Source organism: Natrix helvetica, assembly GCF_964273705.1.
Source record: "Natrix helvetica genome assembly, chromosome: Z".
In the NCBI taxonomy this organism is placed as follows: Eukaryota; Metazoa; Chordata; class Lepidosauria; order Squamata; family Natricidae; genus Natrix; species Natrix helvetica.
In genome coordinates, this window is record NC_138554.1 from 120,881,626 (window position 1) to 120,953,714 (window position 72,089).

The 72,089-nt window shown below is 43.0% G+C and overlaps 1 protein-coding gene across 3 annotated transcripts; it reads left to right on the plus strand.

Annotated features, from left to right (window-relative positions):
• The first annotated feature begins 3,447 nt into the window (after positions 1 to 3,447).
• Positions 3,448 to 50,442, plus strand: JCAD (junctional cadherin 5 associated). Of its 3 annotated transcripts, none has more exons than XM_081932207.1 (4): positions 3,448 to 3,600; positions 38,255 to 38,575; positions 43,578 to 47,107; positions 48,602 to 50,442. In XM_081932207.1, exons 2-4 carry the CDS (start codon positions 38,295 to 38,297, stop codon positions 48,634 to 48,636), a joined length of 3,846 nt encoding a protein of 1,281 aa, XP_081788333.1. In that variant the 5' UTR covers positions 3,448 to 3,600; positions 38,255 to 38,294; the 3' UTR covers positions 48,637 to 50,442. The 3 variants fall into 3 exon arrangements, with proteins under 3 accessions (XP_081788333.1, XP_081788334.1, XP_081788332.1); XM_081932208.1 differs by lacking the exon at positions 3,448 to 3,600 and adding an exon at positions 19,236 to 19,277; XM_081932206.1 differs by lacking the exon at positions 3,448 to 3,600 and adding an exon at positions 24,845 to 24,889.
• Positions 50,443 to 72,089: the final 21,647 nt, after the last annotated feature.

Here is a 72,089-nt window from a genome sequence, read left to right on the forward strand (position 1 = left end):
GTCCTGTGCCATGGAGCGCTTTAAAGATGGTAATCAGGACCTTGAAACGCACCCGAAAAACTACAGGTAGCCAGTGCAGCTCGCGCAGGAGAGGTGTTACATGGGAGTATCTAGAGTATCTAGAGCTCCCCATGACAACCCGCTTCTCTGCATACTCGCTCTCCTAACATGAAGCTTAATTACTTAACACTGGTGCCCCTCCAATATTTCCAGACAGTAACTGAAATGCAAGATCATTTCTTGAAATGCAAGATCATTTCTTGAAAAGAATTGCAAGTTAATTATGAGTTTAGCTACAACCTTCAGTATTAGATAATAAGCTATTAATATCATATTATTGGACATTATACATTGGAAAGTGAATCCACGCAAAGGTTGACAGCTTCTAAACAGTGGTAAGTTGCTAACCGGTTTACTACCAGTTCACTCATGCACGTGCAACACTTCTGCGCATGCGCAGAAGCATCTGGGTGGGTGGGCGGAGCCTCCTGCTGCTGCCACTACCGGTTTGGCTGAACCAGGCTGAACCGGCAGCAACCCACCTCTGCTTCTAAAGTCATTCCCCAAGTTGCGTAGTCTCCAGATGGAATGGCACAACTCACCACAGCCGACTCGCCACAGGACAACTTGCCACGGCCAATTGGCCATGGGACAGGACAATTTAACAATTCAATTTAATTATTTAAAATAAATAACATATTCACATTTCATTCTGTCCTTCTTTTTTCATCCTTTCTTTAATGATTCCATTCTACTGTTTTTTGGATATTAGTTCTTGTTACTGCAGTGGGTTGCACCATGGCTAGTTGGCCATGACAAGTTGGCTGTGGCAAGTTGGCCACAGCGAATTAATGCAATACAATACAATACAATAGTAGAGTTGGAAGGGACCTTGGAGGTCTTCTAGTCCAACCCCCTGCCTAGGCAGGAAACCCTATACCGTTTCAGACAGATGGCTATCCAACATCTTCTTAAAGACTTCCAGTGTTGGGGCATTCACAACTTCTGGATGCAAGCTGTTCCACTGATTAATTCTTCTAACTGTCAGGAAATTTCTCCTCAGTTCTAAGTTGCTTCTCTCCTTGATTAGTTTCCACCCATTGCTTCTTGTTCTGCCCTCAGGTGCCTTGGAGAATAGTTTGACTCCCTCTTCTTTGTGGCAACCCCTGAGACTGAAAATTGTCATACACCCTTCTCCAGAGGTGTAGATTCAGGCTGGAGAAGGTTGAGATTTGAGGTTCCCATCTCTGGAGAGAAGGATTTCTCCAGGCAGAGAAGGATTTCTAAGTGGCAGCCCTCAGAAAAAAGGAAATAAGAGAATTTTAAAGCCCAATGTGCTTCAAGAGGAAGGAAATAATTGAAGGTGGAGAAACATTTGCAAATTTAGATGCCCGTAGAGAACAGTTACAAGCCTTGACTCTCTTGAAGACAAATAGCATGGCTCATACGAGAAAGAAATAACAGACCCAATGTTTCATTTGGCAGAAAGAGGTCTCTCATAAAAGATCATGTTTAACAAGAGCTATTTCACTCAACCCGGAGACTGGAAACCCTGCAGTAGCTCTTTCATATGCCAAGCAATGTTTCATAGCACACTGATGCTAGTTCCAAAGCATTCATTTACAAGGTAGCTTTGTAGAGTTTCAACAACCACTCATCAATACAATGTAAACAAAAGCCACTTCTCTAACTGGCTTGCTTTGAATGCTGGCTATTTCTTTCCCTTCCATTTCGTCTTATCTTAATTGACTCCTTTAACTCTGGATGTTTTCATGTGACATGCTCCTCATTTTTAAACAGCTCATTCAACCCAGTTTTCTGGATTTGCAGGACATAACAAACCATAGGCCAAGCCTGGGTTTGCAGAATTTGGTTAAAATGTGTCTGGTGTCATAACGTAGTGTCATAATGTGTTGCCTGGACACAGCCTCTTAGTAATAATTGGGGGGGCACAAAATGAAAGTTTATCAGGTCTGCTGGGCAACTTTTATTTTTTGTTAAAGGCAGATGAGAAGAGCTTATATGTATGGTAGCAAATCCTACATCCAAGGGCTTGATGGCAAAGAGGGAGACATGCCTCTATAGCATAAACAAATGACATTGTCACTGACACTAAATTGATGTGAGAAGACAACATCTCTTGCAGATTCTCTTTGCATCATGGCTTGGAAAACAGAACAGTCTTTTACTCTGTTTTATCATCCCCAATCAGTTATTTTAGGTTTTAATGTTATAAATTCTTAATCATTATTCTTGCCTGATATGCTGTCTCTACACGACTTGAGTTACACAGTTTTGATTTGCTCCAGGATGCTTAAGGACTTTGTATCTTCTCTGAAACATCTTCCAGACATTTGGAAGACTAAGCAGCCTACAGACTTTTGATGGTGGTAATTGGTGGTAATTGAGAGGCTTGATCTGTCTTCTTTTCCTTCTTGATGATAGATAAATGACACTTCTTTAAGTAGGCCTGTCTTGATTGCTGTGATTCTCCACCGCCCCCTTTCATCTGTCTGTTTCCAGATATCAGTGTTGAAATTAAACAGTCCACAGGTTTATATAAGTTGCTTAGAGCCATGGCATGGAGAATTGTTATCTGCCCCTTAATACAATTTAAACTTTCTGCCAAGTATTTCTTCACTGGATCTTAACCAGAGCTGAGTCCCAAGGTAAAGGTTCCACTTGCACATATGTGCTAGTCGTTCCCAACTCTAGGGGGCAGTGTTCATCTCCATTTCAAAGCTGAAGAGCCAGCGCTGTCCAAAGATGTCTCCATGGTCATGTGGCCGGCATGACTAAACGCTGAAGGTGCACGGAACACTGTTACCTTCCCACCCAAAGTGGTTCCTATTTTTCTACTCGCATTTTACATGCTTTCGAACTGCTAGATTGGCAGAAGCTGGGACAAGTAATAAGAGCTCACACCATTAAGTGGTGCTAGGGATTTGAACAGCTGAACTGCTGACTTTCTGATTGACAAGCTCAGCATCTTAGCCACCACAAGGGCTGGTCTAATACAAATTTAGATTTGAGATGGAGATTAGGGACTGCTTTCATAAGAAATGAAGCCATCATATCCCCCAAAAGTTGTCTCCCACCAAAGCAGGCTCTTTGCGCAGGTGGTCTAACATTAGGTAGCTTCCCTTACACCTTAGGACAAAGTCTTAAAAGAAATACTTTGAGGAGGAAGTAGTTTGGGACATTGCACTGGAGGGTTTCACAAGACGCTTGCCCAACGTTAACCTGAGGTATCCTATTTTTGGCTCCTGTCCCAAAGTTTATTTAGGCCGCACCAGCCTCCTGCTCTTGTCCTTCCATAAGAAGCAGGCGAAGAAGCCCCACAAGGTGCTCAGGGAGGGACGAAGGGAGGGGAGGGACGCGTAGCCTTTGAAACCTTGCCCGGCGCGCGAGTCGCTTTCTCACTTCAAAGTCCGCGCAGCGCTGGAGAGAAGAGCGACGCGCAGGCATCTCGGACTCTCGCCCTCCACCGGGCGTGCTAGGCGGCGATGCTTCCTCGCCAGATTCCCGAGTTCGGGATGACGATGGCGGGCGGCCGCCAACGCCAACGCCGCCGCCGCAGCAGCAGCACCAGTCCAGCACGTAAGTGGCGAGGCGCGCGGGGGGAACTCTTGACGCTTCTTGCGATCTGCTGTGCTGTAAACTCCCGGGGGTTGTGGAGACTCCCCGGGGACACTTCTCTTTCTCCCACCACCGCCCGGTTTGCAAACTAGCCTCGCTGTTGCGCAACTGGCAACGATTCGGTCCTGGCCTCTTTTGCTAAGTTTTTGGCCGCGCTTCTGGAGCGAAATGGGTTGCCTGCTCCTTTTCTGTTCCTTCTCTCTTTCCGAGATCCCGGAGAGGGTGCGGTTACTAATCGCACGTGCGTCCAGATTTGGGCTTGTTGTTACTGGGGGTGGTAGTGGTGGTGTCTTCTTCTCTCCCCCCCCCACCCGCCTTCCCGTTCCTAAATTTGCAAATTTGGGCGCCAGATTGCCCGGCTCAAACGCCTAGATGAGACGGTTGACCTTCTGAAGGGAAGTTGTTTTCGTGAAAGGGTGGTGGTGGCGGCGGCGGTGGTAGATGTAACTTTTGAGCCAGTCCTCCTTTTCTGGAGTCGTCTTGCTTGTAGGTGGAAATCGCAGTTGCTGGATTTACGGCACTGGGTTTCCTAGTCCTCGCAGGTTTGGGAAGAGGAGCCTGATTTGGAGAGGGTGTTTCCTCCTCTCGTAGCAGCGCCTTTTCCATCTGTCTGGCGTTGGATGAGCCAAGGGGTATGTCTGTTGGATGGGACTGAAACTTTCCGAAGTATTCGTAACAAGCTATATTACAGGCTTGGCCTGGCCAGTAACTAATCAACCACAGTTTGGGTGAACGGGATGCTGGCGCTGAAATTAATCCCTGGATTTAGGTAGATAGTTTAGGCAGGATCATACCAGGAAAGGTCACTTGATGAGCCAAGTTAAGCATGAGTACCTGTGTAACGTGAACACAGCTGTGGAGTGCCCGGTTATGTGTGTCTGAGCAGAAGACATGAGTGTAAATCTTGGTTTTTTTTTTCTTTATCTGCTCCATGGTTGAACTGGGTGCTGCAGCATAATTGTTCTGCTTGGTTTTATCCTCAAAACAGTCCTGCTAGGTAGGTAGAGTTAATGCAGGAAAATTTCCTAGAATCTTTTTAAAAAGGGGGAGGTATAATTTTCTTCTCTTAAAGAGAAGTTAATATTGACTGCTTTATTATGTTTCTTGGGTTGTATTTGTAATTCCATTATTTGGTAAATCTGTGTTTTCTGTGATATTATTTTTAAAAGAAACTTGGAACTTTGAGAGATGCTGAACCATGCTTTTAATCCTGGAAACTTTCACCAGATGTCCATGTAACAAACAACAGTAATAAATAATAACGGTAGCTGGTAAAAATTTGAACCTGATGCTACCCATTGTTAGTCTATAACAATGGATAGTATCAGCTTCAAATATCTAGCAAGTTCCTGTGGATTGCCAGGGAATTCCTAGGAATTTCTAGGCCAGGTTTAAGGACAGGGACAATTTTGGGTGCCAATTTGGAGTAGTACTTGTTATTGGTACTTATATATATAATGCAAAGGTAATGTGGCATTTTAAGGATGCAATGGCTCAGTGACTAAGATGCTGAGTTTGTCAATCAGAAAGGTCAGCAGTTCAGCGGTCCGAATCCCTAGCACTGTGTAACGGAGATGAGCTCCCATTACTTGTCCCTGCTTCTGCCAACCTAACACTTCAAAAGCCTGTAAAAATGCAAGTAGAAAAATAGAGACCACCTTTAGTGGGAAGGTAACAGCATTCCATGTGTCTTTGGCATCTAGTCATGCTGGCCGCATGACCATAGAGATGTCTCTTTGGCTTTGAAATGGAGATGAGCACCACTAGAGCCTGGAACATCTAGTACATATGTGTGAGGGGAACCTTTACCTGTTCTTTAATGTGGCTTTATAGATTCTGAGTCTTTCCCCCATAAGTGGCTTTGTACACAATAGAAGAAATCACACACTCATCAGAAGCCTACCGTTTAGGATAAGTATTCATAATGCAGAAAGTTCCAGGTTCAAGGCTAGGCTGAAAAGTTGGGGGGCGGGATCCGTGCAAAAGGTGGTATCGTAACATATCATCTGTGTACTGTTGCCAGGAAGACAATGCTGATGTGCTATACAATCATTTAAACCTGAATATAAAAATATTGAGGGTGCTTGTTCACCTGGGACTACTTGTTCTAAGGTTGTCATTGTTATTAGAAAGTTGATGTTCAGTATTAGCTTGTGTCCATCTTAAGAAGGACAGTTAGAATCACTACCCACCAAAAGATAGATTTTTTCTTTCTAATTCTGCCAAAACCTTTGCTGACAGATGGGCTAATATAAGACATTTAATCTCATGGCTTTTTTTCTATTGTAAATACATTTTTTGAAAGTAGGTATTTGACCTAAATACATTGTATTTGTGTATATCCCACCTTTCCACTATGGTGGTACTGAAGGTAGCCAGCAGAAATAACATTTTATAAAAATCTAAAATGTTTTTTTTAAGTCTTAAAATAACATAGTAGCAAGCATTTAATTCATTAATTGAAAGTATGACAAATGAACTGCCTCTTCTTAGATTTTTCCAAAGGCTGAGTTTGGGAAATTATTGCAACTTCTAAGGAATGTGTTTCCTATGTAACACAGGAGAAGGAACTTCCCATTTGCCACAAAAAAAATGAGCCTCCAAAGGTAGGAGCATCTTCAAAAGAGTCTCCTCTGGAGAGCTTCATGGCTGGATAAGTTCCTAACAGGAGAGTTAAAGATCAAGACCAACTCCTTAAAATGTGCCTGGTAAAAAACGAAATCTTATGGACGCTTTGGATAGTAGTGGTGGTGAAAGCACATCAAATGCTGCCATCCCTGAACTGCAGTGTTGTCAGTTCTGTGGCTCCAGGATGCTTAACGTAAAAGGTAAAGGTTCCTCTCGCATATATATGCTAGTCATTCCCGACCTTAGGGGGCAGTGCTCATCTCCGCTTCAAAGCCGAAGAGCCAGCGCTGTCCAAAGACGTCTTCATGGTTATGTGAACGGCATGACTAAATGCCGAAGGCGCACGGAACACTGTTCCCTTCCCACCAAAGGCGGTTCCTATTTTCTACTTGCATTTTTTACATGCTTTCGCACTGCTAGGTTGGCAGACAAGTAACCAATGTTGCCTCTAAGGTGCACGGCTGCGCAGCCGCGCATGTGGCAAGAAAACACCGCGCAGCAGTTTTCAACTGCTGCGCAGTGATTTCTACTGCCACAGGCTCCGGAAGCTGGGGAGGTCCTTTGCAGGCAGCTAGAATGGGCTGCCCGCAAAGGACTTCCCCGGACTTGCTTTGAGGAGCACGGGGCGACTGAGGGTAGTTGTGAAGCCCCAAAGCCCCCGCCGCCACCGGAAGAACTGCTGCCACCTCCTCCTCCTCTAACAGCACTGCTGGATTTGGCGCCCGGCGCTGCGGCTCACTTAAAGCCAGCAAAGCTCCAGCCGGCATCCCCGCGCGTGGCAGCGGCGCCTCCCCTCCACTCGGAGCACCTGAGCTGAGCGCCGCGTTACCCTTGCCCCCTCCTCCTCCGCCGCCATGCTTTTGAGGAGCCATGAGGCTGCAGGAGCCAGTAGGAAGGCAGGGGGGGATCAGGGGAAAAAAAAGCCTCATGGCTCCTCAAAAGCACGGAGGAGGAGGAGGGGGCAGGGGTAACATGGCGCTCAGCTCAAGTGCAAATCTGGTGGTGCTGTTGGAGGAGGAAGAGGTAGCAGCTCGTCGGCATCTTCAGCAGCAGCCTCCCCCCCCCCTAGTGAAAAAAGCCGAAGATGGAGCAGATCCACACAGATGACGTCGCTGCAACATGACTGGTGGAGGAATTCTGGGAGTTGAAGTCCACAAGTCTTAAAGCTGTCAGGTTTGAAGACCTCTGCATTTTTTTCTAAAGGGTTAGGGGTGGAAGGGTCTTGTAACTTGACAGCTTTAAGACTTCCATGCTTCAAATGCCAGAGTTCCTGAGCCAACAGGACTGGAGGAGGAATTCTGTGAATTGAAGTCCACAAGTCTTAAAAGCTGTCAAGTTTGAACACCCCTGGGGTTTTTTTTCTAAAGGGTTAGGGGTGCAAAGGTCTTGTAACTTGACAGCTTTAAGACTTGTGTGCTTCAAATGCCAGAGTTTCTGAGCCAACATTTTGGTTGCTAAGCAGGAACGTTGTTAAGTGATACTGATATTATATAACACTTTGAATTAAGCAGGTACCTTGAAGAAACGTAACTTTGAGTTTCAAATAATACTGATTTCGTTGTTGTCTTAGGTGACATCTGTGAAAAAAATTCAGGTGCTCAGGCATGAAAATGTGCCGCTCAAACACTATACTTTTCTGATCACATTGGAAAAAAATTAGAGGGAACATTGCAAGTAACGGGAACTCAGTCCATTACAACGATTCAAACCGCCGAACCGCTGACCTTTCTGATCGACAAGCTCAGCTTCTTAGCCACTGGGACACCGTATCCCTGACGCTTAACATACTTGGGTCCAAATGGGAAAAGTAAATATGGATTCCTGCTTTTGCTCCTCTGAAGGGAAACAAATGCTTAATAGAGCAGCATACAACTTTAAATAGTGAAGTTTTGGAATATGTGGAGGCAGATGTAACTCATCTTTCTCTGGCTAATTGGAGAATCTGTGAGCCTGGCAATAAACACAACTTTAGTCCTTCAGAAAGAGGAACCTCAGTACACACTCCTGCACATTCCAAAGTGAAGATATGGATAGTTCTGGTGGTTATTTTTCTTTCTGGTTCTCTTCTCCTTATAGAAATAGAAATGTTTGGTTTCCAAATAAGTATACTTAGGTAATTATATTCTACAAGGGGCAGTGAGATTATATAAAGTTTGGAGTTAAAATAAACCGTGCAGTCTCACAGTTCTAAAACCCCCACTGAATGCTAATACCTAGGCTACAGCAGGACAGTGGTGGTTCCTACCGTTTTGGACCGGTTCAGCTGAACAGGTAGTGGTTTGGCGGCCTGGGTTGCTGGGACCGGCAGTGACCCAGGCCTGCCATGCTCCTGAACCGGTTGTCCAGGCAGCATCATAGGTGTCGCCATCTTGTTTTTTGTTTCTGCGCAGAACAATTTTTATTGCACTGCGCATGCGCACACAGCATGCATCAGGTCACACCCACAGGCGAACTGGCAGTAGTGTCTGCCAGAACCCACCACGCGGGCCAGATTTTGCCCGCGATGTGGTCAGATCCTGCCCACGGGGCTGTCTTGGTCTAACCAATGCGAAGAGGAAAGATCAGGCCAACATAGCTTCGGCCTGGTCTACCCAATGCAAAGAGGAAACATGCCAGCAGTTTGTGCAGTGGTGCCAAGCTGGCCACACCCACCCAGTTGGCCACACCCACCCAGTTGGCCACACCCACCCAGTTGGCCACACCCACCCAGTTGGCCATGCCACACCCATCCAGTTGGCCACACCCACCCAGTTGGCCATGACACACCTTATCTATGATTGAAAAAGTTTTGATTTCATCGTGTTTTCAAAATGTTGTTAATTACAGCTAGGCAATACTCAATGGTATTTTGTAAAGGGAAATTAGAGCTCAAACTTAAAGAGATAATCAGTGTATTCAATGCCCCAAACTATAGATTTGCTGTCTTAAGTTAAAGCTTTGTCCTAAGATAGGAGTTGTAACTGTGTTGAATTACATGGTTGTATTTTTGGTCTCTCATTCTCTGGATTTCTGAGCATAAAATGGTCTGCTATTTTAGATAACCCTTATAATGGATATGAAGGAAATGTGAAGGCACTCCATTTAAAAAAATCAGATAGAACTACAGATTCAAACAAATGTTGGCCAAGTTTTAAAAGTTCATAATTCTAAGATCAAAGAGTTTAATGACAGATTTGATTCCTTTGATCAGCATATGCGGTCAGTAGATCTGGGTGGATAGTCAAAAGCAGAAACAAATCTTGTTTTTCACTACTCTTTAACAACCCATCTTAAGGTTGCATTCAGGCCAAGGCCAGCCCAAGATAATTTGGCTCAGAAAAGTCAAAATAAGACACACTTCCCACTAATTACCATGCAGAAGAATCGATTGCAGCTTCATAAAAAAAGGCAGAAAACTCCTGTTTTCTTGTGAACAGGGGGAAAAAGATACAATCTTTTTAGCATAATAGGATCTTGGTATAGCTACTAAATGATAAGATGATGTAGTACAATTTTGATTATTATGTTTTGAAGTAACGATCGTTTTAAATGTTGAGTGTCAGGGAAGGACCTGATTTATGTTCCTTAGGCTTCATTTCCCTATTTTTCCTTAAACTGTGCTAAGATTATTACTCAAGGAAAGCAATACTGATGTGCAATTTCCTCTTCTCTGAATTCTGGATGGCATCGTTCCCGCAGGACTCTACCACATTCTTTTATTTAATAAAATACATAGATAAACTTGCAGAGTCTCGTTCCGGGACTGCCATTAAAATGCCTTTTTTAGAATTAAATACAGCTGTCTCTAGAATCCCGTGAATTTGTTTTAGAACATTACTAAATATTATTTGTATATTTCTGGGAAGGTAACAGCTGGTTGGTCACTATTATCTTTCATTTATCAATCTTAAGACTGACCTAGCTGATCTTGAAAAGGGCTGTGGCATAAACCAGGGCAGACATGGCTAACCTTTTTGTCATAGCGTTCCGAAATTGTGTGTGTGCACATCACAGCACATGTGTGTCCATACCCACACTGCAATGTGCCCCACCCCCTGTGCATGCGTGTGACTCCCCTGCGCCTCGTTTTGGGTCCAGCAGGGTGCGGAGGGGCACGGGGGGGGGGGGGCGCTGCCCGCTCTGCATCCCGCTCCACACACTCTGTATGTGTGCGTCTCTCCCCCACGTGCAGCAGAGACCCAAAAATCAGTTGGCTGGCAGGAGGCACTGGTAAATGCATGGTGGAGCTCAACTGAGCAACAGCTCACATGACTGCAGAGAAGGCTTTCTGTGCCACCCGTGGCACATGTGCCATAGGTTTGCTATCAAGGGACTAGGGAGACATAAAAATACCCCTGAAGAATGCAAGTTATTTCTGTACTACTCTACAAATAATCCTCAACTTTTACAGCCATTCATTTAGTGATCATTCAAAGTTACAGTCCCCTTCGGGGAGAGGGGGCGGTCTATAAATTCAATAAAATTTCAAAAATTCAAATTCATTGGAAAAAGTGACTTATGACCATTATTCACATTTACGACCATTGCAGCTTTCCCATATTGGTCATGTGATCAAAATTCAAGTGCTTGGCAACTTTCATGTATTTATGATAGTTGCCATTCTCCCAGGGTCATGTGTCCACCTTTTACAACCTTCTGATAAACAAGGCTATTCACATCGCAATTGTGTCGGAAGCGTCAAGGTGCTTCAGGGTTGAAAGGATTAGCCTGTGACATCACAGATGCCCGGGATATGCCCAGTTGGAGACTCCTTTCATGTTCCTGGCATGGGGAAACCAGATTGATTCAACAACCATCTTACTAGTAAATAGCATAGCACAGCAGAGAAGAAAAGAGAATAACAGAGTTGGAAGGGACCTTGGAGGTCTTCTAGTCCAACTCCCTGCTTAGGCAGGAAACCCTACACCACTTCAGACAAATGGTTATGCAACATCTTCTTAAAGACTTACACTGTTCTGGAGGCAAGTTGTTCCACTGATTAATTGTTCTCACTGTCAGGAAATTTCTCCTGAGCTCCAAGTTGCTTCTCTCCTTGATTGGTTTCCATCCATTGCTTCTTGTCCTGGCCTCAGGTGCTTTGGCAAATAGTTTGACTCCCTCTTCTTTGTGGCCGCCTCTGAAATATTGGAACACAGCTATCATGGTCCCTGGTCCTTTTCTTCATTAAACTAGACATACCCAGTTCCTGCAACCGTTCTTCCTATGTTTTAGCCTCCAGTCCCCTGAGTCATTTAACAATTGTAGCAAGGAAGGCCATAAAATGGACCAAAACTCACTTAACAATTGTTTACTTATCAATGGAAACATTGGACTCAACTGTGGTCATAAGTTGAGGACTACCTGTATAGCCAGAGAAAGTATACCAGTACATTGTGATCAATAGTCAAACTCAACTCAAGAGATTCTTTCTTTTGTTCAATCTTGTTATGGAAGGTCTGAAATCTCATTGGATTCACATTCAACGATATTGAATATATAAACAATATTCTTGAAATGACAATGTGAATCACTATTTTTATTATATTTCTATTAATTTGCAATAGGCTTTTAACAGTGGATGTTACAATGCCACTTGTGCAATAAACTGTTAGTCTGACTAATTAAGGGAATCTAATCATGGAGGCTTGCCAAGATGAGCCTTGTTGAAGTGGCAGAAATCTCGTTCCCCTTTCTTCAGCCATTCTTGTTCAATCTGATAGGAACCAAATAGTGTCTGAATTTTTTTTAAAGGAAATAATTCTGATGAAATTATCATGCAGTGGCTGAAAACCTTAAGTAAATAACACTATCTTGATTCTGATATGGCTGTGATGGCGAACCTACGGCATGTGTGCAGGCACAGCAGCCCTCAGCTCTGGTGCATGCGGGGGGAGGCCGTTTTCGCCCTCCCCAGGCTTCAGGAAAACCTCTGGAGCCTAGAAAGGGCGAAAAACAGGCCCAACAAGCCAACCGGAAGTTCATTTCCAAACTTCCAGTTGGGCTGTTTTTCACCCTCCCCGGGCTTCAGGAAAGCCTCTGGAGCCCGGGGAGGGTGAAAATCCTGCCTCACATGGGGGGGGGGTTTACTTGCGCATGGGTGGAGGCTGTCACACATGCATAGATGCGGGGGTCATGTGCAAGTGGGTGGGCGTGTATGAATGCATGATAATGTGTGCGCACACAATTTTGGTACACCTTTAGAAAACGATTAGCCATTGTGTATTTTCCTGTGCACCGCTTGGAGAGTCCAACCAATGGGTTGTTTCAGTCTGGTTGCCCTGGGACTGAGAAACTTTTTTTCTTCCTGACCATGCCTCCTGGCGTGGATACTCCTCCAGAATATTTTCTCAGTCTGCCCGTTCGGATTAAATTTCTGTGAGCTCCAGCTGAATTTAGTCCTTTGGCTTGGAATCTCCTATTTTTTTTCCTTCATTTTTTCTTCTATTTACTCCTTCTCCTTTTTTCTGCTTTATCTCTTTGCCTTGCTGTATATTCTCAGCTGCGGCATTTCTCCTTTAAGAGGCCAGGAGGTGGGGGGGTGCTCCACAGCCGCGCCGTTTAGGCCGGCTTTGGAGGCCTGCCGCTTGCCTTTAAAGGCGCGGCAAAAGAGCGGCGAGCCTTCCAAGTCCCTAGGGCCACCTCGTTTAATAATAATAATAATAATAATAATAATAATAATAATAATAATAATAATAATAATAATAATAATAATAATAATAATAATAATAATAATAATAATAATAATAATAATAATAATAAATATTTATTTCTTAGCCGCACCCTCTCCCGAAGGACTCGGGGCGGCGTACAACAAAACATAGGAAATAAATATATCGACATACATATAACAAAACATATACCAAGACATATATACGACATATACAAGGAGGAGGTGAACTGATAGATAAAAACAAGTAAAAACACAATGTTTAAAAACCCCTAAATAAATTGAATGCAATTAAAATACCCCAAATAAAAAACCCGTCAGGAGCGATATAGTTGGATCAAAGTTGAGCCAGGCCAGCAACTTGAAAAAGGTGGGTCTTGAGCTTTACACGAAAGGAGCGGAGGTCAGAGGTATTCCTAATATCCGGGGGGAGGTCATTCCACAGCCGCGTTTATTGTTTTGCCGTATTTTTTTCTCTTTCCTGGCCTGTGTCCATCTTCAGCCACTGTGGAGGAGTGTGCGACTGCTGGTAGCACTCCCAATCACCGTTCTCGCCTCCTTTCGCCCCCACGCTGTTGCGGCGGCCATTTTGGGCATGAATTTTCATGCCTTTTTAACAACGGCCATTTTTTGCTCAGCCACGCTACATCAAGAGGCCCCTGGGGAGGGTCAGGGGGGCCTGATCCGGGGCCACCCAGCTGCCCCCACCACCACCTGCTTCGTTTTCTAGGCGGCGCTGGTTCCTGGGCCACTTGTGCCCATTGCACTGGCACAGGGAGGCCTTTACTCATTTTTGCAGGCTACCAACTAATTTCCCTTAGGCCTGATCCTCCCTGATCTCCTGATGGGCCTTGAAGCCTGGACTGCAGGCCCTCTTCCACCTCCAGGGGGCCTATGACTGGAATTGCCTTTTTTCTACCTTAGCCTTATGCCAGCTAGTAAATTGCATTTAACATTGCACTAATTTTACTCTGTTTTTTCCTACTTCCAGCATAGCCAGTCAAGCCTTGGCCTCCCGACCTGCTGTCCGGTTTGCACCATCTTGTGTGGTCATTGACTATGGAGCTGCCCAATCCCACAGGTTCCCTAGATGCTAGGCCAGGTCTGTCCCAGGCCCCTAGTAAAGGAGCCTCCTGATCAGGGGTTGGTGGAGCTGGAAAGGGCGGGACGGGCGCCACGGGCAAACATCGACCCAAGGCCCCATCCGCAGCAGAGGCGCCAACGGGCACTTGATAAGCAATTCGAGAAGGCCCAGCGCCAAGCTGGCAGGGAGCCACCACAGTGCGATCCCTCTGGTCCCTCCTCTGTCCTTCCCCTCTCCCGGGTGATCCCCTGGCCGTGGTGTCTGAGAAGGTGGAGTCGCAGGACCTATCCCCTGACAGATCATTAGCGGAGCCATCCCAGAAGACCCTGGCCGGGTCGATATGCCAGAGGAGGTGCCCTCCCTCCCAGAGAATCCCTTGACCCTGGACCCCGAGTCTGACCAAGAGCCCGAACTGTCGGCCCGTATGCAGGCCGTGGTTGCCCGTGCCATTGCCAAGGGCATCGCTGACGGCATGCAAAAGCATGGTCAACCCCCAGTGTGCCCCAGGGCCCGACCAGGCCACGCCCCCACCGGCCAAGCAGGTTCGCCATCCTTCTCTAGAATCTTCCGTGGTCAGCGAGGCCTTGGTCCTTGAGGACCCTGACCAGGAAGGACAGGAGCTATCAGAAGACGAGGACCTTCCGCCTGATGCCCCTGCCTTCGCAGGGCTCTTTAAGCCTAGCCTCTTTAAGTCGATCCTTCACAAGGCCAAGACTGCTACTAGGGTAGGAATCAAACCCAAACCAGCCCAGGCCCCAACTGAATCGGCTCCTGTCAACCCTAATGCGGCCATGTTCGATGTACCCACTCCGCAGCAGGAGCTGGTGCCTGTCCCTGGGTTATTCTTGGACCTCATCCAATGCCAATGGATTCAACCGGCCACTCTGTCTTCTCCCAGCGGAGAGGACAAGAAACTGTACACCATGGAACCCGCTCTGGAGGACCTCCTGGTGCTACCGACCGTGGATCCGCCCATAGCCGCTCTCACTTCCAATTCTTCCCTTCCCGCAAATCTGTTGGAGGGCCTTAAAGCGGAGGATAAAAAGATGGAATAGGCATGTCACAAGACCCATCTCGCGGCTGCCTGGGCCATTAAGGCTTCTTCTTCCGCATCCTTTTTCAACAGGGCCACCGTCATTTGGCTGCTTGAGCTGCTAGCTAAGCTCCCGGCAGGAGACGTGCGCCTCCACCAGGATATCTCTAAGATCATTGCGGCCTCCCAGTACGCTGCTGATGCATCCCTTAATGCCACCAAATTCGCATCAAGGGCCCTGGTGTCCAACGTCACCTCTCGCCGTTTGATTTGGCTCCGCCATTGGCAGGCGGACCAGAAAAATAAATGGAAGTTGGCTTCTGCCCCCTTCAAGGAGTCCAAATTATTTGGGGAGGTTCTGGATCCCTTCCTCATTGAGTCTAAAGATAAGAGGAAGGTCCTACCCTCGCTTACCAAGAAACAGGACCACAAGGCTGCTCCTTATTCCAGAAGGCAGTCCTTTCATTCCTTAGAGCCCTCCACTTCCTTATCCTTCACCCACTCCATTAGACCATCCAGCCAGTCGGGGGACAGAACTCAGGACAGGCCCGCATTTAGAGACAGAGGTAGACCCCACTTTGGTTTTCGCAAGTACAACTGTGGCGGGGCCTCCAGCAGGCCGTTCCGCAAGTCCAAGTGACTGCCCGGACACGTCGCCCATAGGGGGTCGGCTTCAGTTATTTGCCTCCCTTTGGGCCCAGACCACGGAGGACGCCTGGATCCTCCAGATTGTCAGGGAGGGCCTCTCCCTGGAATTCCTGTCCCCTCCTCGGAATTTCATTCGGTGTCTCACTCCATCCTGTCCCATAAAGAGGGAGTGGATGAACCAGGAGATCCTCCATCTCCTGGAGATAAATGCGATGGAGCAGGTGCCCCCCGACCAGGAAGGGAGGGGATTCTATTCCATCCTTTTCATGGTACCCAAGAAATCGGGGGGGGGGGGGGTGGAGGGCCATCTTGGACCTCAAGAACCTCAATAGGCACATCGCCTATCGGAGGTTCAAGATGCAGTCCCTCCAGTCCATCCTGGCGGGGATCCGCCAGGGGGACCTCCTCACCTCCATCGACCTAAAGGAGGCATACCTCCACATCCCCATCCGACCTCAGCACAGGAGGTTCCTGCGCTTCTTCTATGCCGGCCAACACTTCCAATACAGGGCCCTTCCATTCGGCCTGTCGTCGGCACCCAGGACCTTCACCAAGGTCCTGGTGGTTGTAGTGGCCCAGCTCAGGCACAGGCCCATAAGGCTGCAATGCTACCTGGACGATATCTTGTTCTCATCCAGTCTCATCCAGTCTTCGTCCAGTCAGCAGGCCTTGCGGGACCTCCATGTGACAATGAGGACCCTCAGGAGCCACAGATTTTCCCTGAATTTGGAAAAAAGTCACCTCACTCCCACCACCAGATTCAATCACTTGGGGGTGGTGATAGATACCTCACTGTGCAGGGTGTTCCTCTCCCAGGACAGGTTAGATGGGCTGGTGTACATGACCCACAAGGTGTTGCATGCGAGGCGAGTTCCTGTGGTCCTCCTGTCGCAGCTGTTGGGGAAGATGATCTCCTGCATCTCGATTGTCCCCTGGGCCCATCTACATTCCAGGGCGCTTTAATGGCTGCTTCTTCCCCAACAGAAATCCTGCAGGAGCAACTCGCCCATGTTAGTGAGCGTGCCCCCGGCATTGAAGCGGTCCCTCCGATGATGGACGTCATCGGCGCTCCGCAAGGGCCTTCTCTTTAAGGAGCCCAACCGGCTGATCATCACATCAGACGCAAGTCTCGCCGGCTGGGGAGCACACATGGGTCACCTCGTGGTTCAGGGCAAGTGATCCCCAACAGAGGCAGCCTACAGCATCAACCTCCTGGAACTGCGGGCCGCAAGGTTCACCCTACGTCACTTCCAACAGTCCATCCACCAATGTCACGTTCTGCTGATGATTGACAATGTGGCCACCAAGGCGCACATCAATCGCCAGGCACCAGGTCCAAGAAGCTGATGAGGGTAGAACATCATCTGGTGTCCCTCTGTTCCGACCACATCTTCAGAGTGGACAACACCCAGGCAGACTGGCTAAGCAGGACTACCATAGACCCCGCGGAGTGGAAGCTGCATCCCGTGCTATTCCACCAACTGTCCCACAGGTTCGGCACTCCAACAGTCAACCTATTCGCCTCCAGGGACAACGCCCAGCTCAGACGTTTCTTCTCCCGCTTCCATTCGCCAGGCAGAATGGACGGACGTCCTTCATTGCAGATGGCCCGGGGGTCTGCTATATGCCTTTCCCCCTCTCCCTCTCCTCCCGCAGGTCCTCAACAAGATCATCGCGGAGGGGGCGGAAGTGATCCTCGTGGTCCTTCATTGGCCCCGGAGATCGTGGTTCGCAGACCTCGTCAGTCTATCAGTTTTCCCCTCCGTGGAGGATTCCCCTGGATCAGATCTCCCTCAGCCAGAGGGCCATTGTCAATCCAGAGCCCCAGTGGTTCCAACAGGCCGCCTGGCACTTGAGGGGGACCTGTTAAGGGGTGAGGGATTGTCGGAGCAGGTGGTGCACACCATTCAAGCCACCAGACACCCCTCGATGACTTAAGATTTATGATTCTTCCTGGGCTACGTTCACCAAGTGGTGTGAAGTCTCGTGCCTGGACCCAGTCATGGCCCCGGTGTCCTGTGTTTTGGATTTTCTACAGGACGGCCTCAACAAGGGCCTTACCCCGAACATGCTCTGCCATCAGGTGGCGGCCCTCTCCACCGTCTGGTCCGGCGATCCAGACCTACCTCTCAGCAGAATTCCCAGGGTGCGCTGGTTTCTCAAGGGCGCTTCCAATCTGTGGCCTCCCACAGTTTACCGCTACACCACCTGGCAGCTGTCAGTGGTCCTACAGGTGCTCACCTCTACTCCTTTTGAGCCTTTGTGCACGGTGTCTCTCCGCCATCTTACCCTGAAGACGACCTTCCTCATCACCATAACATCTGCCTGTCGTATTTCTGAACTGGTGGTCCTGTCAGTCCGCCAGGACCTGTGTTTCATCCACCCCAACAGGGTGGTTCTGCGGCTAGATCCGACCTTTGTTCCCAAGATCAATACGTGGTTTCACAGGGCGCAGGAGGTCATTCTGCCAGACTTTTGCCCGCAATCATCGCATCCCAGCGAGCACACATGGCACAAGCTGGATGTTAGGAGGACTCTGAAGGCGTACATCGCCCGCACCTCTGAGTTCCGTATGGTCAGAGGCCCTCTTCATTTCATTCCAGCCAGGTTCCTTGGGCAAGAAGGTCTCGTCCTCCACTATAGGCAGGTGGATTCGGGCCTGCATCGCTTCTGCCTATGAGTGCCAGTCCAGGGCGGTGCCTAGCCGCATTACAGCCCACTCCATGAGGAGCGCGGCCACCTCTGCGGCCTGGGCCATCCAGGCCTCGATTGTGGATATCTGCAGAGCGGCCACGTGGCCCTCGCTGTCACCTTTCGTCAGGAATTACAAACTGGATGTGTTTGCATCGGCGGAGGCGTCTTTCGGCAGAAGGGTGCTCCAGGCGGTTGTGTCTTCGACCGAATCCCCGGACGCTGCTTCTGCCCGCCCAGATGGGCAGTAACTTGGGTATGTCCCATTGCTTGGACTCTCCAAGCGGTGCACAGGAAAAAGACCATTGGCTTACCTGAAGGGTCCTTTTCTGTGCACCGCGGGAGAGTCCAACCCGCCCTGGAGTTCCGTCCAGGGATTTGTAACTGGCGTGTCAACAGGAACTGTATTCTTGGACACTTCTGCTCCATCCTCACGGTTCCAGACCGTCTCCAAATATTCTGGAGGAGTAGTCACGCCAGGAGGCGTGGTCAGGAAGAAAAAAAGTTTCTCAGTCCCAGAGCAACTAGACTGAAACAACCCATTGCTTGGACTCTCCCGCGGTGCACAGAAAAGGACCCTTCAGGTAAGCCAATGGTTTTTTCACATTACATTGTGAAATAATTAAAATAGTTAGTCTTAGTCATGAAATACATTAGGTTGTGGGGTAAATGTCTATGTTACTATAGCTTTTATTGTACAGTTGTTACTGTCTGCAGCCTTTCTAACTCGCCTCTGCCCTTTCAGTTAAATCCCAAGGAAAGATAAGATCATGGACCTTTTCCAGATCAGGAAGCATAATCTGCCATGGAGAAGGATGCAAAACAATCAAGAGATCTGTACAGGTAGTCCTCAACCTTGGATCACAATTGAGCCGAACATTTCCGTTGCTAACCAAGGCAGTTGCTAAGTGAGTCATGTTTCATTTTACAACCCTTTTTGCCATGGTTCTTAAGCGAATCACTGCAGTTGTTAAGTGAATCATGTGATCCTGCAGCTGTCTCCCTTGAGTTTTCTTATGAGAAGCTGGTTGGAAGGGTTGCAAATGGTGATCGTATAATCCCTGGCACGGGGCCATTGTCATAAATACTAAACACCTGCATTTTGATCACATGACCACTGCAATAGTAATAGGTCACTTTTTTCAATGCCGTTGTAACTTCAATCGGTCACTAAACAGATGGTTTATAATATCACTTTATAATGCCTTGGTAAGGCCACACTTGGAATACTGCATTCAGTTTTGGTTGCCACGATGTAAAAAAGATGTGGAGACTCTAGAAAGAGTGCAGAGAAGAGCAGCAAAGATGATTATAGATAGAATCAAGATCATGTGAAGTGTTAATACCACTTTATAATGCCTTGGTAAGGCCACACTTGGAATACTGCATTCAGTTCTGGTTGCCACGATGTAAAAAAGATGTGGAGACTCTAGAAAGAGTGCAGAGAAGAGCAGCAAAGATGATTAGGGGACTGGAGACTAAAACATATGAAGAACGGTTGCAGGAACTGGGTATGTCTAGCTTAAGAGAAAGAAGGACTAGGGGAGACATGATAGCAGTGTTCCAATATCTCAGAGGTTGCCACAAAGAAGTGGGAGTCAAACTATTCTCCAAAGCACCTGTGGGTAGAACAAGAAGCAATGGGTGGAAACTAATCAAGGAGAGAAGCAACTTAGAACTGAGGAGAAATTCTCTGACAGTTAGAACAATTAATCAGTGGAACAGCTTGCCTCCAGAAGTTGTGAATGCCCCAACACTGGAAATCTTTAAGAAGATGTTGGATAGCTATTTGTCTGAAACGGTATAGGGTTTCCTGCCTAGGCAGGGGGTTGGACTAGAAGACCTCCAAGGTCCCTTCCAACTCTGTTATTCTATTCTAAATGGTTGTAAGTCAAGAACTATCTGTGGTGGAAAAGACATTTCTAGTATCGTCTATCACCAAATTACATTCAAAAATAACACCCCAGAAAATCCTAAAGCAAGGGTGCACAACCTCTTGACCATGGTCCACTAGCACCATGAGCTATTTGCAACTGGAGTACGGAAATGGTGGGCAAGTGTGTGCATATGTGTGCCCCTCCCCATTTGCACGAGCAGTGAGCGAGTGTGTGCACGTGCATTCCATTTGGACACGCATGCCAGCCGGTCGCATGGAACCATCCCCTTTTTACTGCCCCCCGCCCCCCGCTGGTCCACAAAGCCGGAAAGGTTTAGGTCAGGATGTCCTAAAGCATCCTGAAAATCTGGTAGTAAAGCCAAAGTCTCTCTCTCTTTCTTTTTTTTTTGCATGAGAATAAATATGTCAGAAAATTGGAAAACAGGTATCATCGCAGCCAACTCTCTTGAGTTGTGGCAAGAAAAAAAGATAATGTCTACCCATATATTTTATACCAATTTCTGAGACCACTCAGCCGTTATTGCAGAGGTATAAACCTGTCTTCATTGCTCTTGGTATGGAAAGTCATTGAGAGAATCTCGATGAAACTATTTCGAAATGGTTTACAAAAGAATCTGGTGGTTTAAGGCATGAAGCTAGAAACCAGGATCTTGTGAGATGTAGTGCCGCTTTAGGCATGAAAGTTGGACAGGTGAACCTGAGCCAATCACCTCCTCTCAGCCCAGCTCATCTCACCAGGTTCCTGTGGGTAAATTAGGAAGAGACAGGAGTATAAGATATGCTCATGGCCCCGAGGTACTTATAAAAATAATAAAGGTGGAATTAAAAACAAATCCTTTAAAAAAAAAAAAAAGCAAAATGGGCAGAAATGTTCCTTTAGCCTGGGAAAAGTGAAGGTTTTAAGATGAGACTCAGACCAGCTCCTCCCTGTCTCTCTGGGTTGTAAGAGGGAAAGAAAAATGGAGACTTGCAAGATTGTTTACCATAGGCTAATACAGCGATGGCTAACCTTTTCCCCCTCGGGTGCATGCCAACACCCTTAATACAACGCACACCCATAGGCCTGACCCCTGCACCCCTGCGCATGTGTGCCTGATCCCCCATGCTCCCTGCACACACACACACACACACACGCATGCGCACGTGTCTCCCCCAGGCACAGCAGAGACCTAAAAGTCTCTGGCCAGCGGGAGTCACACACTTATGCGCCTTGGATCTCAGCTGGGTGATGGTTTGCGTACCCGCAGAGAGGACCTCACATATCATCTATGGCACGTGTGCCATAGGTTTGCCATCAGAGGTATAATTCAAGAAAGTTGATTCTAGTCTTATTGTGAAGACTGTTTTCTGATTTGGACAACCATGAAAGGCTGGCATCCATAGAAACATTAGGATAGTTGGATGACAGTAGACGATGCTAGTGAGGAAATGTAAACTTCATGTGCATGACGATACATTATTATAATTATTAATCCATATGTTTGGGTTTTTTTACTCACAATCTGCTAGTATTACGTGTTGAAAAATAGTTTTGCATGGTAAGCTGCCATTATACTTAGTTGGATTGCAATTCTAAACCAACATTGTCTCCCTTTCCCAGCTCTGTGCTACTACTCCCACTTGCCCCAAAGCACCTCCCAAATGTTTGACTGTAAATCCTGTGACTGAACCTGTAATCTGCAAAGCATTTGTCAACCACAAAGCAACGAGGTTCAAAGCTCTTTTATTTTCTGATGAGATCATCCGTGTTTTGCTTATGGGGTGGTCTGTTCTGTGTTGCCTAGAGTGGATGGAAATTGCATGTGTTAGCCTCTTAACCCCTTGATTTGCATACCGTTGTCCTGTGGCATGCAGCCATTGCCAGAAGTGTACGTGGGATGAGGAAGCAATAATACGGTATTCCTAGAAGAACTGTATTTTTTCCTCCTTCTGATGAACTACAATGATGTATTGTTCTGTAGATTAGTAATCAGGCCCTGCTCTTCTGATTACAGAGGGAGGGGAAACAAAGGAGCTTTTTTGTTCTCTAAAGGGGAAAAAACATCTAATCTCTGCAAAGAGCTTAATTAAGATGAGTTCACAGTAGAAACCATGTTTCTGGATGGTTAAAATAGCCACCTGCATATAAATGGTTCAGAGTATTATTTTTCCCCCAGGTTGACTATTTCTGAAGTTGAGCGGCTCAGTATGAAATGTTGCCCAAGGGTTAACAGTTCTGACACCCTGTCCAGAATGTCTGTCTCTATCTGTTTGATGGAGGGGAATATTGTGACACAGCATGCAGTGCTGACTGAGTTGTACAAACCCTTCTTCCATGCCTCATTATTCTGTAAGAGAACCTCTGGATCATCTTCAGTGAGTTTTGGCATAATTGTGCATTTTGATTTTTTTTTTCAGAAGCCATCTAGCTAAAATATTTGTGTCAGGTTATGAAATAGGACGCGGTGTCAGGACTCGGTGCCTCAGTGGCTAAGACACTGAATTCATCGATCAGAAAGGTCAGCAGTCTGACAGTTCGAATCCCCAGCACAGCTTCCATACTTATCCCAGCTTCTGCCAACCTAGCAGTTCGAAAGCATGTAAAAGTGCAAGTAGAAAAAGTTGGAACCACCTTTGGTGGGAAGGTAACAGCGTTCCGTGTGCCTTCGACGTTTCGTCATGCCGGCCACATGACCATGGAGACCTCTTCAGACAGTGCTGACTCTTCGGCTTTGAAACAGAGATGAGCACAGCTCCCTAGAGTCAGGAATACTAGCACATATGTGCAAGGGGAACCTTTACCTTTACAAAACTTTATCAATTCCCTGTCAAGCAGTGGTTCGTCAGTTCTTGCAGTCTTAACTGGGATCACATCATAAAGAGGGGAACATTCTGCACCAAACAGGAATTGATTTAGAAGATTTTGAATATCCCATTGAAATCTAATATTTTATCTGGATTGAGTTATGTAAAGGTTCCTCACTAAAAAAAATACCACAAATCAGTTTACAACCATCAATCTATGGCAGCTACTCTCTGATTTAAAATCTAAAAGGTTGGGTGTCCAATCTTGGCAACTTTAGGTTTTGTGGACTTCAGCTTCCAGAATTCCCTAGCCAGCATGACATATTTTTAAAAAGGAAGTAGGTAGTTGGAAGAAAAGCATGTTTTTAAAGTTGGTTGATTTATTATATGTCTTCAAGTAACTGTTGCCTTTTAGTGCTCATGTACATATCTGTCCCCAACCTGCAGCTTCAGGTCTGCCAATAATGTATCCATGAATAAAGGAGAATATTTGTAGCTCAGAAATGAAATGAGGGTTGATTGGTGCTCTCTAAACTTGCTTGTTTTCTTGCAGATGTTTAATTGATCCAAACTAGGTAACCTCATCAGTGCTAGAGCAGTGTATCCATCTTTATGTAATGGAGTTCAACCTGGTTTCCTCTTTGTTGCTACTTTTCTCGGCACTTCTCAATACAGCTAAGTCTTTGCATAATGCATACAAATAAGATTTGACTATGGCCATTTGTGCCTCAAGTGAGCACATGGATTGATTTGTTCAGTAATTCAGTTGGAGGCGGGTTTGTTTTGGCTGTCCATAATATTCTTGGTGGCTCAATGACTAAGACGCTGAGCTTGTCGATCAGAAAGATTGGCAGTTCATCGGTTCAAATCCCTAGCACCACGTAACAGAGTGAGCTCTTATTACTTGTCCCAGCTTCTGCCAACCTAGCAGTTCAAAAGCACATAAAAATGCAAGTAGAAAAATAGGGACCGCCTTTGGTGGGAAGGTAACAGTGTTCCGTGCGCCTTTGGCATTTAGTCATGGTGGTCGATTCACCATGGAGATGTCTTCGGACAGTGCTGGCTCTTCGCCTTTGAAATGGAGATGAGCACCGCCCCCTAGAGTCGGGAATGACCAGCACATATGTGTGAGGGAAACCTTTACCTTAATATTCTCAGGAGTCTTACTCTAACATGCTTCTTGAAAGTACTTTATTTTTTTATAGTACAAGAAATAATATTGTCTGTTTAAAAATTCTGATCTTTAGAGATATAGACGTGGTGTGGCATCTGAATATCTTTTCCAAGATCTTCCTGGCTCCTACCAAGTACAAGCATGGGCTGCATTTCTTCTCTGTTGGTTCAATAATTGATTTATCAGGATTGATAATTTTCCCTAAAAGGCAGAAGCTATGCATGACTTCAGTATCTTCATGCCGATTCCAAGGATGGCTGTGGCATCTTTTGTCATTAGTTTACTGGTTCTCTCTCTCTCTTTTTTTTTTTATTGTGATCCTTGACGTTCCTCACTAGAGTTTCCAGTCATTCGCATTTTCAGTTATCAGACTAGAGTCATCATCATAACACAGACTATGGATGTTTCCTCCTCCAGTTTTAAAGCCGCATTCCTATTCTTGCAATCCAGATTCCCTTAACAAATGTTCAGCACAGTGGCTGAATAAGTAAGGAGAATCTATACAGCTCTATACAGCAGGCAGCCTAGTAAATAGCCAACACCTGTGGTTACTGTTGTCCTGCCTCTTTAAGCCTTCTCTCCGGCCAGTGCAGCAACCTATAAAAGCTATGCTGGGTGTGGTCATCTTTGAGAGCGTGAAGGAGTGATACGGAGAAGAGAAGGAGGTATGTTTGCACGTGGAAGCGGAGCAGCTAGAAAGATAATTTTGGAGGGGTTTGCTCTCCAACCTGAACTACAAATATTTTCTGTTATTTCAGAGATACACTATATTGCCAAAAGTATTCGCTCACCCATCCAAATAATCAGATTCAGTTGTGAGTGAATACTTTGGGCAATATAGTGTACTTTTCTCTATCCCAAAGATGCTTTTCAAAACTTAACTGAACTTTCCTGGTGTTTTATTTTTTTTTAACTTGAAAATCAAGGAAGTCCAATTTCTTTTGAAAAGCACCAATTTTGTTTCCATAGACATAGTTTTCTCCAGCAATACTAAGGGTAGTAGGACTCACAAGGAATAGTAGTTGGAGCAGCAGTGGGGAAGAGTAGTGTAGTGATGGGTAATGAGTAGTAACTATGAATCCTTGCTTGTGTCGCCTACGGACCTGTGCTTTATCGGTTCTTTTGGGTTGGGAGCCCATTAAATTGGGTTTAATTGAAAGAACCTACAACAACAGCCTTGTCATGCTGTTTTGCCATTATGGAGCCAATATGTTTTATCATGTTCTGCCTGGACTGAGATTTCTGTCCTGTGTAAAGGCTTTATGTAAGAAAAATGAGATTTTATGGGTTTCCCATTTTTCTAAAAACATTCCACAATTTCACATGGTTGACTCAAACAAAAGTTTTTTCTACTACTGCTATTCTAGTTACTCCTCCTCCTGAGTCCCACTCCTAGTGACTATTGCTATAAAAAATGCCAGTCATATCAATCTGAAAGGTGCTTTTCAAAAGACGCTTTGGACTTTCTTGGTTTTTTTCAAGTTTTCAAGAGAAAAAAGCCCCAAGAAAATTCAGTTACTGTTTGAAAAGAACCCTTGGGATAGAAAATTACCTCCTTCTAGCTGCTTCGGGCTTCTTTGCTTGAATTCTATGGCTTTCTCAGTTTTTTTTTGTTTTGTTTTGTTCCTCAGCTTTTTGCAAAACTATTTTAACATCCAGCATCTCACTTTCTGTGTATAGCTCTAATTTGCATTGTATAATCCTAAAAATTTAATTGCTAGCAATTTAAAGATATTGTGTGATATAATTTGTACACTTTTTAAAATCTTTAGTATTGATATGTATACTAACTTCTTTCAATCTAGTGATCGCTACATCAGTTCTCTAAATTTGCTGGAATTGTTTGGTTACAATTTTTAATTTTTTCTGCAGCTAACTGCTTCATTTGTGACAATAATTCTGTTTGCCTTTTGGCTGTATTGTTTAAATTATTAAAAGGGACTAATTGTTTTAAGTACAATAACTCCAATTTAAATTTGGTAACGGAGTGTTGTTCTAACTTCCCCTTCTAGTATTAGAGGTTCTTGTAAATAGGAAGTATCTTCTACAGTATTTTGAGAGCTCTGTTATTCAGGCAGAATTAAAAATCGTCTTTCATCTTTGGTGTTTGAATTAGTTGCTCTCAGTCCACTGGTGCCTTTAAGCATACCGATTCAAATATGGAACTTGGCATTTTTGTACAGCTATTCTGGTTTTCCTGCATCTTTTTCCGTGCCTTTACAGATGCTGCTAATCACTGTTTTTTTTTTTTACCTCTTCTACAGCTTTCTGAAATTCTCAAGTTCCTACTTTCTTTCTTTCTTGGTTTTGGCTTCTTTCCTTTTCTTGGCAATTTCCAATATTTCTTGGGGTGTGTGTGGTTCGCTTATGTTTGTTTCTTGATCAGCCTCTTTTCACACTTTAATACCTTCAATTGGTTTCATGGTTCCTATGGTTCCCTATTAGTTCAAAACAGAATAGAATAGAATAATGGAGTTGGAAGGGACCTTGGAGGTCTTCTAGTCCAACCCCCTGCGTCAACAATTTGTAATCTGAAGTCAGTCTCTAGACATGCTTTGCTGTTAAAAGAAAATAGATGGATTCAGTTTTATCACTAATGCAGCCAATGTGATTTCTGTATCCCCCATGTGGCAATGTCCATGTATAGTTCATGGTGAACATGCAATGTCCATGCAAACTGTGGTTTATTGTTAGTCTGTACTGGTAAGTTCCTTGTCATACTGTTTTTTCTGCGGCCCTTAGTGCTCTCTGACCTTGGTAGTTTACTTGCAGGTGTTTCATTATTCAAACTAGGAATTATCTTCATGGCTAGTAGGGAGGAGGCTTTGCTCTTATTTTTATCTAATGGATTGCTCTCTCGCTGCTGTTGGAAGAACGGGGCTTGTTGCTCCTTTTTTGAGTTGTGGTTTATTGTTCGTTTGTTTGGCTGCTCGGTGGCTATTTTTGCTCTGAGCTTGGTTGCTTTCAGAGGTTTCATCGCCAAATTAGGTGACATCATCAGTGCTAGCAGGGAGAGGATTTTATTCTTTATCTACTAATGGTGAAATATTTCGGCACCAAGTGCCGAAACTAGAACACGTGTGTTGGCACTGGAATTCCAGAAATCTGAAGACCAGCTGGCCAGGTCGCATGCCCGTGCCGGCTAGCTGGTATTCAGGTTTTTGGCACACACATGCGCACTGGGCAGCTGGTCTTCAAGTTTCCGGCACTCCAGCATTTGCAAAGACTGGCTGCCCAGTGCACCTGCATGCACCGGAAACCGGAAGAGCAGCTGGCAACACCCCCCTTGTGCCCACAAAGAGAGCTTTGCATGCTATCTCTGGCATGCATGCATAGGTTTGCTATGGTTTACTATTAGCTTGTTTGTGTGCATTGGCAGTCCTTGGTGCTCTCTGAGCTTGGTTGTTTTCTTGCAGACGTTTCATTACCCAACTAGATGACATCATCAGTGCCAGTAGAGTGGCACTGTATCTAGTGGCTTACTATATCAGTGTTGGTATCAGTGCCCTCTAAGTGTTGGCATAAGTGGTCTTGCTGGCTCTGTGCTTAGGTTGTGGTTTAATGTTAGCTTATTTGTCTGCATTTTGCTTGTATATTGTTTACTTGTATATTGTTTACTTGTGAGGTCTTTTTGCTCTCTTGAGCTTCGTGGCTTTCTTGCAGGCATTTCATAACCAAACTAGCTAACATCATCACAGCTATTAGGGATTAGGGTTTGCTCTTATTCTTTAGTGGCTTGCTCTATTGCTTTTCATAGCAGTGGTCTTATGGTTCCTTAATTAGACTGGTTTATTGTTATTGTATGCACTACAGTGGTGGGTTCTGGATCCCGTTCCAACCAATAGGGTTGGAACGGGCCTGGCAGCATCCACATGGGCGCATGCAGTGCGCACATGCGTCTTACTGCCTCCATGAGCTTCCGCAACGCTCCAGCTGCTCAGCGGAACGTTTTGCAGGAGCTGTATGTGCTATGTGCGTGCGCAGAACCGAGGAAGCTTTAAAAGACAGGTAAGGAGCTCGGGTGGGCCGTCTGGAGCATCGTACCGGAACGGTATCTGGTGCTCCGGGCAGGCTCCGGTACGCCCTTACTGGGGCGTGCCGCCTGCAACCCAACATTGATGCATTAATAATTCTTCGATTGGGATATTGTTTGCTGTGGATTTCTAGGTGCATTCTGAACTTGCTTGCATTAACAATCTGGTTGATAGTAGGGTTTGGCCTTTGATCTTACATTTATATACCAGTGGCTTGCCCTACAAGTGTTTTGGTGAGAGTAGTCCTGATGGTTCCTTGATTAGGCTGTGGCAGTGATGACGAACCTTTTCAGCACAAAGTGCCCAAACCGGAATGCATGTGTGCACATCGGAGCGTGGGAAGCCTGAGGACAAGCTGGCTGGGATATATATGCGTGCCAGCTAGCTGGCACGCGGATTTCCAGCGTGCGCATGTGCAGCGGTCAGCTGGTCTTTGGGTTTCCAACACTCTGGTGCATGCGAAAATCAGCTGGCCAGTATGCATGCATGCACCAGAAACTGGAAGAGCAGTTGGCAACAGCACATGTGCCCGCAGAGAGGGCTCTGTGTGCCACTTCTGGCATGCGTGCCATAGGTTTGCCATCATGGCACTATTGCTAGCTTGTTTGTCTCTGTTGGCAGTCCTTGGTGCTCTCTGAGCTTGCCTGGTTTCTTGCAGATGTTTCATTACCCAACTAGGTAACAGCATCACTAATGACATCAATGCTAGCAGGGATTGGGGTTTGCTCTTAGGCTTCAGTGTCTTGCTCTATTAGTGTTGATAGCAGTGGGCTTAGTGGTACCTTGATTATGATATGTGGTTTGTTAGCATGTTTGTCTGCATTGGTAATTCCTTGATTGGGATATTGTTTATTGTGGATTCCTTGGTATATTCTTTGTCTGAAACGGTATAGGGTTTCCTGCCTAGGCAGGGGGTTGGACTAGAAGACCTCCAGGGTCCCTTCCAACTCTACTATTGTATTGTATTGTATTCTTAAGTTTTAGTTGCTTTCTTGCAGACGTTGTATTACCCAACTAGATAACATCATCAATGACAGTAGGGAAAGGAGTTTGCTCTCATCTTCTAATGTCTTGCTGTATCCATGTTGATAGCAGTGGGCTTAGTGGTACCTAGATGAGGCTTTGAGGTTTATTAGCTTGTTTGTCTGCATTGGTAATTCCTTGATTGGGATATTGCTTATTGTGGATTCCTTGGTATATTCTTAAGTTTTAGTTGCTTTCTTGCAGATGTTTTATTACCCAACTAGGTGACATCATCAGTGTTAGCAGAAATGAGATTCTTTGCTCTTTAGTTTACATATACTGGTTTGCCTTCTCAGTGTTGGCAGAAGTGATCTTGGTGAGTCTTCACACACAGGTGAAGGCAGTTTGGAATAAACTGTTGTAATTGCCATATAATCTTGCAAAAGTTGATGCCTTCCTTCGGGAGAATCAGTTGTTACGTTTCTGAGCAATTTGGTGAACTGGTTGTTGGAAGAAATCATTAGGGCAGAGTAATAATTAAATTATTTGAATCCCAGTACACTTATCCCTTAAAAGAGAAGGGCGTTACTTCTACTGCTGTAGGCAATAAAGATAATTGTGTAGCCTTGAGACGAGAGTAACCAACGCATACTGTAATAACCTCCTTTTTCACCTTTGAATTTGGGCAGCTGATTGGGATACAGAGCAAGCATTCAAGAGCTGGGATGCCACAGGTGGCAAAATGATGCCTTCCCCTCCCAGCTTGAAAATAATATCCGTGAAAACATTTTGGGACTTGGCTGTAATGAAATGGGCAAGTGAGCACGTGCGCAGAGATTATACTGGGAATACTGTCCCACCAGTGTCCATTGTCTAATCTCTGCCCAGCAGGAAGAACATTTCAAGCCAGTCAATGGCCAAATGCCAAGATTTTGAAAGACACCAGGCTTGTATCCCTATTCCAGAGATATTCAAACTTGGCAACTTTAAGACTTGTGGACTTCAACTTCCAGAATTCTCCAGCCAGCATAGTCTTCCAGAAGTTGAAGTCCACAAGTCTTAACGTTGCCAAGTTTGAGGACCTGTGCCCTATTCGCTTAAACCCAAACCAAATAATTGATCAATGAAATAGTAAGTAGAATGGTCAGTCATTCTATTTTGCCAAAGCCATGTGTCCTTTTATTCTTGAAGCTTATCTTGCAACTCCCCAATAATCTAGTTTGTGACTGGTATTAACTAGAGATAACTTAGCAGTTTGAATTCCCATTTACTAGTTTTCAGATACAAGTCAGATATAAGTTTAACACAGTTTAGTCAGCAACTGATGAGCAGCTATAGGAGTTTACCTCCGACACAACTAGGAAGTTTTTAGAAGGCAGCTTTATAAGGTAAGGGTTCCCCTCGCACATATGTGCTAGTCGTTCCCAACTCTAGGGGATGGTGCTTATCTCTGTCTCAAAGCCAAAGAGCCAGCATTGTCCGAAGACGTCTCCGTGATCATGTGGCTGGCATGACTCAACATCAAAGGTGCACAGAACGCTGTTACCTTCCCACCAAAGGTGGTTCCTATTTTTTCTACTTGCACTTTTACATGCTTTTGAACAGCTAGGTTGACAGAACCTGGGACAAGAAACAGGAGCTCACTCCATTATGCTGCACTAGGGATTTGAATCACCAAACTGCCTAGCTTTCTGATCGACAAGCTCGGCATCTTAGCCACTGAGCCACCGCATCCCTCCAGATAGCTTTATAGAAGTTATTTTGAGGGTCTGAATCTAAAATGTGAGTCCCAAATCAATTAAACTAATTATGTCTCACATCAAATATCTTCCTGGCAAATTTGGTGCTAATTTTCAGTGCTTTTTAAAACAGGCTTTCTCAAGCACTGAATTTGAACTGTGTTTAATATTATATCCTGAGAAATTCATTTGGCAGCATTCTTGTTTAGTAAATTCTGCTAAGAGTTTCCCGCTCCATATGCTATGAGTAGGTTAAGGGTAAGTAACAGCAGAAGTGATTAAATTCTCCTTTACACCATGGCTCAAGATAGATACCATCGCTTTTGAGTTTTATTTTATTTTAATTGCTTTCTTTACCAAATCCGTTATGCTTTTCACTTCAGTCCCTCTGATGTGTCTCCCAAACCTGTTAATGTTTAGAGAAAATAGGCAATAGTTTGATATGAAAGAACAGAGCAGCCACTTTGGTACATTCATATTGAGGGGTTCTGATTAACATTTGTTTTTATGTGCTGTTGAAAACCTATGAAAAGAGGAATGTGCTTTGAGGAAACTCACACCCTGCCATGCCAAGTACTCAAGAAGTCTGCAACAACTCCCGTAGGGAATGCCAGCGAATACTGCGCTAGGATTCCTTCCTTTCCCCCTTCCCTCATTTTGTACGTATGAGAACAAACTTGGCTTGTTGCCTTATTTCAATGCAGTCCTCCAACAGTCAACATCATTAAAAATGAAAATATCTACATAGGCACTGATAACGTCTTATTTTTTGAACTTTTAAGTTTGGTATAGTTGGACTAGATAATTTTCTTTTTTAAAAAAATCTTTAATTGCAGCTGGAAGGGAGATTGAAAGTGTCTGTACTTGTCAGCCTTTAAAAAAAAACAGGATGCTGAGATTTTTATGAAGATAAGCAGGAAGGGTCAAGGAGAATGTGCTTTCAAGCCAATTACAACTCTAATGGGAGGGAAGAAGTGGAAGCATGGGAGAGGATTTAGAGCACACAGAGAGGTGGCCTGGAGCTTGTAATTATTCTGAGTAGGATCATCCTTGAACTGAAAGAGTTGTGAAGATATTCACATGGGGAGGGAAATATGAGCTGAAAAATCAGAGTGGCTTACTGCTTAAGCCAGGGGTGTCCAAACTTGGGAAGTTTAAGACTTGTGGACTCCAACTCCCAGATTCCCAACTCCCAGAAGTCCACAAGTCTTAAAGTTCCCAAGTTTGGACACCCCTGGCTTAAGAGGTTCTATGTTTGGCTCCTCTGAAGAAATCTCAAAAGTTTTTGTCTGTGTCATTCTGTCTCAGTTCGGTGAATAGCTGTTGCTATGTCCTGAGAAAGACGGAAGACAAGATCTGTTAAGAGAGAAGTGGTCTTGCTGCTTTTTCTCTCTACTGCAAGGGTCAAGCATCCTTAAGAGATTATGACCAGTGCAGATACAGGTTGCCCAAAAGAGTCTTAGTTTTTCATAACTGCTCTTGCTGAACCCTCACAAATCAGAAACTCTGGGAAGATAGCCAGCATCCTGAGGAAGTGAAATCTCTGAAATCTGTGACCTCATTGGCAAACAAAACAAAGCTACTCCAGGAAGACACACAGTTTTCCATTCTTAAAAAAAAAGCTTGCATCAAATTAGGAGTTCCAATACTCAAACTCTGCTCTTCTACTGAAGGTGTTTTAAAAATTGTGAAGCGTCTGGTCTGTCTTTTATCTACAGAGGGAAAGTTCTATACCAGTGTTGGTGAACCTTTTCAGTACCGAGTGCCGAAATGGGAGCACTTGCGTGCACACGGGAGCAATGGAAACTGGAAAATTAACTCTCTGGCGCACATGCACATGCCGGGAAGCATGTTTCCAGCATGCACATGTGCACCAGCCAACTTGTTTTCCAGTTTCTGGCATGCATGTGTGCGTGAAAACCAGCTGACTGACATGCATGCACACACTGGAAAAAATTGAGAATAACAATTGGTTATAGATACTTGTAAACAGTTGGTTTAGACCTGTGATGGTGAACCTATGGCACGTCTGCTGGAAGTGGCACACAGAGGGCATGCCAGCCATCGCCCATTCTTCCGGATTCCAGCATGTGCATGCGCGCCAGCCAGCTGGTCTTCGTGCATGCAGGAGTGCTGGAAACAGGAAGAGCAGCTCTCCCTGAGCTTCTGGTTTCTGGTGCATGTACACACACTGGCCAGGGGGCCTTTGTGCACACATGCATGCTAGAAATTGGAAGACACAAGAAACCAGAAGCTTCGCTTCCCGGTGTCTGCATGTGGGATGGGGACCTGCTTTTCCGGTTTCCACCATTTCCCTGTACACACAGGCACACCCCAGTTGGTGGGTTTCAAAATTTTTAGAACCTCTTCTGTAGGTGTGACCTGCTTTGTGGGAGTGGCTTGCCGGCCATGTGACCGGGTGGGAGAGGCTTGGCAGTCCTGTGACTGGTGACAGGGCAGCGCCTCGTGTGCCCTGACAAACGGCTCCGCGTGCCACCTGTGGCACGCATGCCATAGGTTCACCATCACTGCTATAGAATATAAATAAGAGCCAACTTGTAAAATGTGGTGAAACTCACTTAACAACACTCTTGCTTAGCAATCAAAATGTTGGCTCAGAAACTCTGGCATTTGAAGCACGTAAGTCTTAAAGCTGTCAAGTTACAAGACCCTTGCACCCCTAACCATTTAGGGAAAAAACCCCTAGGGGTGTTCACACTTGACAGCTTTAAGACTTGTGGACTTCAACTCCCAGAATTCCTCCTCTCGCTCTTTATCTTGATGATGTGCGGACAGGCAGGGGAGGGAACTGGAACCAATTCTAAACGGCACTGTAGCTTTGTGGAACCTCTTCTATAGAAGGGGTTACAACTGGCAGGAACCCACCCTTGGCACACTCCCATTTCAGCACTCAGTGCTGAAAAGGTTCACCAACACTGGTATAGACCTTTCCCTCTGTGGATAAAAGACAGACCAGACACTGCACAATTTTCAAAGCGCCTTCACTAGAAGAACAGAGTTTGAGTATTGGGACGCCTAGGTTGATGCAAGTTTTTTTTTAAAAAAGAATGAAAAATGTGTGTCTTCCTGAAGACCGGGTGGCTGGCACACATGTGCATGCTGGAAACCAAAAGCTCTGCTTCACAGCATGCGCATGCGTGCCGAGGAGCTGCTTTTCCGGTTTCCAGGGTTCCCACGTGCAAGAAGACCAGCTGGTTGGTGCAGGCAACGGCTGCCATGCCCAGAGAGATGCCTCTGTGTGCCACTTTTGGCTCATGTGCCATAGGTTTGCCAATTGTTTACAACTATCAATAACCAATTGTTATTCCCCATTTTTTCCCCAGGTTGTTTTTAAATCTACAGACTGAATAGGGAACCTAGAAAAATAAATAACCTGTTTTGCATTGTTTTATTATACTTGTGTTTTTTCTAACTTTGGCTTTTATGCAGTGGAGAAAGAATTTGGGCAATTGAGCAGTACAGGAATGCAGAGACTAAACAAGTGGGCAGCTACAGTATGCTAGCCCTTTAATTAGTTTTGGTTTCACTGCAATATTGGCTTGTGTTTGGTCCTTTCAGATGTTGTAACCATTTTTTCCCCCTGAAGTCTTATTTTATAAGAAGTATATGATCACTTTGAAATGAAGGTGTCTCCCCACCACCTCTGTCCTTATAGTATAAAAATTTCCTTGGAACTTTTGTGCCTTCAAAATTTTTTTTGCATTTATCAGCCTTTCCCAGCTTCATGTCTTCTGGGTTGAATTAACACGTATTCATCATCTCCAGCCAGCAAATCCATTTGATTTTGTGGTACCCAAGTCAACTAAGGATGCTTTACACATTTCTTGGCTAGGGAAAAAGGAAGGCTATGTTTCTTGAAGGAAAAGCTTGGGCACTGTTTTGCTTACATTGCACTTTTGTCTATTCACTTCCACAGACAAATCCACTTTAAAAAAGGAAGCAGCCAAGACAGCGTTGTGTACTATTTTTTGCTCAGAAATGGGTGTGTTGTTAGCCAGGAAATGGATGCTGTACGCTCCACTAGTACCTGGAGTTTATGTAGCACCAGGAAAAGCGCAGCTCTTCCTTGCACCTGTGACCCATCGGCCATGTGGCTGTTTCACGGGTTGCCATATGGATCTTCTATTTTGAGATTGAATTGTTCTAGTAACCAGCTGTCCCACACTCCCTTTGTGCAGAGTCCTTGCCCAGTTCCAGGTGTTCATGGTTGAAAAATAATTCAGGATGGAAAAATAATCTCTATCCTGGATTTTCACATCTGTTTAAAATGTGACCATCCCCCGACACCATTATTTGAAATTGACTGTGTTCTGTACTAGTTCTGGCTCTGCTTGGGAATTTAAGCCTAGCTCTGTAATGGCGAACCTATGGCACGCAGAGGCATCTTTCCGGGCACGCCAGCCATTGCCCGTTGTTCTTCCGGATTCCAGCATGTGCTGGCCAGCTGGTCGCACATTCAAGAGTGCTGGAAACCAGAAAAGCAGCTCCCCAGCATGCATGCATGCGCCGGGAAGCTGAGCTTCTGATTTCTGGTACATGCATGTGCACCATTCAGGTTGTCTTCGTGCATGCATGCCTGCCAGAAACCAGAAGCTCCACTTCCCAGGGTGCGCATGCGGACCAGGGAGCTACTTTTCCTATTTCTAGAACATTCCCCCCCCCCCCCCCCGGACGTGCATGCTCCCATTTCGGTGCCGAAAAGGTTTTCCAACCCTGATCTTTTCCGTGTGTGGATAAAAGACAGACCAGACATTGCACAATTTTCAAAACACCTTCACTAGAGGAACAGAGTTTGAGTATTGGGACTCCTAAGTAGATGCAAGTTATTTTTAAAGAATGGAAAACTGTGTCTTCCTGAAGACCACATGCTAGCACGTACCCCTCCCACCTCTGTCCTGCCCCTATTAAAATGAACATGCAGGTTAAGAGGAGTATGAGGTGGCTTCATGGGTGGGGGAGTTCCTGGGAGGCCTGTCACCCAGCTGGAACCTTAAAGGAGGCAGCAAGCAGCAAAAAGCAGCCCAGCAGGGAGGAAGAGCCCTGCTAGCTTAGGGCCTACATACGCGATGGTGAACCTATGGCACATGTACCAGACGTGGCAACACAGAGCCCTCTGCTGGCCGTTGCTGTTTCTTTGGTGAGCTTCCGTTTCCCTGCAAACGACAAAACAGAAGCTCACGGAAAAAAAAATATTTTGCCTCTTGCTGCACTGCTGGTGTTGGGATGCCCAGTTCTTCGGGTCTCAGCTACGCATCTGCGCACATGTCCATGCATGCATGTTCGTGCATGTGTGCGTGCACCTTTTAGTTTGGGCATGCGCACGCACACAGTTTGGGCACTTGGTGTCTAAAAGGTTTGCCATCACTGGCCTAGAGATATGTTCTCATGCCAGAGAGACTTCCAAACAATCTCTGGGCTTGGCCGATGATGAAGCCATGCTTGTGGGCTGGGCCTCTGCCCCAATCAGCTGGCTGCAGAGGTGGGTTGCTCCCGGCTCAGTCCAGATCAGGCGAACCAGTAGTAGCGGTGGTGGGAGGCTCCACCCACCCGCCCAGATGCTTCTATGCATGTCCACAAGTGAACCAGTAGTAGAAAAATTAGCAACCTACATCCGGCTGGCTGTCAGTAGGCTGCAGACTTCTGGCTCTTGCTGGGCTTTGGGGAAGTCAGCCAGCTGTATGTAAAGGCAGCAGCTTCCCAAAACCTTTTTCCTTGCTTGACCTTCCCCTTTCCCCCTTCCCCCAGAAACAGAGGTGGGTTCCTACCGGTTCGCACCGGTTCGTTGGAAGCAGTAGTGGAAATGGCGGCTGGGTCTCTGAACTGGTAGGGACGGCATGCTTGCCACGCCCCCGAACCAGTTGCCCGGTCGCTGCGACATCTTTTTTGACCTTTTTAAATGCTCTGTGCATGTGCACACCTATTTATAGGGAACTGCGCATGTGCGAGCGAAGCAAGCATGTGTGCACATGCAAAATCGTGCACGCACCAAACTGGCAATAATGCCGGCAGAAACCCACCCCTGCCCAGAAACCTCAATTTCTTCAATTAAATAACAACAAAAGGACTCCCCCCCCCCCCAAAAAAAAACCCTAAACTCTCCATCTCTGCTTGCAGTCCTGATTCTTTTTCAACCGGACATTTACTGCATGCCCGGAAAGAGGGTGACAAAATCTGTAAGTTACTTACCTTGATGAGTGACTGCTAAGCTGAGGACAGAGCAAAGGAAGGAAGGAAGCGAAGAAAACCTTTCTGCAGGTTGTTTGCCTTGAGCAGCTGATTAAAAAACTCAGCTCTAAAGAAAAAAAAAGCATTGCAAACATGCACCAAATGGCCATGCAGAAAATAATTATATCTCTCTATATGAGAGAGAGAGAGAGAGAGAGAGAGAGAGTGCGTGTGTGTGTGTGTGCGTGCGTGCGTGCGTGCACAGGCAAAGTTATGCACGCACCAAACCGGCAGTAATGCCAGCAGAAACCACCCTTGCCATGGATGGATAGATGGATGGATGGATGGTCTAAAGCAGGGGTGTCCAAACTTGGGAACTTTAAGACTTGTGGACTTCAACTCCTGGGGAATTCTGGGAGTTGAAGTCCACAAGTCTTAAAGTTCCCAAGTTTGGACACCCCTGGTCTAAAGGCAAGTAGAAAAAATCTTGGAAAGGTTTGCAGTCTCTCAATAGCCATGTGATCGGGGCAGAAAACTCTGAAAACACCAGCCATTTCTGCAAGAAACCATCAGTGCCCTAGAAATGGTGGCTGTATCTTGGAGGCAATGGGGAGGTCTGTGGGGGGGGGGTACTCATCAGGGCAGGATGGGAACGGGAAAATAGAGAGATAGCAATAGCACTTAGACTTATACACCACTTCACAGTGCTTTACAACCCTCTCTAAGTGGTTTACAGAGTCAGAATATTGCCCCCCCCCCAAACAACCTGGGTCCTCATTTTACCCACCTCAGAAGGATGCAAGGCTGAGCCTGGTGAGATTCAATCTGCCAGACTGCTGGCAACCAATGATCAGCAGAAGTAGCCGGCAGTACTGCACTCTAACCACTGCACCACCGCAGCTTGGATGGGGAGGATGCTGCAATGGCCCTATGGTTGTAAGGGCAAATGATTGCAAGGGCACTGCAGCTGCCATAAACTTGAAACGGGTGTATGAAGCTTTTTTTGGGGGGGGGGAGAGTTCATAACTTTAAACAGCTGTTAAGTGACTGGTCGTATCTCAAGGATACTCTACTACTTACTCATGAAATTATTTGCCTTCTTTTTCAGTGACGAACTGAGATACTGAGATAAATAAAACTACGGCAGTATGTTCAGCGTAGAAGACCTCCTGATTTCTCATGGATACAAGCAATCTAAAAGTCCTACCAATTCATCTGAAGATCCAGGTAATGGAGATCAGCATGAAGATCCCGGTAGGCGATCTGGTCAGGCACCCCGGAATGGTTTACCAACCCATCCTGGAGCCATACCCAAGACCAGTAAAGCAAGAAGATACCAAAATGACGACGAGAGTAATAGCGTCGTCCGAGGAAGGCCGAGGAACACCAACTATGAAAATTTCTCAGGTCCAGGCAATGTGCAAGGAGGGTGAGTATTTTTTTTTAATTTGCTCAGCTGTTTGTCAAACAATGTTAAAGAGCAGGCACCAGGAGACCTAATTGTGTTGAAAGCATCCTAGGAGGAAGTCACGTGTACTTCAACAGAGGTTGAACGCACTACATTTGTCACAGTGAGAAAAAGTGTGGCCAGGTGATCTGGGTCCCTACCTCTTTAATACTAATAATTTAGGCAAGGTTAATAAGTACTGTTATGTTTTTGAATGTATTTGGACTTGGACGGTTCTCCAGATACCTTCAAGAAATTCTGAAGAAAAACACAACCAGCTTTGCAGTATTTTAACTGTTATGTTTGTAATTCTATTTGGGCCACCGTTTGCAGCCTTTGGCGGGACATGGTGGCTCAGTGGCTAAGACACTAAACTTGTCGATCAGAAAAGTCGGCAATTTGGCGGTTCGAATCCCCAGCGCCGGATAACGGAATGAGCTCCCATTACTTGTCCCAACTTCTGCCAACCTAGCAGTTCGAAAGCATGTAAAAATGCAAGTAGAAAAATGGGAACCATCTTTGGTGGGAAGGTAACAGCATTCTGTGCACCTTCGGTGTTTAGTCATGCTGGCCACATGACTATGGAGATGTCTTCCGACAGTGCTGGGCTCTTCGGCTTTGAAACAGAGATGAGCACCGCCCGCTAGAGTCAGGAATGAGTAGCACATATGTGCAAGGGGAACCTTTACCTTGCAGCCTTTAAAAAAAATTCAGTATGTCCTCTCCATTTTGCTCTGTGTATAGCCAAAATATTTAATTAAAATATGAAAAAGAAAAAATATATAAAATAGGCCTCAAGAATTTCCCAAATAGCTTCTCGGAATTGGTGAGTGTTCTTGCCTCAGTTGCAAAATTATTTTTTCAGGACTGTGAAAGCTTTGAATGGTCTCTGCAGAAGGCAATAGTAAGTGAGGTCTACCTATACTTTCTTCTGATTACAGAATCACAAACTGCCTTGTGCATTCAAAGTTATGATGGTGCTGAAAAAATAACTTTGCAACCCAAGGCATGCAGTTATGACTTTCACAGCATCTGTCTCTGAGTCACACCTTTGCCATTAGAGTCCTGTGCCTAACTCATATTTTTCTTCCCTATTTAGAGATTGTCGAAAAAGGTGATCTCTTTAAACAATTTCTTCTATGCCTGACTGTTTTCTCTGCCTCACTCCAGAATGGAGCAGTTGCAGAGAAAAGGATTACAAGAGAGTAAGCAGGCACACAATGAGGAATATGCCAGGCTGTTTGTGTAGTACTGTGAAACGTTAATTCCTTGTTAGTTATTGCAGAACTGGAATGAGCATTTCAAAGGGTATAGAAAAGGAAAGCCTGTTCATGGTCATTCCTAACTTAGTGGCTGGTCCCAATTGTGGTTGCTAAACAAGGACTACCTCAATTATCAGGGCTTCCATATAATTATCTCAGTACCATTTTATTTTAGCTTCAGGATTTACAGGACCACAACTCCTCCATGAAGTCAAGGAACAAATCCTTTCTTTGTGAATTAGGATGGTCTTAAATTTCTAGAAAGAAGCAAAAAAAAAAAAAGGTTGTTAACATGTAAAATAAATAATACAAAATCAAGTTGTGACTGGTTCCTAAATTGAGGTGTTAAAGAAGCTCTAATCTTGTTATATGCTTTTACGTCTAAATTTTAGACTATTTCTATTTTTTAATCATCTACCTTGAGCATGAATCAATAAAAGATAGCAGGATAAATGTACCATATTTGATGCCAAAATCCTTTTATAGGAAAAAGGCTTTTTTCTATGATATCAGAAACTGAACTCTGATCTTTTTTATTGTAACTAAAAACCTGTTATGACTTTTATGTTAAAAATGGGTAATAGATTCATAATTTATGCTTTTGATGATTAGACAGGATACATTATAGAAAACAGAGAATTGTAATGTAACTTCAGAAAGAGAGGCTAAATACAATTATATTTAAAAAAAATACACCAGTTAAACCTCAGCAGTTTTATTACATCTTGGCAACTCTGGCCAAATCTTTTCCTAGATGGATCAAATGACTGGGAGACTTGTATTACCAGAAAGCAAGATAATTAGTAATGCAATAAACAAGAATCGGGAGCCAACATTGCAGCTAATTTCCAAATCATTTAATTTGTCAATTTATAATATTTGTAATCTGTGTGTGACTTATCAGTTAAATTTAGTAGGTTTATTGGGGGGAGGGAGGGGGCTGTTTTGGAAATGTAAAAAGTAAAGTTGACTTAGGAGAAGAAAACAAAAAATGCTCCAGAGATGTATTAATATAGAAATCTACATGATGTTATTAAAAGCAGGAAATCACAAACTGAATTTCACTAGCGCAAATTTGAGCCACTTCTGGAGGTCCTGTTTAAGCCAGTGGCCTTTTCATCACTTTATACAATGTGCTGCTTTAACTTCGTGCTTGCCTGCAGCTAGATATAAGTGCACTTTTCAATTGTAACAACCTACACACGAAAGATTGCCCATTTGGAGAAATATGTGATTGTTCTGTTGTAGCTACTTAACTAATAACTAAGTTGTGGCTCATATTTGTTTTAAAAGACTAAAGCAGAAAATACAATCTCTGCTTGCTTTCACTGCAATTTTTTTTTGGGGGGGGGGAGTTAAATGTGAAAAAATATTTCATGCAAAATTGACCCAATTTAGAAATGGTAGCTACAGTTTTTAAGAAAAAGCTCATTTTAAATTGTTATAAGACATTTGCAGAGAACTTGCTTGAATGTGTAATGTATATTTTGTCTGAGGGAATTATTGAATGCGTGATTCAACCAATACAATACAATACAATACAATAGTAGAGTTGGAAGGGACCTTGGAGGACTTCTAGTCCAACCCCCTGCCTAGGCAGGAAACCCTATACCGTTTCAGACAAATAGCTATCCAACATCTTCTTAAAGACTTCCAGTGTTGGGGCATTCACAACTTCTGGAGGCAAGCTGTTCCACTGATTAATTGCCCTCACTGTCAGGAAATTTCTCCTCAGTTCTAAGTTGCTTCTCTCCTTGATTAGTTTCCACCCATTGCTTCTTGTTCTACCCTCAGGTGCCTTGGAGAATAGTTTAACTCCCTCTTCTTTGTGGCAACCCTTGAGATATTGGAACACTGCTATCATGTCTCCCCTCGTCCTTCTTGCTCTTAAGCTAGACATACCCAGTTCCTGCAACCGTTCTTCATATGTTTTAGTCTCCAGTCCCCTAATCATCTTTGTTGCTCTTCTCTGCACTCTTTCTAGAGTCTCCACATCTTTTTTACATCGTGGCGACCAAAACTGAATGCAGTATTCCAAGTGTGGCCTTACCAAGGCATTATAAAGTGGTATTAACACTTCACATGATCTTGATTCTATCCCTCTGTTGATGCAGCCTAGGACTGTGTTGGCTTTTTTGGCAGCTGCTGCACACTGCTGGCTCATATTTAAATGGTTGTCCACTAGGACTCCAAGATCCCTTTCACAGTTACTACTACTGAGCAAGGTATCACCTATACTGTACCTGTGCATGAGTGATTGAAGAAACACATGAGTGATTGAAGAAAGCAGTAAATTGGGAGGGCAGCTGTTGAAAATGGATGGAAATATAAACCACCATGCTGAAATGTTTGGCTAATTTTTTTTTAAATGTAGATGTTTCCCTGGTAAATTTAATCCTTTGTTTCTGCTTGAAGGATGATTGTGTTGTATGTAAAAAAAAAGAGAGTTTGATACATGGACAGTGGGGGACCGGTATTTGTATTATATACTGAGGTACACACACAGTTTCCTGGCTGTTTCACATTTTCTTTTTCTTTTTTGTAAAGTATGACTTGTGATACACATTCACACACAATATCTCCAACACTGATTTTATTGGCAATGCTAGGAAGATAACATGTGGAAGAGAAGGGTGGGTTTGTTGGTTGATTTCTTTATTGCTTGTTTTTGTTTTTAGAGGTAAAATTGTCTTAAATTTAATATTTTAAATTAACATCTTCCTTCTAGATAAATATGCAATATTATCTTGCTTGCCAGCATATACTCCAAAGTGAGAGGAAGAATTCTCTTCTAGTTTATACAAAATTTATTCCATGGTATCTGAGATTTTAGTTCTGTTGATTTCTTGCATTGCCTTAAACTCCTGTTACAGATATCAATAAACTGAGGAAAAACTTTTTCCCCAGGGGTCATTAGAAGGTCAGGTTCATGAACAAAGACTAAAGTATTTAACTGCATACACTGAAAATACTGAATTCTGTCATAATTCACAGAATATAACTGCACAGGTTCTAGCCCCATTTTGACATACCACAGATGTATACCTTCTCATGCATCCCCATTTTTGCTAAAGTATTCTGACTTCTTTTTTTATTGTGCACCTTCAGTTTGCCACAACTTAAAAATTGGACATGGATGCATGTCGCCAATTGATATTTTAGGATTGCAAAAGAGCATAAAGTTTACTGAATGGTAGGCTGTCCTGAAAAGAAGAACGTGTATGGTTAAAAAATAATGTGTGTTTTAAAATCTGTTCCGGGTTCACAACTGTAACTCTTGTTAATTTTAAGAAGCTATATCAGGGGTGGGGGGCGGAGGCAGTCTATGTGGGTAGAGTGTAACACAGCAGTTTCCTACCATGTATACATTATGCTGAAGAAAGAGAGGTGGAGCTCTTGCCTCACAATCAGGAGGTTGTCATCGGTTCGATCCTAGGTAGATGCAGATGTAGGGTCTCCTGCTTGGGCAGAGGGTTGGACTAGATGACCTGCAAGATCCCTTCCAATTCTGTTAATCTGTTAATGCATGTTGATTACAAAATATAGTTACATTCTGAACTCTTTTGTGGTTTGTTGTGAAAAGTCCTGTTTTTCAGAAATATGAAGGAAAATAAGTTCTGTGTCTCATGATTGTGGCTGGTTCAGATTCTTTACTAACTTAGATCCGGAGAAAAGAAAACATTTACAAAAATCTCTTCACTGGTACTTCCTTTCATTTGCAGGCTTTATGACCAATCACAGCTAAGTAGGTCTTCGCACTCCAAGGATATTGACCAACGGAGAAGACAGTGCCAAGATTTCGGTGCTCTTGATTATCCTGACAGAGTAGACTATGAAACAAGAGGAATGGCTGCAGCCCGTCCCTCATTTGAAGATGAAAATGAAAGTCAGTGGGAGGCTGAAGAAGGATTAGAGAATGTGAGGAGTAACAAACAGGAGACCATGAAACCTGCTGGTGACTACAGAAGGCAAGGTTTAAAGGCAGAAGCATGGAAACAACCACTGCAACGTGAGCCTGATACAGAGAAAAAAGAAAGGCCACTTCAAGATGTGCATTCAGGAAGACAAAACATTGCGGTTTCCCACGTTCAGAATAAATCCCAATCTTTCCCAAGATTTCTTTTACCAGATTATTCTAACTATGCTGAAATTCCTGCTGTAGCCAGTGGTAAACAGCATAAAGTAAAGCCTGAGTTGGAATCTGTGAAACTCTCTGAACCAGCAACTAGGCCCAAATATGGCAGACCTCTGAAGCCTCCTTCATATGAAATTCATCAACAGAGTAGGGGAGTTGTGGAAACCAATCAGCCACAGGATGAACAGCAAAAACACAAAACTATTTTCTATGTGACCAAAGTTGATGAAACAGATAAAGATGCTACTTTGGAACCCCCGCTGTACATACCTCCTCCATCTTACAAATCTCCTGGTCAGCAAAATAACAATCAACATATACCAGAAGAAGTGCCTGACTATGAAGAGTGCTTTGTTAAGGAAATGCAAGTTGTGGAGCAAAATATTTGCATTCGTTCCGAGTCTTCATTTAATCAGCTACAAATGGAAGGTGAAGAGCCTGTTTTGTATAGTAAAAAACAGCTGAATTGTCAGGAGAAACATCTATCTTCTGTTCAATATATTCCTTTCGATGACCCTCGAATACGGCACATTAAAGTAATACATTCAGCTGACCATCAGATGGAGGATCAAGCAGAAGATGCAAATAAAACTAGTGTCTTCCATAGAAATGCTGTGGATCAGGGGTTCAATAATTCAGATGCCAATGTACCAGACTCAATAAACATTACTGTAAAAGGCAGCCAGGTCCCCGGTAGCAGCAGATGGTTGGGGGAATCCAATGCAGATCAGGATAGTTGTGCCTTGTCCAACCAAAGAGGCTCTTATGACACAGGCAACGATCCGAACTTTGAATATCCCAAATCATGGCCATCTGCTCAAAGCCCAGGTGCAACAGAATACTCCTCTGAGATTTTTACAAAAGTGAAAACCTTTGAACCTGGAACTGAGATTCAGGGCAGAAACCATTTAAAGAAAAAAACAAATGAAACCATGTTTTGCTTGGTATCTGTCCCACTTCAGTCTGAACAGAAAATGCCAAATTGTGATAGGAATAACAGTGCAGCCCAGGGTGTCAGTGAGAAGGATGAACCTCTTATCTATAGAGATCTAAAAGAACAGAGTTTCCTAAGTACGTCTTCTTCTGATTTGGAGCTCCAAGCCCTTACGGGAAACATGATAAATACAAATGTGTCAGAGAAACAAGATTTTCAGATTTTCAAACAAATGCGTGATCTCAGCAGCAAGCAGCCTCCAAAGCACAAAGGGCTTGGGTATTCTGGTTCATTGCCATGCAATAGGTATAAGGACCAGGAAACGCAAACTAATTTCAGAGAAGAACCCCCCAAAATTCGGCAGACTCTCCATGGGTCACAGCATCATCTCCATGCATCACAACTGAAGAAGCCAAATACATTGACCAATGGCCACTTCTTAAAATACGGGTCACCTACTACAGAATCGGCACCGAGTAAAATACCTACTGATAACAGGAAAGATAGACCAATTCCTCCCCCTAGGAAAACTCAGCTTAACAAGCCCAGCAAACCTGAGTGTCCTAAGATGGTAGTCAAGCCCAAAACAGGCCAGAATGAGTCATGTACTACATCCACGGGGCTTCCTGTGTGGAAAAATGAACCCAGTTTTGCCCAAAAAGAAGAAAGGAAATCGCCTTGTAGTATCAAAGAAGCCTTTGGGCAGTTTCTCTTAAAGCCTGTTAGCCGCCGTCCTTGGGATGCAATAAGTGAACTGGAGAGTTTCAACAAGGAGATTCAAAAACAAGAAGAAAGGAATGAAGACGATAAAGAGAATGAGCGAAAGCAAGAGACAGAAGAGGAGAAGAAAGTGAAAAAGGCAGAGGAGAAAGCATATAGAACGGATGAAATAAGCCAAGACCATGGATGCAGTGCAGAGGTGAGAAAGGTAAAACCAGTCACTCCTGTGTTTAAAAAGGGAACCAATAAAAGTACACCTGCAAGTGAAAATGCTTCTAAAATCTCAGATGCAAGAGCTGTATTTAGTGACCTTAGGAATGTTAGATCAGAGACAAGAGAAATGGATAAATCGGTTAAGGAAAAAGGGGAAAACATTGGTCTAAATCAAAGACAGGATAATGCAAGAAAGGTCATTAAGCAGGCTATTGGTCTGCCTCCCATGAAATCAAACGTTTCAGGTCACTTGGTCAGTGAAAATTCTAAACCATTCAACAGCATTAATTCTAGGGAAACAAGTGCCCAAAACCATAAGAATAAGGATTCTGATAAGCTGAAAAAGGCATCAGGCAGGAATACCCCTCCTTCAAAAACAGTATCTGTACCACCATTATGTTTTAAAAGAAGGAACCAAGGGCGCTCTGAGCCGAATTTGAGATCTGTTGGTTTGGATGTCAATGAAGGAACGAGCATTCCTGTTTCTGCAAAGAAGATTCCATCAAATGAATCCCTTCACGCAAGAGCATCTAGGATTCTGGGCATAGAGGTACCTGTGGAATCCCTAACAGCCAATAACAAAACTCTTCCCGATGAAGACTCTGACTCTGGTAACATGGCACAGAGCAATGAATTGTCAAACAAAAAGACACCGAGGGCTGAAATGAAAACAAATGTGGCTGTTTCCAAAGGAAAGCCAAAGAGTGGCTGGTCGAAAAGCACTTTCATTGGAGAAGACACCTTGCGATTCGTGAAGAACCAGCGTAGTGGTGAAGAAAAGTTGACACGTAAAAACAAGTGTTTTCAGCAGTGTCCTGATCTTAGCAAATGCCAAGAAGGCCATGCTCACCCTCTTGGATCTGCTGTGCCTCTTCTTGCTGAAAGAAAATCGCTTCCTTCGAATGTAGAAAGGAAAACTAAAAGTACTTCAAAGGTAACTCTGACCAGGCAAGGCAAAGTGGCCTCTGCTGCAAGCCGAGCGGCCATGGATCGCATAGCGCGGATGAAAGAAGTTGATTCAGTTTCTCGTATGAGACGTCTCAGTATAAAGAATGCCGACTCTGGTGAGGATAGAGATGAAGACAAAGAAGCAGAAGGAAAAGGAAATGATGCCGCCGTTGCCTGCACTGAATTTCCCCGCAAACTGTCCCAAGGCAGTTGCGTTTCCAAGCGTATAATCTCACTGAATGAAAATGAACATGTAAGCAATAGGAATACAAAGAAAAGTGGAAAGGATTTACCTAGCTCAGGTAAGATACAAGTTTCTCCAGGTTTTGTATGGTGAGTGCATTATTGGGAGATGCATACATGTTTTCCCAGAAGGGTCTTAAAAAGAAAATGTAATTTCCTGTTTGAATCTCAGGTCTGAATTCTGCAGTTGCAATTTCATTTTTGGCAAGCAAATAGAAGATAGTCAATAGTTAAATAGGTACCCTACCAGATAAACCAGCTGTTTTGGGTTTGGGCTTATTTTTTTTTACCGATATACACCATTATAAATACCCTAGAGTGGAAGATGCTGTAATCCTGCAGGAATTTGCTATCTTCCTTTTCACATGCTCAGTCTTATGTTTTTAAACTCAAATAACTTCCAGTTTTGCCTGCAATGTTCACCCATCATGCTTTCCAGAAATAAATAGAGAGAAGGAAATGTTTGGATCATCTGGGGCTTCATTTAAAAGTAAAAACAGTTGCCCCACATGCTGAATGTGAGATCTCATATAAACTAGATTCTCCGTTTTCATATTTTTTGTAGAATTGTTAGTTGCCTTCAGACTCTTTGTGTAAATGTCTAAAAGCTGAAGGTTCTTTTAAAACCAAATGGTTCCATATAATTTTATTTTTTAATTATTGCTTATTTCATATTGTTTATTCCAATAGTGGTTCCATATTACTTTTGAGCAGGGGAATTAGTTAATTTTGCTTAGTTCTTTTATTTATTTAGTAATATAAGAATTGCTTTAATCTGATCTTCCATCATTCCTAGCAAGATGACTAAACACCACAGAGAAGATGGGAGGTGGAATCTTAACATTCCTGGCAGACAACAAATTGGGGAGGATGCCTTAGAAACTTTGTTGTGTATTAGCCAGATATTCAATTTAGGGTTTGAACAAAGGTGAGAGATTCCAGTAACATGAGGGAGGCGAGATTGAGAGTAAGATTCAAAGGTGTGCTCCAAACAGAATGCTTTAATGACATGTGCTTTAATTAATTTTCTTACGTCTTTACAATCTGTTAGGTAAAGAATAATCATATGTGATCTAAAATATGGGATGAGTTTTTCTCTCTTCCCCCAATGATGATCCTGTTACAAAGACATTTATATTTTTAAGGAATGACTTCTAAGGTAACTATAAAAAGTAGCTATAATTTTAGAATGAGACAGTTGGTTTCCAGAAAAGCCACGATGCAGATATTGTGTCTATTTACACACTGTGTTGTGTTTTAAGAGTTCTCTGGATCCTTTAAGTACTTTCCCATTCTGCTATCCTTATCAGCAGGCAAACTTTAATTAATATTCCTTTGTTGACATTCCTTAGTGGTAAAATAAAAGCATATATTTACTTTGTCAACAAAATGCTTTAGCATAATTTTTTTGTGCAATTATTATTTTTTCATGCTCACAATGGCTCTCTAATACAAAGAGAACATAGATGCATAAGAAATAATAAAGATCCTATATAGATATAATTGCTATGAATTGTTAGTATTAATAATCATGCTCGCTTCCTATTTTACAGAGGTCTATGATCCGAGCCGGGTTGAAAGGGTGTGATACAAAAAGAGCTGGATTTCAAGAGATTTCAAATCTTTGTGAGGCATTTTGCTAAGTGGCACCATGTGGAAATATCCTTAAGCCTCAATGTTTAGAGTGTGTTGGTAAAACACTTTACCTGCTAGAGGAGGAAAATAAGAGAATGTATGCTTTCTGGAACTTGCATAAAAGAGAGGGAGTGTGTATATATGCACGCATGCAAAGATCTCTTAATCTGGAACCATCTGTTTTTCAAAGCATTAGGATTTAATGCATCTACTTGGCATGAATTGGCCATTTTTAAACTGAATTGAATAGTGTTCAGTCAGAATGGTAAATAAAATTCGGGAGGGGCTCAGGGAAAGAGTTGCTTATTTCTCTGTAAAAAGTGTAAACAGGAGAGATTAAGAAAATTATTTTTGAAGAAAGAATGTGAATTTCTAAGTTAAATATCCAAACTTCTGAACTCTCAGCCTTGTTGAACATTGGCCATAAAATGGATTGCAAAGAGAACCACTGTTGCTTTTTCAGTTCAAGGAGATGCCTGACAGCAGGACTGAATGCCCACTGACCAACTGTGAAATCAATTGGGACTTGGTCTGAAGCGGCTTTGAGTGGAATTTCTTCCTCCTTGCATGTCAAGACAATGCAGGCAAATGTACACTTTGGAGACGGTGAACCCAAAATATGGCAGATCATTTTGCCGCCCTCTGACCTATGATCGAGTCAAACCAGGATCGACTCCACTTTGGCTGCTGTTCTGCCACTCAGCCTTGTGTAGTTTATTCTGTTTCCTTTTTCTCTTTGTAGTTTGGGTTCAACATTCTATGCACCAGCCAACATGCTTGTTTATTACAGCACACATCCTTTTCTAATCCAAGCAACCATTTTGCAAAATGTGATGTAATTTTCTATAATGTAGGCAGTTTACCAATTCTTTCATTGGTAAAGTCTCCCCCCCCCCCCCCGCTCTTCTTAGGTGAGTTTTTCAAAGAAACTACTTAAGAAGAATTTATCTGTTCATCTTCTACACATTCCACATTAGCCCCTCTCTGCAGCTGCGAGGCTGTGTATTATAATATTTGTTTATGTGTATATAAATAGTCTTATGAATAAGGTACCTAAACCTAGATGGGCTTAATTTTCTTATTGCTTGGATTGGTCCTTTTAGATGAGGATGTTGCTGGTGTTGGTTCAACTGATTACTTTCCACCAAGTTAATTGCCAAAAATTAAAAAGATCAGTTTAATATGTTTGCATCCTTAAGTATGTAAATTTTGTTTGTAAATTTGCAAATACTGAAGCCTTGTACTACAAATGTACCCATCAATAGAAATAGGAGTCCTTTGCCACTATTTAATTCTTGGAGAAAATCTGAGACCATCCCTATGTAATAACAAGGGAATAACGCTTGTTTTCACTTGCCTTTATGGCAACTCTAGCAATAAGCAACAAAAGAATACGTAATTTCAGTCATTGATGCTCAGTGCCATTTTTATGATGTTATGATTTGTGCCTCTATTTGAAACTCTTGAGCCTGATCTGTAAGCACCCATCTTGGTACAGAAACTCAAAGAATTGCCCTGCCTTTATGTTTGAATGCTGTATTTATATCTATTTTGTTTAATGCCAATCCGTATAGGTTTATACGGATACTTGTAAGCACACAAAGAGTTATTTTTGTCACTTAAAAAGATATTTTAAGTTGGATATAGGGCAAACCTTATTCATTTCTCCAGGAGTAATAGCAGTTTAATTTACTCAATGTTTATGTATCTAATTTGTCTGTTATTCTTTTTATTTGCTAATATACTTCTGGAAATAGCATTCCTGCCTGCTTGTTTTGTGTTTTTTTGTTATTCTATCAAAACCATGTCACCTATTAAGTATTTTAGATTAATAGTTACACACAGAAATAGATATGCACATATACACACATTAACCCACAAAGAACTTTTTGTTATTTGGCAAAATAGCTTGCTTTTTTTTTATAATCCCTTATTTAAAACCTCTGCTCTTAGAAACTTATCTAATATTTAAAATTTATTATACATTAAGCAAAATAATGTATAGTTTCTTACTTAGGTTTCTTCCCAATTCTATTTTGTATTTTCAGCAGTTACAAAATACCAGTTGTTTGCTTCTAACCAGATTTTACCTGGTTAAAAAAAAAGATTGTTCAGTAAAAATATCCTAGATATTTTTGATTTTTGATCCTTTGGAAACAATTGACATGGATACAGTATTCATTGTCATTCAGGTGCTAAGTGTTAGGTATATACACAAGGTATATTCACAAACATCAGCTTGCAGCCAATGCATTGTTTTTCAGCATGCTGGCTAGAGAATTCTGGGAGCAGAAGCCCACACACTTAAAAGTGTTTGATGTTGGGAAACACTGATCTAATGATTTACTGGGGACAGAACATTCACAAGGAAGTTATTATTGGTGGTCCTCACATAATGACACCTCTGGCTGTGGAAAAGAGTTGTCACACACACACACACACACACACACACAGCCATAAGAATGCATGTCAGCCGGGGTAGCTTTACAACTGGTTGTGGCATTCTGCAGTTGCGTGATTGCGACTTAAGTCTTTGACTAGTTTCCTGCAAAAAGACACCCCTTCAAACAAATGGGTTTGCTTAGTGACTGTCGCATTTACTTAATCACCAGTGTGAAAAATCTGAAAAATTATTTACCACCAACAAGCATATCTTGATTTATGACTGCAACAACTTATGATTACTACTGGGCTCAATTAAAATCATAAGTTGAGAACTATCTGTACAAGGACAATAGTAGACACGTTTCCTTGTTCGTTTTAAGTAGCCCAAAACCAAGTAAATCAAGTTACTGAAAATAAGTTACAAAATGAACTTTTTGAACAATCAGTTGATCAGAGAAGCAACCAATTGTAATCACGGAGCAATTCTTCGTAAAAACCACTAAAAATGCTTGCTTTTATGATCTATTGTGGTGCAGATTAACTAAAGGACGCGCATCCATCAGAGGGCCATCAGACATAATTTGAGGAAGAAAATACTCTTTGCCCTTCACTGACTTTAATTGATACTGTTTATGCATTTAAAACAACATCATAGGGTTTATTTATGTTCATATTAACTGCTCATTTGCCCCCAGAAAGGGAGGATAATTTGCAATCCATACCATATAGGTGAAAGAAAAAAAAATACACTTCCTTTTTCTGGTATTTATCCCCCATGAAAAGCAGCTTTCTTGCATCTAATAGACCTTGTATTTTGTCACTAGAACCGGTAAAGTAGTCCCATCATGTCAACAGGATGAGGGCAGCTTGAATTTTCCTTAGTGCTTTACACAAGGAAATAAAAGCAAATTCTGGAAAGGGTTTGAGATGGATATGTTTAATTAGATCCCAGGATTTTGCCCAGATATTGGCATAAGATCACATTTCTTGATCCATACAACTCGCTGCTTAATCTCATAATTTCAGCTCTTAGAATTTGCAAAATGTGCTGAAAATAATGCCATAAAGTTTAATGTTTTCTTGAAAGAACTTTGCATTTTTTGTTGAGTCAATAAAGTCATGACTGTTAGTTCATCAAGACTTTACGCACATAGAGCAGGTAGTATTTGTAACACAAACTATGTTAGCACCCATTTTTCTAGGAAAAAAACCCCCAGCCTTTCAGCATCTCCCCCTTAATTTCTACTACTCAGAGAAAGGGGGAAGGGGTGACACAATAACCCTATTGAGAATAATTCTTCCCTCTCGTGTCCTTGCAAAGAAAATATTCTGGTTCATATTTAGCAAAACAATTACATATTGGGAATAGAAAGATTGGCAGTTATGCTTAGTCTTCAAAGATAAAGGAACTGAAATCAAACTTCTGGTATCTAAGTGGACGTATCCATAAATACTGGTTAAATGTCTACAGACACTAAAGAAAACCAGATGCAGCTTATTGCTAATTGCTTTTACGTGTTCAATTATCTGTTAGTCCTCTCTATAAGGGAGTGGAACAAATGCTAAATTCCATTATCTTTGGTTTTTTCAGATCATAAGGAAAGTCCTGTTCTACGAAACAGCCTCCCACCCATTGTGTGCAACTTGTTGGCAACATTGTTAGAACAGTCAGAGTAAAAGGGCTGGGGGAACAATTAAACAAACACCATATTTTAAAAGGGAAATTATATGGCAGACATTAGGAATAAACAGCCAAGAAAATCAGAATAAGTTTTTACTTATGAAACCAGTTAGGAATTTTCCATCCTGGGCAGCAAAGAAACCCAAACAAGAAACAAACCCCAAAACAAATTGGTGACAATAACTAGATTAAGAAATGTGGATGGCAGCCTCTGTACTTGTATCTTGAAGCAAAACAAGTTATTTTTCTGCCACAAGGGAGAATTTTTACATAGGTGGCACTGTTTTTTCGTTGTCAAAAACAATGGCTGGAGATACCAGTGCAAGGCTGGAGGGTTTTGTAAGGTTAGGAGGAAGGAAAAAAGAAGCAACACAATCACACAAACATTGGAATAACAACGTAAAAAGAATTATTACACGCCTCTTTGTTTTCTTCTGAAATCTAAACATAGCCACTAGGACTACCTATGAAAAGATGAAGGACATTTTTGCTCACCTGTTTACAGGCAGCTACCAAAGAAGCTCCTAGTACAAGCAAAAGTCAAAAGAGAGACTCTTGTCCCCAGCCTAGATGAGTGACAAGATAGCAAAAACAAACTTATAATTACCAGAATATGTTGTTAACACCTATAAAAAGTGATCTGCCCTGAGAGTTTTCTAGCCTGGCATTTGGCACATGAGAACAGCAAGGGAAGGGAAGAAGGCAACTAAACAGGAGGGGTGTGGGTGTGTGTGTGTGTGTGTGTGTGTGCAATTACAAATAAAGATGGTTTGGCCATTGCTTTTCAGTCTGCCTGCTTCCTATCTTTTTCTAAGAATGCAAAAAATAAGGGAAGGGAGGACACTGGGTAACAAAGGATGCCCGCCTCTGTCCCCTGCAGAAAGATCTAAGGCCGTGATGGCGAACCAAAGGCATATGTGTCCAAAGTGGCACACGAAGCCATGTCACCTGGCACACATGGCCTTGCCTGTTTGTCTTCTGGGTTTCTGGCGTGCATGCATGTGTGACGATCAGCTGCACATGTGTGTGGCAGTGCCAAAAGCTGACATGTGCATGCACGCCAGCCAGCTGATCATCGGGTGCACATGCACGCTAGAACCCGGCAGTTCAGCTTTTCCAGAGTGCGTTCCCAGCGAATGTGCACTCGCATGTGTGATGTTTCCCCATGACCGCCATCACTGGTCTAAGGCAATGATGGCAAAACCTTTGAGCTCGATGTGTCAAAAAATCCAGAAACTACCTCACTTGTCTCTACTGGCAAAAGAGAAACCATTCTCTTATCTCCTCACATCTAGGCCATAGTGAGTAGAAGCAATCAGTTGCAGCATCTGACTAGGCCTAAGCAGAAGTCCAGCCCTGCACTTTGACCCTAGTGCCACCATGTGAGCCTTGGAAAATGACATAATTTTCTCTCAGTCCAGAGCTCCCAAGATCACACTCTTTGGGCAGCCTTTTCTTCCTGTTCATAGGTCCCCATAGCCTAGCCAAGGCTGTTGTAGGTCCCACAAGATATACAGACTAACAGAGTTGGAAGGGACCTTGTAGGTCATCTAGTCCAACCCCCCACCAAGCAGACCAAGCAGAAAGATCTTTCCAGCTTTGGAGAATGCTCTCTATCACCTTTGTGGCCTCCAAAAGCCCCACAACAGCAAGCCCAATTCTGTCACAATTTTTAGAAGCTCAGTCAAAAACAACGAGACAAACTTTGGGAATAGTTGTTGGGTGTTGGTAAAATGCTGGCACATCATCCAAAATGCCATGGTGTGTCTCCTTCGGCACATGTCATAGGTTCACCATCATTGATGTGGTGTATGGGAAACAATGTTTCTGGGGGAAATAATATGTTTTGAAGAGGGATATGAGGGAAGAAAAAGTGTGCTATGAATTCTGAAGTACAACTGAAGCCAGGTATGAGAGATAACAGGTATTCCTTGACATACGACCATAATAAAACTTGCCCATGGCATCATGTGGCAAATCAGGTTGGTCATGTGACTGACTAGATTTTACTACCCTTTTTGCAATAGTCATTAAATGGTAGTCATAAAATGAATGTAGTGATCATTAACATGACAGTCGTTAACACACCCATTACTATGGTATGGTTTTGCAAACGATATCCAAGGTATGAAAAAAAAAACATTGTAGAATGTGGTGTCATAACCATGGGATACTACAAATGACCATGAATGTGTGGCCGTGTTGCCAAGTGCTTAAAATATGGACATGTGATTGGGGGGACAGGGGTGACTGTCAAAACTTTAGAATCATGTTGTAAGTTTGACCTTTTCAGACGGCAGCACTTTCCAGCTATGAAATTGGTGGTAAGTTGAGGACTTGTACTTTCAAACACAATGAAGAGGAAAGCATAGAGGCCTGGGGCGAAATCTACTTACCTTCGCTACAGGTTCACAAACCACCTCCGTGCATGCGCAGGACTTTCCGCGCATGTGCATAGTGTCAACAACGGATGTGATGACATCCGGGTGGGTGGGCGGACCCTGCTACCGAGCGTACCTGCAAAGGTACCCAAGACTTCGGAGGGAAGTTTACAGCCCTCCCTCGGAACGCTTCGGAGGGAAGCTTCTGCAAAGGCGAGTGACAACAAGTCTCCCAGGCTTTAATTTGCCGAGCTGTGCGCACGCGCCTGTTTTCAGGGGCCATCCGGAATTCTTTTCCCTTAGAATCAGAATGTTTGACCCTAGCTTCATCTGTATTAATATTTAGGGGAAAAGGAGAACCTTATCAAACCGTAAATCTCCTATACTGCATTAGAATGAAATGGAATGGGATAGGATAGGATAGGATAGGATAGGATAGAACAGAACAGAACAGAACAGAACATAATTCTTTATTGGCCAAGTGTGATTGGACACACGAGGAATTTGTCTTTGATGCAGATGCTCTCAGTGTACATAAGGAAAAATAAAATAGAATAAATTCATAAAGAATCATAAGATAAAACGCTTAGTGACAGTCCAGGTTACTAATAAACAATCAAATTATACTAGGAAACAAATAAATAACAATATAAATTCTAAAGACACAAGCAAGATGGTTATAGTGATAAGTAGAAAGAAATACTGTAGGTACTATTCAGTACGGGCGCCCGCTTCCCTCCCTCCTCTCGGGCTTCGGAGGGAAGCTTCTGCATAACCCCGGCGAGTGAGAAGTCTCCCAGGCTGTAATTTGCTGAGCTGTACGAGCGCGCCTGTTTTCCACGGCGTGGAGCAGCGGCGAGATTCTGTGCGGCGAGCGATGATTCCAGGGGCCATCCGGGAAGATGAGGAACGCGAGGGGGGACCCTGCCCCCCCCCACTGATGGCCCCCGGAATCATCGCTCGCCGCCCAGAATCTCGCCGCTGCTCCACGCCGTGGAAAACAGGCGCGCGCGTACAGCTCGGCAAATTACAGCCTGGGAGACTTGTCACTCGCCGGGGTTATGCAGAAGCTTCCCTCCGAAGCCCGAGAGGAGGGAGGGAAGCGAGCGCCCGGCACACAGAAGAGCCGCATTAAAATGTTTAAAGAGCCACATTTTTTTTTGTTCACTGGAGTATAAGCCGAAGTGGATTTTTCAGCCCAAAAAGTGGGCTGAAAAATTCGGCTTATACTCAAGTATATACGGTAAGTAGAACAGTGGGAGGGGGTGAGAATCCGCTGTGCCACGCTATTTAGAATAGCTAGAAAAGCAGGAAATCCTGCTTTCTAGTAATATAAATTGCGAGTCACAACTGATAGTCAGAAATACCATTTCACCCGAACCTGTAGCATTTTTTTACTACTGTTCAGGTGAACCGGTAGCTTTTTTTACTACCAGTTTGGAGGAAACGGGTCTTAACCGGTAGCATTTCACCCCGATAGAGGCATTCGGGGGCAGAAACTAGTGAAGAGGCAGGCCAAGGGGTGTTGAAATAGGAGAGAAGAAAGACATAATGTGTTTGTCATTCCTTCTCTCTCTTCTTCCAGTAACCGGAAGATCTCTCTTCTTTCTGTAACATCTTTGCCATATCTTTGCCCCAAGTGGCCGAGGAGAAACAGAACGATGAAAGGGCCACTTTATGACAGGATCAAGCGTAGTGGTACCAACTCTGCTTGCCCTCATACACACTTCCTTCCATGCACAATGAGAGAGACTTCCTTTTTCCCAGGTGGAAATAAATTCCTTTATCTTCAAGCAATCTCAGAAACATGGAGAGACATATCAAAGAGCCCTGATGGCGCAGTGATTAGAATGCAGTATTGTAAGCTAACTCTGCCCAAAGCCCAGACTTTCATCCTGATGGGGCTCAAGGTGGACTCAGCCTTCCATCCTTCCGAGGTGGGTAAAATGAGGACCCAGATTGTTGGGGGCAAAGGATGACTCTATAAACTGCTTAGAGAGGCCTGTAAAGCACTATGGAGTGGTATGTAAGTCTACATGCTATGACTATTGCTATTCTTACCTCTTTCCAGTGTCCTTGTGTTGGACCTGGCCCCCTTCCAATGCTCATCCAAAACTCAGGAATTGTAAACCGAGAGAAGCAAGAGACTTGTTTGCAATTTCATGAATGCTCTTGCAGTCTTCCACTATGGTTGTATCACTCTTGCTTTCCCATCTTCCCTGAAAGCTCTGCCATTAATTAATCCAGAGCTGGGAGGCACATGAATTAACCGGTTCATCCAGCACTGAAAATGCAAGTGCATGTCTGCATATGCGCCCGGCTTTCCATGCATGCGCTTTGCATGCGTGCGTGCCTTCGCACATGTATGCAGCATCAAAAACAAGGCTAAATAGGACAGCATAGCGCTAAGGTGGGTGGGTGGGTGCCACCCGCAGGTTGCAACTACCAGTTCACCCGAATCAGTCGAACGGGCAGCAGCTGAATTGATCTTTCATTTTCCCTTTTTCCCCTAGAAAAATGCCCCATTTAAGTTTAAAGAATGGCTATAGAATTAAGGAAACATCCAGTTGGATTCCGGAAATCAAGATGATTGTGGAAGATGTGGCTTTGGTTTCCAGAATATCAAATGTCTCTTTATTTTAGATTATTATGAGTATTTTAAATAAATAAATAAGTCTACATGGGTAAGCAGAAAAGGAGGAGAATGTGTGTGCATGTCATTACACAGGTGCATTTTCTTACTATCCTCTCCTCCACATTTCAATGTTCTGCAGCTTGTGTAGAGAGCAAGGAAAATGAAATGCACAGCCTCTGTTGCCTTTGCAAAAGGGCTTTAAGCATTGTTTAAAGACAGATCAAGATATCAAGCAGAGGATGCCTTCCTAATTCAATATAATATAAGAAGTGGGAATAGGTGCAGTGGAGTATTTATTGCTCTCTGGGCCTGGTTGTTTGCTTGCAGATGTTTCATTACCTGACTAGGTAATATGATCAGTGCACTGCTCAGGGCATTGGTAGTGTTAACCAATAAAAGAAAACATCACTGATTCATTACCTAGCCAGATAATGAAATATCTTCAAGCAAACACTCAAGTTCAGAGAGCACCCAGTTCAACCCTCCAACAAGTTCAATTAATCTACACCACAACCTCTATGGATATTTGCGCTACAGTATATAATTTTTGGCTCTGGTTGTTTAGAAACTGTGACTCCCATTCAACTCCACAGCTTATCGTTCAGTTAACAGTACAGTATTCTCTTCCATTAGAGACATAGTACAATCAAACTTGCAAACAGCCATTTTCAAAAAAGAGGAGTGTCAGCCTTCCTATGGCATTGGTTTCCTGGCCTGGTGTCTCCCAGTGGAGCTGTTACTCTTAACAGATCAGGCTATGGAAAATATATCAAACTACAAGAAGGCATTTTTCAGCCTGAGAGTCCATGTCAGATCAGAGGTGGTATTCAGCAGGTTCAGACCAGTTCTGGAGAACCGGTAGCAGAAATTTTGAGTAGTTCAGAGAACCAATAAATACCACCTGTGACTGATCTATTCTCTGCCTCTCGAGTCCCAGCTGACCGGAAGGAAATGGGGATTTTGTGATAACCTTCCCCTGGAGTGGGCAGGGAATGGAGATTTTACAGTATTCCCCTGCCACACCCACCAAGCCATGCCCGCCACATCACACCCACCAAGCTATGCCCACAGAACCGGTAGTAAAAAAATTTCACCAATGTTTCTGGAGGTTATGGGGATCCTTAGCTCTGAGATGTCATGGTATCTCCCGTCCAAGTAATAATCAGACCCATTTTTTTTAATTCAATCTGGTAACTGATAATTGGCTGTTTGTCAAGAATGGGTTTATTTATTTATTATTATTATTATTGCAAGCTCTACAATGGTAAGATGAGATATTGTAGGGAAATCCCCCCTTTAAGCCCCAAATGCAGTCATAGATACCATCAAGTCCTCGGACTTACGACTGGAGTTGGGCAGAACAAACTGGGACTTCCCAGATTGGTTCAAGCGCGCCTGTCGGCAGGCGCGGAAATTGCAGCCCTCAGATTGGCTACCCGCCTGACAGCTGTCATATAAATAGCTGTCAGGCGGCCACTGTTGTTGCTTGTTGTCCCTAGTGTTCAATCGTTAATAAAGAGTTTAACCGCAGCACGGCGTTCGTCTTACCTCAGCTTAGCAAACAAAGCAGATACAGTCTGCCTCCTACTGATCATAAAGGATATATTATCTATGTCACCTGGAAGGAGAGTTGCAGCAAGCAAGTCGCAGTATTCCAAATTAAATGGTCCTTCCAAACGGCCAACTTTTATGTCTCCCAAAGCCTTCAAAACACACCTTTCTGTCTTTTGGTGGTACACAACTCCTCCCCTCAGAATGGAATTCAAGACTCCAGACAAGCAGACTAAAATTTACACACTAGTAAAGGCTTCAGATTTATTGCCAAGAAGCCAGGATAAAAATCCATGTGGATTTTTGGAAATGGTTTAACTGTAATAAACTATAATAAACATTATTTCAATTATTTCAATGCAATTTTTCATTGCATGCAATATGTTTTTATCCTAGGAGCCAAGGCCTGTTACAATTTGTTGCCTGACTATCACAGGTCTATTAAAAAAAATACTTATACTGAAATAGTAAAAGGTCCAAACAATGTTATCAGTCCTGATTCATTGATAAAACCACAGAAGGAAGATATTCCTACTGTTGCTGCTCCTCCATGTTAATCTCTAAAAGCAGCATATAAAAATATAAAATTTAAAAAGGAGGCAAAGATGATTATACACTGTTAAAATTAGTTTTAAAAGGCCTAGAAAAATAATTGAAATATTAAACATTAAAGCTACATGGATTAAGATTTTAAAAACTATACTGAGACCAGGACCTGCATTCTCATTCCTTCCTGGTACCATGTTTCTTTTGACTCCTGAAATAAGCGCTTGGTCTTATTTTGGGGGAGGTCTTATTATTTTTGAGGTGCAGGAGATGGCAAGCATGGTCACCTCATGGCTGCTGCTGTGTTGCAATATTCTCAGGGAGGGATTATTTTCAGGGGAGGTATTATTTTAGCACATGAGCTCAAAAGCCCAATTGAGTTTATTATCCGGGGAGGTCTTATTTTTGGCGAAACGGTAGTTAACATTTCCCATTGGCTCATTGTATCAATCATCTTCTTCCAAAATACAACAGCCAATCTTAGGGCTGCAAAATACAACAAATGATCTAGAACTCAAGGCTTTCCCTCAGTTGCAGTCTAAAGGGGATGCTATAAATGATGCTATCATCTTTCTGTATACGTTTTCAACTTCATTCAACCCTGGTGGTCTCCCATCCCAATTCTGACTCTAGTTAACTTTTTATAAGAGCTGTTGAGAGCAGCTAGGTAGACCTTGTTCTAAATAACAAGCAAATGCCTTCCTTGCACTCTTGTGATTCAGGAAGCTGGATTTCTTTTAAAACTTAAAAAAAGTTTTATAAAGATTTAGAAGACCATGAATTCTACTTCCATCTTAAGGCATCCGGGTGACTCTGAGCCAATAGCTCTTTCGCAATCCTAAGAAGACAACAAAGGAAAACCACTTCTAAAAATCTTGCTGAGAAAACTGCTTCAACCGAGACTGATTTGAAAACACAAAAAGAATAATAACAATAGTGGGACCTTAAAATAGAGAAAGTCATAGAAAATGAAAAACTTTCAGGGCTCTGAATTTCAGAATTCAAACAGATACCTCAAACTTAACAATTGTTGATAAAAAAGGGATTAAAAAGTGGATAGTGGATGTGTTATCACTTAAAGACAGAAGAATAAAAGAGAAAGAACTGGAGAAGATAACTACGTAAATACAAAAACCTGAAATAAAAATAGAAGACTGTGGCAAAACAAAGTAAAGCTAATACCAATAGCAATATATGCCTTGTGTTCAATCCCAAAACAAATGGAACACCAGGGCATTGACAAAATCACCATCAGTTAATTGGAAAACTCAGCTTTCCTTGGAACAGCTCCCATCCTGTTGGTAAAGATGGTATCTTTAATACCATCAAACATCAACATCTGCTTATCCTGGGCCCTTTGGAAAGACTTGATAGATAGATAAAAATGCCGAATCTAGTTTGAACATCTGGCCAACTGCACAAGAAGTCATAATAACTAGACAACCATGACTTATTAGGTTATCATTTTATAGAGTTTTCTTTACCTAAACAGAGAAACAGAACACCCAGGGCTGAACAACAACAACAACAACAAAAAACAGTCAGTGTGGGAACGACTTTCAACTTCCCGACGGCTTCCCCTTTGACTTCACTTATGGGAAACTGCACATTGGAAACCTTGGATATGTCATGTTACCACAGGTAACCACAGAAATGCCATAGCAGCCACAATATAGCAAATGTAACTGAGATTGAAGATCCATCTGGCTGGGGAATTCGGGGAGTTGGAGTCTACTAGAGGTGGGTTGCTCCCAGTTTGGCCAAACCAGTAATGGAATTCAGGCCTGGGTTGCAATCCCAACAGCGACCCACCCCTGGAGTCTATCCATTGGAAAACTGCCAAGGGTGAGAAACACTCAAAAAGAGAATCCTCTTTAAAGCCTGTCCCATAGGCCGGCTGCCCTACCATGATCCGACAAAATGTTTGTTATGCAAAGCAATCATTATTTTCTTTCCTGTGCAACTGTGAACTTTCATATTTGCCCAGATCAAACACAGTCATATTTTTGGAAGAATACATCCTAAACAGGTGTGGCTCTTCAACACAGATAATTTGATTTAAGTCCTATGTGGATAAACTCTGCCTAAAGAAGATTAAAGTGAATATAAACACTGTAACCTGGTGCCAGGTTTAGCTCACTGACTAGATAAGATTGATTGTAGCAAGTAGGTTGTTCATAGTGAGTTTTAGAGAACACGTGGCTCTGTTACAGATAAGACAAGCAAACAAACAAACAACTGGATTGGCATTTCAGTGGTAACTTTTTAAAACCGGAAATAAAATAGTTGTTATTGATAACAACACACGGTAGAAGAGATAATGCAAGTCATTTTGGTTTGGCTTTAATTTTATTCTTCGTAATTCCACAAACACCAGTTCAAATTCACTCTGCAGCACGTTAAGCCAAAGGCAAACAAACCACATGTTAGCTTAGCACAAGGTAAGGGCCCAGCCTACAGCTTCTATACATGATGGCTTTATTGCATTTTTCCTCTTTAAAGCCATACTCCAACACAGTAGAACTGGATTTAGGTTCATTTAATGTAGCCTTTTTATTATTAAATTTAGTTTATTACAATCACAGTCATTAACATGAATTAGCATATCCAATAGAAGATTTTTAAAAGTTAAAGAGTAGAGGATATAAGTCTTTAAAATGGTGGAAGTTTAATTGGATTACTTCCACCACCAAATGTAGCATAAAAATAAATGCAATTGTAATTAATTAAGGAAAGTTCCCGAATAGTCTATTAGTCTAATCTTACAGGCACAGATCCTAGCTGCCTGATAACTAATAATTGTTAGCTAACAACAAAATTGCATAAGAAAGACCAATTCTCCGGGACTATTTGTAAATAGAGCAGTAGTAATTTCACCCCACATATCCTAGTATGACTGATAACACTTTAGTTATTAGATTTTTATTGTTTTTTTCCTTCTATAACAACTTACAATCATCACATTAATATTGTTTTGTCATCATACATGTATATATCGATCTTATATCGCTTCTATATTTATATACATTCATTTACAGTTCTATATATTTCTTTATTGCTTCTTGGCTATATTAACTTTATTTCTGTTATACGACCATTCATGCCAATTATCCTTTAACCATTTATACCAATGTAGCCTTTTAAATAATTCCTTGATTAATCCAGGTTAATTAGAAAAGAAAACCACAGACAGTTACCATATAATGCAACTCCTTGTTTTTATGCACAAATGCATACTTATGCTATTTCCTTTGGGACTAAGTTGTGTTATGCAGAAAAGGAATAAGAATGCTAAGCCAAAGAAATGAAACAAAAATAAACCAATCACAGATTTAAGAAATATGTTTAATAACAAAAACAGCAATAGGGTTAAAAATGAATGAAAATAGCGGTTGAATGCAAAAATGTGTGACTGCTATGAAAGAAATGTATTAGCATCTTTGATCATGCAGAGAAATGCAGAGCAAATAGGAAACTGTTTATTCACAACTGTATTATTTGCTATATCTCTCCATACCGTATTTGCCTTCACTGCTTTCTTTTTTACTTTTTCCTCCTTTTAAGGCTCTCATCAACTCCACCCGGCCAAGAATAACTCATTCCTTCATATGCCTGTTTTGCAATTCATATATTTCTTCATATATATTGATTATATTTGCTGCACAGTGTTGATTTTTGTGTGTGTGTGTGTTCAACCAACTGCTTGACTTCTTGTATCTGAACCGGAAAATGGTGCTATTTATTATAATTAGTAAGCCATATTGAAATCATAGCCAATAGTCCTTATTTGTTTCTTTAATCCATAGTTAATAACTGTTCTTGGTTCAATCCATAGTTAATAACTGTTCTTGGTAATCCAATAGGCTAACTGCAGTTTATTAAAAATAAAAAGTTGCAAATACCTTATTGTAGCTTTACTAGGACAGACATGGAAGCAAAGGATCTGCATTATTAATGATGAAACACAATGTTGTGATTAGTATTATGCATGAACCAATGCAGTATTTGACAAAAGATAGAAGACATGCTTAATTTCTCTAGTTCCTGGCAGAATTATTGTTTTGCCTGTCAAATATAGAAAGTATTATTTACAATTCCTATTCAAACTTACTAAATGTTTTCCAATAGCATCACCTACTGGGGGGTTAACAGAAATACTCAAGAATATTATCCCAAATTCAGGAAGGGTAAATCCAAATTCTTTTTCTCAAAATCTGTTATCTTTTATGACTATCTTCTTTATATGAGCTTCAGCCTACTCTCTTCTAAAAGACATGAGTGAATTGTTTCCCCACATGATGTAATTAAAATGTAGCTTTTCAACAATCTGTCTTTATCTGTTAACTTTTACTTATTTTCAAATAGTGCTTGTACCAATAAACTCAATGGACTAACAAGCTGGAATAAATCCACATTGTACAAATGTTGTGGTGAACAAACAAATGCTTCTTTGTTCCTTGCCCTATGATTGGGCCCTCTAACGTGCTGCCAAGATAACAATTAAAAACAGCTGGATATATCTCAAATGTTCCAACTTCATTTAAAAATGCACTGAATTGTTAAAAATTAAAATCCCAGGCCCAGCCATAAATAGTACTAATATTTATGAGTTGTCAATATGTAAAGAATTTACTGTAAGATCTATTGTATGCCATAGATACAATCAGCTGGAGATTCTGGGACATGTTTACATTACATAGCTGTGTTTCAGTCTTTGACAAAGGAAATATTCACGGTATGAGTGTGTTCAGCCACAGAGGAGAAGAAATATCCGATACAGGAAAATGAGGAACACTGTTGAAGCACAAACCAATTGTGGGCAGCTCTGTGCTGTGTTTTCTTGGAGATCTTAATCTGCCTTTTTCCTGCAGTTTTCCATATATGGGTTGGACAATCTACATCTGCTGTCACCAACCTGTGATCTGTGGACCACTGGTGGTCCGTAAGAAAATTTTGGTGGTCCGCAGAAAAATTAATTTCATTTTTTTATATTGCACTAAATCAAGGGCTGTCAAACTACGGCCCCTGGGAAGGATACGTGCAATAAATGTTTGTGTTGCCACTGAGTCACATCTTTGGGGTCTTCTTGTGTGGGTCAGAGGGGAAAGAAATTCTGACTTCGGGTCTGCTTTGGCCTCTTGGTGCGGGGCTTTGGGTGAAAGCTGGAGGGAAGTACCGCTGGTAGCAAAGAGCCGGAAGACCTTGTTCCAGTGGGACTGCATCATGGCCTGCAACTGGCTGATCATCTCAACCCACTGAGCCTCCAGGCGCAAGTGCCTTGTCTTGCACTTCCACAGGTCTCCCATCTGCTTGGAAAACCTATGCACATAGTCCTCAGTGAGGCTCCTTCTCAGGCAATTCCAATTTGAACTAAGGTGTTTTGGCAACTCTTTCTCAAGGTGGCTGCTTAGCTCCAACAACTGTTTCCTGCTTGGGCTATAAGAAGCATAGTAGCTGGGAGGGAAGGGGCATGTAGAGGCTGGCGAGGTGCCCCTTCCCTCGCGAGGGAAGGCCTTCAGGACTTGCCTCACGAAAGCCATGAGCTGCTGTACGCCGTGTGGCCGGAAGGAGGTGGGTGGTGGTGGCGAGGGGATGAGCTGGTGGGTGGTGGGGGGGCGGGGGTGGTAGCAGCGTGCTAGCTTACACAGGCTCGCGAAAGTCATGAGCTGGCATACACCGCGTGGCCGAAAGGAGGGGGGCGGGGGTGGCAGCAGGGGGGTGAGCTGGCGTGCGGCGGTGGGGGCAGCAGGGGCGGCAGCAGCGGCAGGCTACCTTACGCCAGCTTGCAACTTTCACGAGGGAAGGCGTTCAGTACGCGAGCTGGCATACACCGCATGGCCGAAAGGAGGTGGGCGGTTGTGGCGGGGGGGGGGGGAAAGGAGAGGAGGCTAGCTTATGCCAGTTCATGGCCAAAAGGAAATGGGCAGTGGCGGGGGACGAGCTGGCAGGTACCAGCAGCGGCGGCGGCAACATGGAGCGAGCTGGCATGCGGAGACAGCAGGGGGCGAGCTGGCGTGTGGTGGGGAGCGAGGTGGCAGAAGCGGCGGCAGTGGCAGGGACAGCAGTGGTGGCAGGCTACTTTACGCCAGCTCACGGCTTTCACGAGGGAAAGCCTTCAGGCCTTCCCTTGCAAAAGCCACAAGTTGGCATACACCGCGTGGCCGAGATGAGGTGGGCGGTGGTGGCAAGGGAACGAGCTGGCATGCAGCGGCGGGGGGGCAGCAGCGGCAACATGCTAGCTTACAACCACTCGTGAAAGCTGCGAGCTGGCGTATGCCGAATGACCGAAAGGTGGTGGGTGACGGCAGCTGGGGGCGAGCTGGCGTGCAGCAGCAGCACGGGGGTGAGCTGGCGTGCAGCTGGGGGCTGTGGGGCAGCGACAAGCATGCTTATAGCAGTTCGCGGCTTCCGTGAGGGAAGGCCTGAAGGCCTTGCCTCGCGAAAGCCGCGAGCTGTCGTACGCTACGGGCCTAGCTGACCCGGTTGTCCCTTGGCCCTTCAGTCCACCTTACCTGCTGCCTCGTCGCCTGCCTGCTCCCTGCTGCATCCATCGCATCGGATAGCTGCTGATTCTGCCTGCTGGTAAGTGACACAGATTTTTTTTTCTTTTATGCTTTTAATGTTTTTTTAAAAGAATATTTTATTTCTTGTGTATAGAATATTTTTAAATTGTTTTATTTAAAAGTATTGAGCATAGAATTTTTTTAAATGGTTTATTTCAATTTATAGTGTGTAGATTGTTTTTTAAAATTGTCTTAGACTATTTAAAAAAGATTCTATCAAAAATAAATTAAAATAAACCATTTTTAAAAATTCTATACTCAATACTTTTAAACGTATTGTGTATAGAATATTTTAAAATGATTTTATTGTAATTTATTGTGTATGGAATACATTGAAATGGTTTCATTTTAAATTATTGTGTGTGGAATCTTTTTTTAAAATTGTGTTAGACTATTTAAAAAATATATTCTATCAACAATAAGTTAAAATAAACCATTTAAAAATATTTTATGCTCAATACATTTAAAAGTATTGTGCATAGAATATTTTTAAATGGTTTTATTGTAATTTATTGTGTATAGAATATTTTAATGGTTTTTAAGGACTTTTATTATTATTTATAGAATATATTTTTAAAATTATTTTAGGGAATTTTTATTTATTTATTGTTTATAGAATATGTTTATTACAAGAAACATTATTCCTTTTTGCAAATGGTTTATTTGTGATGCAATATGTTGCTTTTAAGTGTACAGGTTGGTGTATGATATGTGTCTCAATGTGGCTTCTTTTCTATGGGCAGGCCAGGTTGGTGCAAGGCAGCTTTGCCAGATTTTGTGTGTTTCTGTGTGGTACCTGGTTGTTTAGGTAATTGTGAGGTGGTTGCTGGTTCTGTGAGCTTCCTGGCACTGTCCTTTATAATTTCCCACAATGCCTTGAAGGTTTTTATTCCAGTGGCTTTGTCTTTCCTGTCCTTAGAGTTAGGGAAAACACTGGTTTCATCTGCAGACTTTTGGGGGGAAATTGTTATTTTTTGGAGTTTTCCTGGCACTGTCATAGTTTGTAGGTGTGTAATGTCCCGCAGTTATCTACACATTAATAATGATCAAGTACTAATAATATTTCCTTTTAGTGAACTTTCCTTACATAATTGGTGTTTTCTTTCATACTTTAGATTTCTAATTTCTGTTTCTGTTAGTTAGCAATTGATAAAACAAATCCCACGTGAAAAAGTATTCAAAGCATTCTTGATTTTAATTGTCAATTTATTTATTTCTGCGCATTCTAATATTTATTCATTTTCATATCTCTGTTTTTCCACTGTTGTGCAAATACAATTCCAGCAGCTGTTAACATGTGTAAAATTAAATATGTATTGTATTCCCTTTGAAATGCCCAACCAAATATTACTGGTTTTAAATCCATATCTTGCTTTACCATTGCTTCTAACCACTACTCTTGAATAGCTACTTGGACCGACCCAAGTACTGAACCTAATTCATATATTCCTGTTTTTTTGAACTTAGAACCAAATTTCAGAAAAAGAAATCTGTATTGCTCTGTTAATCTACCTATGAAATTCATTCTTGATCTAACTTCTTGGATAAAAGACTATATCTTTCCTGTTTGTTGGGGGACATCCTTCCTGAAAAGACTGTACATTGTTGGGTGAAAACAGAGGTCCCTTCTGTTACCTGTAACGTAGTCCTCAGCTTACAACCACAATTGAGTCCAATATTGTTTTATTTCTTCTGCAGTTAGTATTATTTAACAGGATGAAGAGGCAACAGAGTATGACCGCTAGGACAGTCATCTTTCCTATGTAAGTAGCTGTTTTATTGCTTTGTGTGCTTGTTTCATCCTTAATATAGCAGTGCAAGCAATTAAAGTCTTCCTTTCTGTATCTCTTTGTGCAGGCCATTCATTAGAGCAAGGTGGTCAGTGGGTGACTTCAACACACAAAAGGACAGTAATCTTCCTTTTCTATTATTTTGTGTGCTTGTTTCATCCTAATGCAGTGCATGCGATTAAAATCCTCCTCTGTGTCTCTTCTTTGTGCAGGTTATTGGAGCAAGGTGATGAGGTGGTGGTGTGCAGAAGACCTTGCAAGGCAGTAATCTTCCCTCTGTAAGTAGCTGTCTTTATTGTTTTGTGTGCTTGCGTCATCCTAATGCAGTGCATGCAATGGAAGAGTTCATTTCTGTGTCTCTTCTTTGTGCAGGCCATTCATTGAAGTCAGTGATACTGAAGACTGGCAAGGACAGTCATCTTCCTTCTGTAAGTAGCTCTTTTATTGTTTTGTGTACTTATTTTAATTTTATTGTAGTTTATCCATTGGGGCAAAGAATTCAGTGACATCGTCTTGGCCACTCCCACCCAGTCACATGGGTGGAAAGCCACTCCCACCCTGTCACATGGGCTGCAAGCCACTCCCACCCAGTCACATGGGTGGCAAGCCACTCCCACCCGATCACATGGGTGGCAAGCCACTCCTACCCAGTAACATGGGTGGCAAGCTACTCCCACCCAGTCACATGGGTGGAAAGCCACTCCCACAAAGCAGGCCACACCTACAGAAGAGGTTCCAAAATATTTTGAAACCCACCACTGATCTAGCCACACCCACCCAGCTAGTCATTAGACAGATCATATTAGTGATCCGCAGGATTTAAAATTATGAATTTAGTGGTTCCTGAGGTCCAAAAGGTTGGTGATCCCTGATCTACATCATCTTCTCAGACATAAAAAGTAGAGTTCTGCATTAAAGTATACCTCTCACTAACAGTTTATCCATGAAACTCTGTACTGCAAAGAATTTATTTGGGCTGTAATTTCCACACAAAGTTGGATATTGATCTTGCCAAGCTGAATTTCCTTTGATATTCTTCCTGGTTAGTAGGAAATAGTCAGGAGCATGCTTGGGCATTAGTATTAAATTGTTCTAGGTGAGCCTTCTAAGTTGGTGGATAGATCTGCAGAATATAAAACACGTGACCTTTCAACTTATCATCTTTTAAAAGTTATACATGCATACTTCTTGGTCTTCTGAAAGGGTCTGAAAACCTGACTCTGCTAACTGGCTTGGGATCCCGATATGGGCGTCCCAATTTGGAAATGACTAGTAGATTAGATGAACACCCACCTCCATTGTCTCTACACATTTGTTCTTTAATCCACTTTGTTGTTAATTTTAATGTTTTACTCTCAGTGATCATATTTTAACGTTCTTAGGCTTTTAATTGTTTTATATTACTTATGAAATTATAAGCTGCCTAGAGTGGCTTGATGGTTAGATGGGGCAGCATATAAATTTAAATAAATAAAATAGTTTCAAATTTGGAAACTGTTAAGAAAAAGTATGTCTATGAAATTTATGATAGAAAAATCTAGATGCCCAATAATTAGTAAAAAAAAAGCAAGGTTTTTATCTGGATTTTTGCATCCCAGATATGAGAACCTTAGTAACAATTTCTACAGTTTGAGGGGATTGGCAACATGCCAGTTTTCTACCTATAGTCTTCATAATCAGAGTTTAGAATGCTCATCATGGTGCCAAGGTGTTTTTAACATAAAACTCTTTGTAAAAAGTTATTCCTCCAGCTGTATATTTGCAAGCAATGTATGCATTTATTATAAAATGACACTTCTTGTTTAGAGATTGACTTACGACCATAATTAGGGCCGGGATTTCTACTGGTAAGAGAATCGTGTTCAAATTTTATGCTTTTTTTGGCCGTGGTTGTTAAGCATATCATGCAGTCATTAAGTGAATCTGGTTTCTCCCACTGACTTTGCTTATTAGAAGTCAGCTGGGAAGGTTGCAAATGATGATCACATGATCCTGGGACTCTGCAATTGTCATAAGTACATGCCAGTTGCCAAGCACCTGAATTTGGATCATGTGACCATGAAGATTCCGTGAGGGTCGTAAGCGTGAGGACTGGCATAAGTCACATTATTCAGTGTAACTTTGAACTATTGTTAAATGGATGGCTGTAGGTTGAGAACGGCAGAGAATGAGGATGGCTGGATGGAGTCACTGAAGCAATTGGTGTTTTGCCAGTTCAGACCGGTTTGCCCGAATAGGTAGTGGAAACCCGGTTCTATGACCTCCCATTTAGGCATATTTTCAAGCCAAAGCAAATGCACAGAAGGCTGAGTGCATGCGGGCATGTGCTCACATTTGCAAGCCAGTAGGGAAGGTAAGTGAATACCACCCCTGGTGTGTGAGCTTAAATGGACTCTGGGTGATGGTAGAGGACAGGAAGGCCTGGAGGAACATTGTCCATGGGGTCGCTATGAATCAGACACAAGGATGAAATTCAGCAGGTTCTAGAGAACCGGTAGCAGAAATTTTGAATGATCAGAGAACCGGCAAATACTACCTCTGGCTGGCCCAGAGTGGGGAGGGAATGGGAATTTTGCAGTATCCTTCCCCTGCCACGTCCACCAAGCCACGCCCACTGAACCGGCAGTAAAAAAGATTGAATTTCACCACTGATCGCATACGACTTCACAACTAACAACAAAGGTTGAGGACTACCTGAATATAGTATACAGCCATGCTGTCCTGGGATCTCTGCTACTATGCACCTTAGAAGAATGAGAGCTGTATAAAGCTAGCCGGTTGAAAAACCAGATCTGCGAGGAAACTCCTTTAAGACCACTAAATCTCCTTTGAATGCAATAGGCCTCTGTTTTGGTTTTTTCAGCCTGCAGCTGAACAAGGCTGGCTGCTGTCAGGAACAGGCCAAGAATAATACCGGGGCTAAAAATTGTCATGAGAATATTGGGGGAGTTTCAGCAAAAGCTGGGGTCCTTCTTCTGCTCTCACATCTGTCTTGGATTATGAGCCCATCCAGATGATTTGCTAAAATCAGCAGAGTTCTTGAGTGTATTTACTTTATCAGACAAGAAACCATTAATTTATTTGCTGAGTCTTCAGTATAAACAGTTCTAAGTCCCTTAATGTGAAACCCCTTTTCTTTCTTCATCTTCTTACAGCTTTTAAATTTTGCATTGAAATTAACCTTGCCAGTAAGGTTTTGGATGTACAGCAGCTAAATCATGATTTATTTCATTAGAGTATTTTTTTTAAATAAGCCACAACGGGCTGTGTTCACACATCATGTTAAACCCATGATTTACAAACTGCAATATGCTGCGCCAAAATGTAAGAGACCCCCGTTATAAATAAGCATGACATATAAATCTAGTCATTGCATCACTTCATCTATCACATATTTTTTTGAATGACACTTGACATCAGCAAAAGTATAACTTCTTTACAGCTTATACCTGTGTTCAGTCACACTAGCTTTTGGCTTTACATCTTTGTTGCTCCGGGCCAAAGAACATCTGGAAACTGGTGACTGACAACCTGCCAGCATCCTGGTGCCTCTGTATTCCAGAGATTGACTAAGTCTGAGTCAGAATTTCCCATCAAATTGTTGGGAAGATCCATAATCGCTTTCTGAAAGCCCTCCTAATGCATCAGTTGCTTGATGCGGGCCATTCATACAGTTCTAATTTTCAGAAGTCCAAGCGAGCTAGAGTCTAGACTTTGATTAGAAAGAGATCTGACCACAGTAGGGGACGGATATTAATTTCTTCAGTATCTGGATCACGTCTCATTTATCCAGAAATGAAGGCCAGAACAAGGGAGGGCCTGCTATATATAATCTATACAATTTGTGACAAAATCGTGGTTGCTTTTAAGGCCA

Bases quoted from the DNA above. Each gene is read 5' to 3' on its own strand.
- JCAD (XM_081932207.1), top strand. From the start codon at position 38,295: ATGTTCAGCGTAGAAGACCTCCTGATTTCTCATGGATACAAGCAATCT. The intron at 38,576-43,577 runs GTGAGTATTTTT...TTTCATTTGCAG, and splicing joins CCAGGCAATGTGCAAGGAGG to GCTTTATGACCAATCACAGC. The intron at 47,108-48,601 runs GTAAGATACAAG...CCTATTTTACAG, and splicing joins AAAGGATTTACCTAGCTCAG to AGGTCTATGATCCGAGCCGG.